Below are 72,089 nucleotides of genomic sequence, written 5' to 3' on the forward strand. Positions count from 1 at the left end.
GGTGCAAGAGGTGGTGGACGGTAACCTCGCACCCCGCCAACTCCGCATACTTTGTCAACAACAAAAGTATTTTAAGCGTGTATGGTGAAATTTGCGTTGGGCAAATTTGGTAAAATCTACAGAACTCTTCCACTAACGGAAGGAGGGGAAAAGAATGGCCGATCAAGAAGGGGTACTCGTAAAAAGCGCAGTACCCAGGCCTATGGACTTCCATGAAGTCCCTTCCCGCTGGAACCATATCAACATGAGCGAGGATGCTATACTTTGTACGGAGAGAATCAATATGAACTTGCTCCATCTCAGAAAACACGGGGCTAGGAGTAGGAGGAGGATCCTTGAGGAAGTCACTTCGAGACATGGGGTGTCTTGGCGGCAACTCCTCCACAGTGGGAAAACTATCCCCTCTTCCACTATCATATCCTCATCGCCAGAGGCGAGCGCCACGGACAACAGGGCGGCCTCAGAATTTCCCTCACGAGAACGGTGTGTTATAGGCATTTCTTCAATGGAAAATGTGTTAAAATAGCAGAGAAGGTTGTGAACGAAGAATGGGAGAAGAAGAAGCAGAAAGTTGTTAAAACAAACTCGGGAGAGATAAGAAAGGATAACCGGAAATGAAATGGCCAAGAGTTTTTGAAAAAACAAAACCTCCACCTATTTATTGATTGGGTGGCGCCAGAATCGAAGCGGATGGTTGCAGAGTGGCACCAAAATCGAAACGACAAGCCCTCAACCCCTGTATCAAAAATGCGCATAATGATGACGCACGTGGGGATGATGTCATTTCCCGATAAAATACATTATCGGTGTCTTATTGAGCACGCTGACTTCCCATTATTGGCCAAGTCGTAACGCTTCGTAAGACCAAATTTCTCCATAAGAGCGAGTGGTGTCCGCTTATCGAGGACGCACCATGTTGCAACCTCGACAAGCGGAGGGACTAACTGTATGGGTCCAAATTTAGACGATCACGACCATTGATGAATACGACAAGCGACGAGATCATCGTAGCTCGACGTCCTGCAGGGGACGACGGACAAGTGAACAAGAGATTGTACGACTTTTACAGTAGTGTAGGTCCATTAGGGGGCATTAGGAATATTCTTTCGAATATTCTCTATGATTTGTTTTTTAGTGCCTAGAAGGGGTTTGTCCCTTCTATATATAGCATAAAAAACAACCTTACAGAGGGCTTTCCTTCTTCTGCTTTTCCAACTAAGAACACTCGATGTAACACTTGCTTACATAAACGATTAATATCATTATTGTTCGATCATTCATCTTGATAAGGTCAAGAAATATTACCCTCTGCATTCACCTTGTATACCTTTTGTTCTAGAGATTATTATACTTAGCTACGATTTACCTCTTCATTCTTTTTGATTGATTTATTTAAAAAGGTTACAATATCTTTTGAGTCAAACACTCCCATCTAATTAGTTTGTCTATGGTAGGTAACCTGCCCTACAAATATAACCACATAATGAACGTTTCTTAGGATTTTGCTTCATTTTTAAACATGAGATATTTTCAAGGTACTCTAGGCTCATCTCTAATCCCACTTGTTGAAGATAGATTTGCTTGGACCAAGCTCTTACCCTCTTTCAGTGTAACATGAACCTGTTTTCATGTTTTTCTAGCTTTTATAATGCTCTCACCAACTAAGACGTTTGTTGCGGTACAGATTCATTGTCCATGTCATTCCCTCTTATATAGTATGTATGAATTCACCTGATCCAAAGTTTGTCCTTTTTATGAGCCAAGTCCCAATAGGTTTTTGTGCTAGTTGCTCTATTCCACAACAATAAATTAGTGAGATTTAAGCCCCCAATGAATTTAGGTGCACACATCTTATCCCAAGCTACCCTTGCTCTCTTATTAATTGTGTTAAGTTTAGTCCATATGCAACTCCTACAGCAAGAATCAATAGTCTTCACCATGCTTCTTTTGTTTTCCCCTATACTTTAGTGATCCTTATATAAAGTTGAGCATCACAAATAATCTATACCTATATCTATCTATACTATATTAAAAGTACGAAACTCTTTAGCGCAATATCGTTTGCCTTTTTTATTCTTTAAAAAATTGCCTTTTCCCTACACATAATAGTCATTGAATATTTTTCCTAATATTTAGGAGTTTAATCCAACTAAAATTTGTGTAAAATCCTTTCTTATTTGAAATATTTATTTACCAAATATTAGAACTCTTTAATCAACTGAAATTATAGTTATTATTTTTTTCCTGTTTAAACTAGGTACTAGATGGGAAGTTCTAATATTTAAGACCTACTAATCTCTATGTACGTGTTATGCATGTATATCTTAAGTCAATTGTTATATAAGTTATACAAAAGATAGTAAAATATTAATCGTCAAACAAAGCTCATTAACTTGAACAGACACAACTTTTATCAAATTGATTTATCTTTTCTTGTGAATATATGATTTCCAGCAAAATTGAACAATGAGATCAGAAGAAAAAAAAATTAGAGAAAGTATGTAGTAATGAATTTTTGTCGACATAGTAAATTATCTTATCCTATAATTAAACTTACAATTTCTATCAAAATCAGACTTTGAAATTAAAAAATAAAGTTTAAGGAAATTATGCAATAAAAACATCCTAATAATAGCAAGAGATCACCTGACATGGACGTCACATGAAACAGAGTCTAACTTCGCCAACGGCTCTTTCGTTATATGAATCTTTTCGAGTTTTCTTCAATGTACCATTAAGCTATATTCATATGGCGAGTTGTTTTTATATGTGCTAAAAATAAACTCTAACATATCACTTTCTCTAAGAATACAAAACAAAAACTCATGTGCTTGCGTATCTTGAAGTTGGAGAATTGTCTATAAAAGGAATATTGGCAGACGGGGTTAAATACTTACATATCATCACTGCATATAATAAATACTAAAAGAAGAAAAGTTTATAAAATAAATTAATGTATAATATGTAATCGATTCCTAATTAAATTGAGACTTAGGGTGTGTTTGGTATGAAGGAAAATATTTTCCGGAAAATATCTTTTAATTTTCCCATGTTTTGTTGGCTTAAATGTTTTGGAAAATATTTTCCTTATCAATTCATTTTCCTCCAATTGGAGGAAAATGTTTTCCGCGGTTTTGAAAGTTTAGCGGTTGGAAAGTTTATGAAATTTGTGGGTCCGGAAGGTTGTTGGTTTGAAAATTTATGGATTCATGTTTATTATATCTAAATTATTTACGAATACTCTTGAGAAGTCATTTTCCTTAATTTGCGTACCAAATACCGAAAAATGAATAAGATTAACGGAAAATATTTTCCAAAATCCGCGGAAAATATTTTCCATTATACCAAACACACCCTTAGAGGAAAGTTTCCTTTGCAAGCACGAATTCTTCAATCTCGTTCCTTCACAAAGTTTTTCCTTTTGCAAGCTCAAATTGTTTGATTATGTGCCACTACAAAATTCTAATAAAATTTGAATTGATTTCAAAATCCTAAGTATTATGAGGAAAGTTTCTTAATTGTACAATTTTATCCAACATGAAGTTATTTATATGAAAAAATAATTTAGTTTTGAAAGGTATAAAAGTCGATCAATATTGTAAGGATATTTTGGTCCTTTAATATTTAGCATGAAACATTTGTGATTTTATAATAATATGGATATAGATATAGATATAGATAATCAACGACATAAATTCAAGATACGACATTAACAAAATACATCATATTAGTTTCGAGATTCTTCCGTATAATTGGGTAAAATAAAAGCGACAAAACTAATACTATCAAAATGATCAAATTTGTAGTAAAAATTGCACCGGGCGCCCAAATAGCTATTTAACCTATACCCGTTTTTTTTAAAAGTTTTAACTTGTACCCACTTTTAAACAACTTCAACCCCTTTTCTCCTCCTCCTTCTCCTCCTTCGTTTTCTTCTTCTTCTTTCTTCTGTTGCTGTTGGTGCTGCTATGAAACTTCAGTTCATGGGATGATTGTCATAAATATATTTATCAAATTATTTAAAAATAAATTATAAATAATTATGTAAGTTAGTGGACAATAATTTGTGAATATTTCCACGTACGTAAGTTAGTAGACAATGATAATTATGTTCTTTTCAAGTTTATTGTTTCCAAAATTTATGATTTAGATATTGTTGGCAATATGATTATTTATCTAGTATGTTAGAAAGCTTTTTCAAAATCTTCAACTTATATAGTGCTAAAGTTTTTACAAATGAACTAAATAACTTCAGCATCTTCTGCTGAAGTTTTTGAAAAAACTTTATGACAAAACTAATGAATCCAGGACAAAAAAACTTCAGCTTATTTAGTGCTAAAGTTTTTGAAAAAGCTTATCCATGACAAAAAAAAACTTCAACTTATTTAGTGCTGAAGTTTTTATAAATGAACTAAATAACTTCAACATCTTTTGCTGAAGTTTTTGAAAAAGCTTAATGACAAAACTAATGAATCCAGGACAAAAAAAACTTCAGCTTATTTAGTGCAATTACAAATAAAACTTCAGCAAATAGAGAATAAAATTTCAGCTACTATACTTAAGTTCAGCAATTACAAACAAAAACTTCAACAAATAGAGAACAAAACTTCAGCTACTATACTTAAGTTCAGCAATTACAAATAAAAACCTCAGCACACTTGCTACTTCAGGCCCGTATACTACAATGCTGAAGTTTTGCATGATTATTTTTGCTACTTCAGCCCTGTATGCTGAAGTTACACGAAAAAGTGGGTACGTTTGCAATTTTTTTTTAAAGCAGACACAAGTTAAAACGTGACCCAAAAAGCGGGTATAAATACAAAAGGCCCAAATTTGTGCTATCATTAGTTTAGGGCTTAAAAGACCTTTTCATATTTTCTAGAAGTGCTTAAAGTAATAATATAGTATAACAATAATTCATTTCACATTATTTTTAATGTGAATTATATATATATGAAACATAATATATATTATTATATTATATTTGAATTACTTTTCTATTCAGATAATATTTTTCTATTTATCCTTTTTTGTATAATATTTTAAAAGAAAATTGGCGAAAGTTAATAACAATAATGATTCTACAAACACAATCATCCAAAAGCAAAATGTCAGATCAAAATATTTAGTGGATAAAATTTTAATTATAGTTAAAAATATTTAAAGATTGAGATGCGATAATATTAAGAATATGAATCAACAAGAATTTTCTTTTAATATTAAAAAATGAGTAAACTTTGCATTAATTGACTAACAAGAGAATTCAATTCATTTTTTTCCTTCTCAATTAATCTTTAAGTAAAATTATTTTTCAATTTAACAAAACTCTTAGCATAATTGCTTTAATATTAGAGTAAGTCTCGTGGGAACTACTAAAATCAAATAAACACCAGCTTTGTCAAACACACACACACAGCTGATAATTTTTTTTTAAAATACTCACCGAGTTGCGTGTACCCAAGACTAGTATTATAATGACTTTGTTAGTGAAGTAAAAATTAAATGACCTTACATAAAATTTATCTTTCTCTCATTTTATTTTTTTTGTGCTCTCTTCTTCTCATCTGAAATCCCAATTTACAAAATTCCTCAAATTTTCACATTTCTCTATGCAGTTTCTTGTCAATTTTTAGCCATTGCTTAGTACAATAAAGTGTATTTCATAATGTACAGAATCATATAGCGGTCTATATATGTAATCTTCTTTTTTTATATCGAGGCTAATATTAAAACGAGCAGTCTATGTAATCTCTTATTTATTCGGGGCTATTAAATGACTAAATTAAATGGAATGACAACAAAAAATAGCATGGATTTTTTATTCAAGATTAGGGGGATCGGTTTTATGGTCCATAATGTAGGATTGCGTATAGGTGTTCGTAACACGCAGCGGAAGACAATAATAATCCTGGAAGATCTTTTCGTGTTTAAAATTTATTTACATGCCAAAGATCGGATCTAAGACATACCTGGTAAGAGTGTCTCGTTTCAAAATTTCTTCGATAGTGCGAAGACTCTATGCGTATCCACACCGAGACCGATCCTTGCTATCAATTCTTTGATCAATGAAACCTGCGAACAAATTAAACGAAATATTTTGTTGAAATTTTTCTCAAAAACTTCAACTAAAATAGAAAGAACAAGAAACTAAGTTTTCTTGTCAAGAATATTTCTTGATTTTTTGGTGGCTTCTTAAAAATTATATCATTTGTTCACCTTTTTCTTTTGGGTGAAGTACGATATCTATATATATATACTCAAGCACCAAATTATTAATTTATGTTAAGAAACACGTGAAGGCAATTGAGGATCAAAAATTAAAATTGGATTCTTATAATTTTATATTGTAAAATACAAATTTTATTCATAATAGGACAAAGTAGCCAATAAATCCTTTTGACCTTATACATAAACTACTAATCTCATTCTTTGAATTTGATAGTCGACGTGAAGATGTTGTCCAATTCTAAATTGAACTTTTCTTTCCAAAAAAAAAAAGAGCGAATCCCATTCAAATGGGATTGTGGCTGCCGAAAATTAGACTTTGCATATTCAATTCCAATTTGGATTCTAAAATCCTTGTTGGTATTTTACTATAGAAAATGACATCTCATTCTTAAAAGGATATTGTTGCCGGTGAGTTCTTTTATGGACGTTTACTTTGCTAATCCAATTCGAAATTGGATTCAATCAAAGACTTCCATTAATATTTTATATAAATAAATATTTGTTATATATATCACATATATATTTCAACCAAGAGATATAATTTAATTTTTATTCCAAATAGAAACTTCAATTTGTTCACAATATTAATTATATCCTCTGTGCTAGCAAAGAATATAATAATATTTAATTTGAACTAATAACTAAATCTATTTGACTAATTAAATTCCTTAATTTAATTATCAAATAATAAGTTAATTAATCCTTTAGCAAAGATCAGAACATTCATAAGTGTGCGACCTCATAGGTTCAATACTAAACCGGTAGTAAATTGATCACATCAATATACTAATCAAGGGTGGCGTCTAGCAACACTCCTTAACGACCGGATAGTATGAAGTATACAATTTACTCTCAAGAACCAGTAGAAGAATAATGTAGTAATTCCTTCTGTCCTTATAGCTCTGGATCACCCTACGATATGGTTCAACTGTCAAATCCTAATAGGCGACCAACTATGTGTTCATGTCAAATATAATCGACCATTGAATGACCTAAGAAACTCATTTCTTCTTTCATTCAATTGCCCTGGCCAAGGTGTTAATTTGGTCGTTTATAATTCATGACAACATGGAGCTTAAACTCATTAACAAGAGTTGATAGATTCCATCTTGATCCATCACTAATTCTACAAGTATTTAATCGTACCCAATATCCTTTCAACTATCGCCCTAGGGCCATAGGTGTCTGGTATCAAAGCACAATAAATAACTTGTCAATTACTATGACGATCTCAGGTCAAAGGAAACTCTTACATCATATTCTTCAAGAGAATATCCTATTGACAGTTTATGGTAATTCTAACCATTAGGATTTATCCAATGAGTCGGTTCAATGATCATATCTCTATATGCATCATCTATCTATGTGATTTAGTTAATGAGATCAACTAATCTTTATCCCATAAAGACGATCACATAAATATTGATCTAACCGGATTACTAATGTCCAAGTTAATAATCCTACAATCAAGAACAAATTTAGATTAAATTATAAGAGACTTTGCTCTCATTATCATGATCTCTATCACGATGACAAATCTCAAAATTTAATCAAGGACCTTATCAAATTAATCAAACAATTAATTAATAACTATGATAAAAGAATATCAGGTGCCATATATATTTCATATCAAATAATGTTCACAAAAATATGTTCAAATCATCAAATATGATATTGGATCTAGGGTATATCTACTATATCCCTAACAATCTCCCACTTGGATTAGAGCCAATCGCTCTTGTACTTCATTCCCACTTTTCACTTGTGCTTGTCAAACTCTTTTGCGCCTAGAGCTTTAGTGAATGGGTATGCAACATTTTCTTTTCCATCAACTTTTTGAATCTCGACGTCTCCACGTTCAATGATCTCTTTTATCAAGTGATACCTTCGCAGAACGTGTTTGGATTTTTGGTGTGATCTTGGTTCTTTTGCTTGAGCAATGGCTCCAGTATTGTCACACAACAGTGGAACCGCACCTTCTATTGAAGGAACCACACCAAGTTTAGTTAAGAACTTTTTCATCCATACTGCTTCCTTAGCAGCTTCACTAGCTGCTATGTATTCTGCTTCAGTTACTGAATCAGCTACTGTAGCTTGTTTGGAACTTTTCCAACTCACCGCACCACCATTTAAGGTGAATACCTAACCAGAAGTAGATTTGCTATCATCTTTATCTGAAGAGAAACTTGCATTAGTGTAACCTTCAAGTTTCAACTCAGAATCTCCATAGATGAGGAATTGGTCTTTAATCCTTCTTAAGTACTTAAGAATGGTCTTCACCACCTTCCAATGTTCCTCACCAGGATTTGCCTGATATCGGCTAGTCACTCCAAGTGCATAACCCACATCAGGACGTGTACATGTCATGGTATACATGATAGCTCCCACTGCACTAACGTATGGGATCCTACTCATGCGTTATCTCTCTTCAGGTGTTTTAGGACAATCCTCCCTACTGAGAGTAATTCCAGTGCCTATCGGTAGATAGCCTCTTTTGGAATTATCCATGTTATATCTCTTTATGATGGTATCAATGTACAAAGAGTGGGAAAGTCCAAGCAGCTTCCTAGATCTATCTCTATAGATCTTTATTCCTAATATATAAGCTGCTTCTCCCAAGTCTTTCATGGAGAACTGTTCAAATAGCCAAATATTGGTACTTTGCAATGCCGGTATGTCATTCCCTATGAGTAATATATCATCAACATATAACACTAAGAATATAATTGTGCTCCCACTAACCTTTTTGTACACACAATGTTCTTCTTCGCAACTAACAAAATTGAACTTTTCAATTGTCTTGTTAAAGCGAATATTCGAACTTCGAGAACCTTGCTTTAATCCATAAATAGATATTTGTAGCTTACAAATTTTATTATGATCAGATGAAGATGTGAAACCTTCAGGTTGTGTCATGTACACATCCTCTTCTAGCTCACCATTAAGGAAAGCTGTTTTCATATCCATTTGCCATATATCATAATCATAATATGCTGCTATAGCAAGCAAAATCCGAATAGATTTGAGCATTGCTACGGGAGAGAAAGTCTCGTCATAGTCGACTCCTTCTTTCTGACGATATCCCTTGGCAACAAGACGGGCTTTGTAGGTCTCCACCTTTCCGTCTGCTCCAGTCTTTTTCTTTAAAACCCATTTACATCCTATAGGTTTTATATCCTTTAAAGGTTCAACTAAAGTCCATATTTTATTTTCCTTCATAGATTCTATTTCGGATTCAATGACCTTTTGCCACTTCTCATAATCAGAACTTTGTATAGCCTCTTCATAGGTCTTAGGGTCATCATCATTATGATCGACCTCATTTGATACATTATCTTGTACCATTAAATTTAATCTAGTTGGTACATGACGTTCTCGTGTAGACCTTCTAAGAGGTACTTGTACAACCTGTTCACCTTGTGCTGGATTTGGTTGTTGTTCAATTTGGTTTGGAACTGGTTCATTAACCTGTTCTTGAACTTCATTTAGTTCTTGAACTTCAACCGTTGAAGATGGCAACTTCCTTGGCAATTTCAAAACATTCAATAAAGGTTCTTCAACTTGGGTCTCATTATCTTTACATTGTGTTGATTCATTAGTTTCTTGAACTTCATCAAGTTCTATTTCTCCATTATAATTTCCTTCTAAAAGAAATTCCTTTTCCAAAAAGGTTGCTCCTCTGGCCACAAACACTTTATGGTCATAAGGGTGATAAAAATAATATCCCATTATTTCCTTGGGGTACCCAATGAACCTACATTTATCAGATCTTGAGTCAAGTTTATCAGACAGGAGTCTCTTAACATAAGCTGGACAACCCAAACTTTAATATGTTTAAGGTTAGGCTTACATCCTTTCCATATCTCATATGGTGTTATAGAGACTAACTTAGTGGGAACTTTATTAAGTAAGTATATTGCTGCTTCCAAAGCATATCCCCATAAATTTATTGGAAGATCAGTGAACCCCATCATAGATCTCACCATATCTAATAAGGTTCGATTTCTCCTTTCAGATACACCATTGTGTTTTGGTATTCCTGGAGGTGTCCACTGTGAGAGAATCCCATTCTCTTTGAGATATCTGGTAAAATCTTCACTAAGATATTCTCCTCTTCTATCAGACCTTAGTATTTTGATAGTTTTACCAGTTTGCTTCTCAACTTCACTACGAAACCTTTTGAACATTTCAAAAGATTCAGACTTGTGTTTCATAAGATACACAAATCCATATCTTGACATATCATTAGTGAAAGTGATGAAGTAAGAATATCCACCTCTAGCTTGAATTTTCATGGGCCCACAAACATCTGTATGAATTAGTCCCAATAATTCAGTAGCTCTTTCTCCACTTCCAGTAAATGGAGATTTGGTCATTTTTCTTTGAGACAAGATTGATTCAAAATCATATTTGTCAAGGTACCCTTCCTTGTACAACTTGTTAATTATTTTCTCTCCAATATGACCAAGCCTACAATGCCAAAGGTATGTATGATTTACTTGATCATCTCTTTTTCTCTTAAGACTTGAAACATGCATAATTGAATTAGCATTCACATTAGGTAAGACATAAACATCATGTTGGAGATAGTCATTCACATATAAATTATCACCATAATAAATAGAGCAAATACCATTACCTATATTTATGTGAAAACCACATTTATCTAACATAGAAGCTGAATTATGTTCGAAACAAATTTAGGAATGTAATAACAATCATCCAACATAAGTACTTTGCCCGTAGGCATTATTAAAGAAATTGATCCTACAGCTATGGCCGCAACTTTTGCACCATTTCCAACTTGTAGATTAATTTCTCCTTTCTTCAACCTTCTACTTATTTGGAACCCCTGCAACATATTACAGATGTTATAATCACTGCTAGTATCTAATACCCACAATGAAACATCAGTAGTAGTTAAAGAAACTTTGAAATCATTTTTCAGTTGAGTCTTACCTTGTTTCTTATCATTTAGAGTTGCAAGATACTCCGGGCAGTTTCTCTTCCAATGTCCTATCTTCTTACAGTGAAAACACTCAGCGTCAGATTGGTCGGCTTTACCTCTTTTGCCTTTGGGTTTGGTCACACCACCCTTAGGCGCAATAGGTTTATTCTTGGGTTTAATTTTACTCTTACCCTTCTTCTTAGAAGAGTTTCCAACCAACATGATGGTTTCTTTCTTCTTCTCAGATGCAAGTTGATTCTCATAATCAATCAGCATGTTGAGCATCTCATGAAGATCACAATCCATTTTATTCATATTAAAATTAATAACAAATTGTGAAAAGGATTTTGATAGTGACTGCAAGATCAAATCTTGATAAAGCTCTTTACCCAGTTTGCACCCCAACTTCTCAAGTTCTTCAATAAGATCAATCATACGATTGACATAGGGTCCAACTGGAGAGTTTTTCCAGTCAATTTGGATCCAAATAAAACCTTAGATAGCTGGTATCTAGCTGTCCTGCTTTGTGTACCAAACATCTTCTTAAGATGTTCAATGATTGCAGTTGGATCCATATCCTGATGTTTCCTTTGTAGTTCAGAATTCATAGAAGCGAGAATGATGCATTTGGTAGTAAGACATTCTTCCAAGTATTTCTGATAAATCTTGGTGGCATCATCATCATTCTCATCTGGGACTTCCTTGGCAGGCTTATCGATCACATGAATAAGTTTTTCATGCATGAGAACAATTCTCAAATTTCTGTACCAATCATCAAAGTTTGGTCCTACCAACTTGTTGGTCTCAAGTATTCCACGTAGTGATATAGCAGACATATTGAGAAATCTAAAATATAGAAAAGAAAAGGCAATAATATAAAAACATATTTGCATATATCATAAAGACATGGACGTTTATCTATATGATATTTCCACTAATTATTTTAAACTATTTACCCTCATTATAGTTTACGAAATTTTTATTTCTATTAGTGGAGTAAAGAAATCCTTTAACAATATGTATGAGCCCCTTGGAAGTCAAGTCGTTTCTCACATATATTTTAAAAGTAGGTACTCTTACCAATTGTATCCCTATACAACTTTCTTAAATAGCTCTATGTCAAATAGTCCCCTGGTAGTCAGGTCGATCCTATTGGCATAGTTGAGTTCAACCATCATGATAGCAAAGAACTTATTAAATTTTATACTCCTCCGGGTAGTCCAGGCGTCTAGTGTAAAATTGAATAATTCTTTCAATCCATACATCTAATGCAATAAATAATTTTAACATATTCTCAAACTATAAGTCTCCTGGTAGTCAGACCGCTCCTTATAAACAAGAAATAAGTAAAATTATTTACCTTGATGGATAGCTCTATAATAAAATATCTTATATTTTATTATTTAGGAACTCAAATTTTAGTAAGAGGGAATTGTTACTAAAACAGTTTTTAATAACACGAAGATCAAATCTTTTATAGCATGTAAATTTAGTTCACATTGTCTACATGCTTAGTCCTAAGTTGATTTACATCACATGTAATAAATAATTCAAAATTATGTAATGAACAAGCACATGACATAAAAAACGAAATTCAACATCCTCTAACATGTTTATCTTCTATATATTAATAAAAGAATTCATGCTAGAATATTGTTATTAATTAACATCTCATGAACTAATAACAATTAAAAATAACCATAGAATCATGTAACCTATTATAGATTCTCATTGTATCTAATACAAAAATTCAAATTCAAGTTATGAACTATCTCAATAGTTATATGAATGCATAATTTATCCACAATAAAATAATAGCAACATTCAAACGATTTGACTATTGCATAAGTGTCATGACCCAAAAATCCCTCCAAAGAAGTCGTGATGACACCTAGTCTCTAAACTAGGTAAGCCTAACATTTACTGTAATAATATGGGTATTTACTAACTTTAAATTAAATTACTCTGAACAAAATACAATTCCCAAAACCGGTAGTACAAGTCATAAGCCTTTCTAGGAGTAGTTATACAAAATAAATACATCACTATCTCTAGAAATACATGAAAGAAATAGGAATAGTATATAGAAGGAGACACCAAGGCCTATGGACGCCTGCAGGACTACCTCGGGTCGCCTGATGAACAAGAAACACCAAATCTCACTGCGATCCGAAGTCTACAGCACTGAGATCTGCACAAAAGAGTGCAGAGTGTAGTATCAGCACAACTGACCCTATGTGCTAGTAAGTGCCTAGCCTAACCTCGGCGAAGTAGTGACAAGGCTAGGACCAGACTACCAAATAAACCTGTGCAATATAGCGTACAAAAATAATGGGAAGCAGATAACAATGATGGCAACAATGATCGCCATAAATATTTCTCAACATATAATAAATACAAGTGCAATCAATTAATCAAGTCCTTAAAATATAAATCTTTCGCCTATAGATCCTTCAAGTAATAATCTCTAAGATAATATATTTTTCAATAAATATATTTCCTTCAAATAAATAGCTTTCAAATAAGCACCTTCCGAATATAATTCTTTCGAGTAAAGGTCACCTTGTGACGCCTCATTTCATAATCATAAATAATATAGGTCTCAACCCACTTTCATATTTTTATGACACCTCGTGCCCATATTTATAGCACAACCGCACGGACAACTTACGTGCCATTACATAAAATCATAATATTTTCCCCGACACCTTGTGCCCACATATTTCTGTCTCACACTGCACAACAATATTCTCATGTTACTCAGTTCATAGGTTACATACCCAATACAATTAAGAATATTTAAGGAGCATCATTCGCTTAACATAAAGTAGAGTACAGCTTTCAACCCAATCAGGAAATCAACAAGAAAAGATGAAGTTATTTTTTTGAAATCATTTGATAAAGAAAATACCCTTTTTAATTAAAGTACAATATCGAATGAATCATTACCTTTAATACGCGAAATCAATAAATCAAAACATAGTAGAAATTCCTTTTAAGTAAAGTACAACCTCAAACGGTTTAAGGAAAAATTTAGTTGAGAAATCAATTGAGGAAAAAATGTAACAATTGTTGAAATTTGAGGTATTGAACATATAAAAAAAATAAGGCGAGGTATTGTAAACACTATGGATTCCAACACAAAGGATCACAACAGTAAATAGATCTAAACAGTTAATACACTTAAATTGTTAATAACAAGTAAACACAGCAAACAGAAAGTGCACGGCATCATCCTTCGTGCTTTAACACTCTCTCACCAAAATAATACACGGCATCACCCTTCGTGCTTTAATACTCTTCCTCAAAAAATCATACACGGCATCACCCTTCGTGCTTTACACTCTTCCTCACCCAAGCAACAATCATAAGGCAACAAAAACAAGGCAAATAGGTTAAGGGAATCTATAACATCGAAATAAAATCAAGTAGCAACAGAAAATCAGTAAATACACGTAAAGGACAACATAACTCAATTAAAATCAGAAGAAAAAAATCAAGGACAAGTGCAGGGCATCACCCTTCGTTCTTTTACTCTCGTCCTCACCATAAGAATCAATATAAACTGCACGGCATCACCCTTCGTGCTTTTACTCTCATCCTCACCATAAAATCAATATAATCGGCACAGAATTGTACATCGTGCGGCACGACATCACCCTTCCTGCTTTACACTCTTCCTCACAAAATCATACACGACATCACCCTTCGTGCTTTACACTCTTCCTCACCCAAGCAATAATCACAAGAAATAAGGGAAAGGAAGTAAATGAAATTACAATAAAATCCCGGCAAGGGAATCAATATCAAAACAATAACATCCCGGCAAGGGAGACAATATCATGATTCCTCTCTCCTTTCTTCTTTCACGTTTGCTTCACAACTTGAGCCAATGCTCTACAATGTTCAACAATTCAATTCTCAACTTGAGCCAATGCTCTATAATGTTCAACAATTCAATTCTCAACTTGAGTCAATGCTCTATAATGTTCAACAACTCAATTCTCAACTTGAGCCAATGCTCTATAATGTTCAATTAACAATAATACTTCCACAAGTCATATTCCTCAATAGAAATTATCATATAGAGCATGAACAATACGAAACAGAGTCACATTAATCAAAGTATAAGACTCACGGGCATGCTTGACACCAACGTATAGATACTCGTCACCATGCCTATACGTCGTACTCAACAAACAACACATAGCAAGTAGGACACAACTCCTAATCCCTCAAGCTAAGGTTAGACCAAACACTTACCTCGCTTTGCAACCAATTCAAAATTCCAACAAGCCTTTGCCTCGCAAATTCGTGTCCGATATTCTCAAATCTAGTCATAAATAATTCGATTCAGTCAATAAAAATTATAAGAATTAATTACATATGAATTTCTACATTTTCCATTAAAATCCAAAATTTAACTCAAAATGGCCGTGGGGCCCACATCTCGGAATCCTACAAAAGTTGTAAAATATGAACATCTATTCAACCACGAGTCCAACCATACCAAAATTACTAAATTCCAACAACAAATCGACCTCCAAATCTTAAATCTAAGGTATAGAGAATTTCTACCATTTTCAACTCAATTCACTAATTTCATGATAAAAACAACAATAGATTCATGTATTTTAACCAAAATTGAGTTAGAATCATTTACCCCAATCTATATGGTGATTCCCAATTCAATTCCTCACTATTCATCTTCTTCTTTCTCCAAAAATAGCATTTTCAAGACCCACCCTTAGGGTTCATACAATATCCCATTACAACTTCAAATAAAACTCATAAACATGTTATCCATACTCCAATATTATATATATATATATATATATATATATATATATATATATATATATATATATATATATGAAGCTCAAGTGAAGGACTTATCTTTTGGTGGAGGAATCTCATTTTTTTCTCTTTTTGGTGTTCTTGAAGATTCAACCCGTTTCCTATGGATTTGATCCATAATAATGTTAGTATTCTCACTTAGTAATGTTATATAATCATCTTTGTGCCAAAATAACTTACCTTGAAGTGTATCCATGGTGGAAGAGGTCCTCCTTCTCTCTAAAATTCATTCCAAGTTGAAGAACTAACTCATTCTCTCTCTAAACCCACGTTTTCAGCGCTTTAAAATCAACTCTAGATCTGCGTAGCCTACGCATGAAACCTACGCATGAGGCTTTCAATTTGGCCAAATTCTGATTTTGGCTACGCAGGTTGCATAGTCTGCTGCGTAGCCTATGCAGGTTGTGTAGCCTGCTCTGCTACCTTTTAGTAAAACGGTCATAACTTCTTGTATAAATATCCAAATGATGAACGGCTTGGAGAATTAGAAACTAGACTCATAGACCTTTAATTTTATAGGTTCTGCATCATATAAAACCTTATATATATGTAGATATGCTCGTCTAAAGTGAGGTCTAGTGCGTACTCATTTGCAACTTTAATCTATTATGAAATTTTCCAACTTGGCTTAGACTTAGGACTTTCCTTAGACCCCATAAATCTTATAGTACGCCTCGTGCACTTGATATCATGTCCAATTGGTATTCATCATGGTAATAGACCTCTTCCACATATAAGATAATATAATTAGAACACGTCAACTTTCTTATTTCGCCGAAATGCGCCGAATTGTCCTATGGACTTCCAAATCCAAATTCGGACACACGTCTAAGCCCGAAATCACTATACGAAGCTATGGACATCACTAAAATTTCATTTTGGGGTCTTTTGCTCAAAAGTCAACTCTTCGGTCAACTCTTTCCATTTGAGCTTCAAAAATAAGATTTTGATTTTTTTCCTTTAAATTTAATTCCGAATCTTACGAAAACCAAACTTGACCATACATGCGGGTCATAATGTGTATTACGAAGCTCCTCAGGGTCTTAAGCCGTTGAAGGAGACGCAAATTCTTAAAACGAAAATTTGAGTCGTTACAATAAGACAAATGTATTATGGTTTGAACTCTTCAAATATAATATTAAAATATTTCGTAAATAAATTTTAGACACAATAAACCACGGCTCTGATACCACTATAGGATTGCATATAGGTGTTCGTAACACGCAGCGGAAGACAATAACAATCCTAGGAAGATCTTTTCGTGTTTAAAATTTATTTACATGCCAAAGATCGGATCTAAGACGTACCTGGTAAAGAGTGTCTCGTTTCAAAATTTCTTCGATAGTGCGAAGACTCATGTGTATCCACATCGAGACCGATCCTTGCTATCAATTCTTTGATCAATGAAACCAGTGAACAAATTAAACAAAATATTTTATTGAAATTTTTCTCAAAAACTTCAACTAAAATAGAAAGAACAAGAAACTAAGTTTTCTTGTCAAGAATATTTCTTGATTTTTTTATGGCTTCTTAAAAATTATATCACTTGTTCACCTTTTTCTTTTGGGTGAAGTACGATATATATATATATATATATATATATATATATATATATATATATATATATATATATATATATATATATACTCAAGCACCAAATTATTAATTTATGTTAAGAAATACGTGAAGACCGTTGAGGATCAAAAATCAAAATTGGATTCTTATAATTTTATATTGTAAAATGCAAATCCTATTCATAATAGGACAAAGTAGCCAACAAATCCTTTTGACATTATACATAAACTACTAATCTCATTCTTTGAATTTGATAGCCGACGTGAAGATGTTGTCCAATTCTAAATTGGACTTTTCTTTCCAAAAAAAAAACGAATCCCATTTGCTGCCGAAAAATTAGACTTTGCATATTCAATTCCAATTTGGATTCTAAAATCCTTGTTGGTATTTTACTATAGAAAATGACATCTCATTCTTAAAAGGATATCACGTTGTCGGCGAGTCCTTTTATGGACGTTTACTTTGCTAATCCAATTCGAAATTGGATTCAATCAAAGACTTCCATTAATATTTTATATAAATAAATATTTGTTATATATATCACATATATATTTCAACCAAGAGATATAATTTAATTTTTATTCCAAATAGAAATTTCAATTTGTTCACAATATTAATTATATTCTCTGTGCTAGCAAAGAATATAATAATATTTCATTTGGACTAATAACTAAATCTATTTGACTAATTAAATTCCTTAATTTAATTATCAAATAATAAGTTAATTAATCCTTTAGCAAAGATCAGAACACTCGTAAGTGTGCGACCCCATAGGTTTAATACTAAATCGGTAGTAAATTGATCACATAAATATACTAATCAAGGGTGGCGTCTAGCAACACTCCTTAACGACTGGATAGTATAAAGTATACAATTTATTCTCAAGAACCAGTAGAAGAATAATGTAGTAATTCCTTCTGTCCTTATAGCTCTGGATCACCCTACGATATGGTTCAACTGTCAAATCCTAATAGGCGACCAACTATGTGTTCATGTCAAATATAATCGACCATTGAATGACCTAAGAAACTCATTTCTTCTTTCATTCAATTGCCATGGCCAAGGTGTTAATTTGGTCGTTTATAATTCATGACAACATGGAGCTTAAACTCATTACCAAGAGTTGATAGATTCCATCTTGATCCATCACTAATTCTACAAGTATTTAATCGTACCCAATATCCTTTCAACTATCGCCATAGGGACATAGGTGTCTGGTATCAAACCTCAATATCCAGAAAATACTTTAGTTTGCCCAGATCCTTAGTTTGAAAGTGTTAAAAGAGATGTTGCTTCAATTTAGTAATACCATCCTGGTCATTGCCGGTAATAACAATGTCGTCAACATAGACCACCAGATAAATACAGAGACTCGAAGCAAAATGCCAATAGAATACAGAGTGATCAGCTTCACTCCGAGTCATGCCAAATTCCTGGATAACTGTGCTGAACTTACCAAACCAGGCTCGAGGAGACTACTTTAGACCATAAAGTGACCGGCGCAAGCGACATACCAGGCCACGAGACTCCCCCTGAGCAACAAACCCAGGTGATTGCTCCATATAAACTTCATCCTCAAGGTCACCATGTAAAAAAGCATTCTTAATGTCCAGCTGATAGAGGGGCCAATGGCGAACAACAGCCATGGATAGAAAAAGGCGGACTGATGCTATCTTAGCCATGGGAAAGAAGGTATCACTGTAATTGATACCAAATATTTGAGTATATCCCTGGCAACAAGACGAGCCTTAAGACTATCAACCTTACCATCCGGACCAACCTTGACTGCATACACCCAACGACAACCAACAATAGATTTACCTGAAGGAAGAGGGACGAGCTCCCAAGTACCACTCATATGTAAAGCAGACATCTCGTCAATCATAGTCTGTCTCCATCCTAGATGAGACAATGCTTCACCTGTAGACTTAGGGATGGAAACAGAGGACAAAGAAGATAGAAAAGCATAATAGGGTGATGACAAACGATGATAACTTAAACCGACATAATGGGGATTAGGATTAAGGGTGGTCCGTATACCTTTCCGAAGTGCAATCGGTGTACTAGGAAGAGACAAGTCCGTAGTAGGAGCAGGATTAGGTGCAGAACGTGAATCAGCTGGGCATGATGCTGGGTGCGGACGATGATGATATGTCAAGAGTGGTGTTCCTGTGGCATGGAGTGTAAGAGGAGCCATACTAGACTCCCCAACTGTTGGAATGGGTAAGACTTCTGTGGTGGAAGGTGAAGGAGGAGCTATAGTAGACTCCTTAAAGGTCGGTATAGGCAAGACCTCGGATATATCAAGGTGTTCAGAATGGTCAGAAGAGGTAAAGAAAGGTTTAGACTCAAAAAATGTGACGTCGGAGGACATAAAGTACCTATGAAGATCATGTGAGTAACAACGATATCCCTTCTGAACACGAGAATAACCAAGGAAGACACATTTGAGAGCACGAGGAGCTAACTTATCTTTCCCAGGGGCTAAGTTATGAACGAAACAAGTGCTCCCCAAAACACGAAGGGGAACAGAGTATAAGGGTGACTAGGGAAACAATAATGCATACGGAATCTGATTCTGGATGGGAGATGAAGGCATCCGATTAACCAAATAACAAGCTGCGAGAACTACATCACCCCAAAACATAACGGAATATGAGATTCAATGAGAAGTGTGCGAGTAGTCTCAATGATGTGCCTATTCTTTCTCTCTGCAACCCCATTTTGCTGAGGGGTATAAGGACAAGAGGTCTGATGAATAATTTTTGAGAAGTCATAAACTGCTGAAATTGAGAGGATAAATATTCTAAGGCATTATCACTGCGAAAAGTGCGAATGGAAACACCAAATTAATTTTTAATTTCAGCACAAAAATTTTGGAATATAGAAAACAACTCGGAACGATCTTTCATTAAGAAAATCCAAGTACATCTTGAATGATCATCAATAAAACTAACAAAATAACGAAATCCCAAGGTTGAATTGACTCTACTAGGACCCCATATATCAGAATGAACTAAAGAAAAAACAGACTTTGCATGACTCTCAATACTACGAGGAAAGGAAGCTCGGGTATGTTTCCCGAGCTGACATGACTCACACTCTAATGTAGATAAACTAGACAAACTAGGCAACATCTTATGAAGCTTGGATAAGCTTGGATGTCCTAAACGTCTATGAATTAGATCCGGAGGATCTGTAACTAGACATGCCTTGGAGGAATTGAGTGAGTTAAGGTAGTAAAGGTCTTCTGATTCAAGTCATGTTCCAATCGCTTGTCTCGTACTGCAGTCCTGCATAATAAAAGAATCATCAATAAAATATATACCACAATGGAAGGCACGAGTCAAACGACTAACAGATGCAAGATTAAAAGGACAACCAGGTACATAAAGAACAGAATCTAGAGTGACAAAGGGTAGGGGATTCATTTGTCCAACACCTTTTGCTTTAGTTTGAGACACATTAGCTAAAGTAACATTGGGAAGAGATTGTGAATACACAATATTTATCAAAAGTAATTTATTACCAGAGATATGATCAGAAGCGGCTGAGTCCACAACCCATTGTCCAAGAGTACTAGACTGGAAAACACAAAAAAAAGAATTACCAGCAACAGAATTATCAGTCTGAGCAACAAAGGCTACTTGTGGAGTTGTCTACTTACTTGCTCGATATTGAAGGAACTCATTATACTCCCCTTCAGATAAATAAAATCCCTGGTTACCTGTGGTCTCGGTCTGAGCAACATAAGCATTTTTGGGTGGGCGACCATGTAAAGAATATCACAAGTCACGCGTGTGTCCAAGTTTATGACAATAAGAGCACTTGGGTCTAGATCTTCCAAAACGATCTCCTCCTTGTCTATTCTCCATAGTTTGAGATGCCCGATTGTCCACTGACTGGGATACGAGGACAGATGAGCCAAGTGTCTGTGATGAGCTCACTGGGTGACTTGGTGCTGCATCAAGACGAAGTAATCAAGAGAATAATTCATCAATTGTGGGGACAGTCGGACTAGCCAAAATCTGGTCATGTACTGAATCAAAGTCATTAGGGAGTCCAGCGAGTGTAAGAACTAGAAACATCTTCTGTTGTTGCTCTTGTTACTTTTCAATACTAGTAGAACTGGCATCAACGTCTCAAATTCTTCCATGACTACCTATACTTGTCCAAGTAAGTAGACATATACAATTCATGTTTCTTCAAGCTTGTCATTCGCGATATTACATCATAGAAACAAGATATGTCATTAGTGTATAAATTACGAGCCTTTTCCCAAATTAAATAACATGTCTGGAATGGACGGAACAAGGGCATCAACTTGGAATCAATAGATTGCCATAGGATACTACATAACTGAGCATCGACCTTCTCTCAAAGTGTTTTGGCCTTTTCATCACCTTCGCTAGCTTTTTTTGTTAAATGATCTTGAACTCCTTGACCTTTACACCACAACTCGATAGACGAAGCCCAAGCTAAGTAGTTTGAACTTCCCATTAAAGGTTCTGAGGTAATCATAATATCGGAACTGCCAGAACCCGAATATTTAGACCCGAAAGCATCGACTCCCAAAGACATCATTGGATTGAAGTGAGGTCTATAAAATTATCACCAAATAACAGAAAGAATCAATTGAAAACTCACTGAAACAGATGAAGGAGACACTATTTTTTGCTGAAAAATTACTGTAGCTGCCGGAAAAAATCAGTGTAGTCACCGAAAAAACTTAAAGTGGTCGGAATCAAACGAAAACAGTATAGGTGGGGTCCGAATTGGTACACGACCCAAATGTTCTGAAGAATGTTTTCCAAAAAATGGTCAGAGGGTTCTGCACACTCCGGCGTGTGACCTCACGCGCGTGAGCTTCTGGTGGCGCGTGGGGCTTCTGTTGCCGGAGATTTTTCTGGGGTTTGGTCGTCGGACAGTGGCGACTCTTATGGTAGTGTTGGATCTTGCACAACACTGACAGAGACAACGCAAACACAAACAGCCTTGAAAAAGTTGCCAGAAAAAGGCTTCCGGTGACTGATTTCTCTTCCCGGAATCGGTGGAATTTGTGCACAGCGATAAATCTCTCACAATTGCTCTGATACCATATGAGAATGCACGGGAGAAAATATGATTGATATTATTCTCATATGTTAAACATGATACAATGAGCCCTATATATATATACATAACATGTCCTACTCCTAATACATATGGGATTAGGGTTACATAACTATTCTAACAAAAGAGTTAAACACAACAAAAAAATTGGAGAGTCTGTCAGATAGCCATTAGACCATCGCAGCATTGACAAATGGGGCTGAGAACGATCATCTATGACGCCATGACTCGAGGGTCATGGGAGCTCTTTATCACACTCCATGTGAGAATGCATGGGAGAAAATATGATTGATATTATTATCATATGTTAAACATGATACAATGAGTCGTATATATATATACATAACATGTCCTACTCCTAATACATATGGGATTAAGGTTATATAACTCTTCTAACAAAAGTTAAACACAAAAAAAAAAATTAAAGAGTCTGTCAGATAGCCATTAGACCATCGCAGCACCCACGGATGAGGCTGAGAACGATCATCTACAGCGTCATGACCCGAGGGCTATGGGAGCTGTTAATCACGCTCTGGTCTAATGGCTTTAATTCATCCACCAGACTTGGTTTTCTGTCTCCTTAGAACTCAAGGATACAGTGGTACGAGCCTATAGAACAGATCCTGTTCAAGTAAGGTCGTGAACTTCATCTTCGCCGTTCATTCTTGTAAAGGACCTCTTCGCGCAGTATATTGTCGATGTGGGAGAAAGAGACTGTCGTTTCACAGATGCGGTCCTTTTTGTGGTTAAGCCAGCCAGGTTTGCTCGTGTGATTAAAGTAATAATATTTGCCAAGTCCAAAATAAAGAGGGCAATAATTATTTAACAAACCACTATCGTCAAAATGGTCAAGGATCTTCGACAAATTAATGGAGGAGTTATTGTTATTTTAAAATCTGCATTAATTCTTTGACACCTTAATTTATAGTTTACAATTTTAATTTTTTATCCCTTAAAATCTGCATTAATTCTTTGACTCCTTAATTTCAAGTTTACAATTTTACTTTTTTATCCCTTTCTTGTTTACATATCTATGTTAAAGCCGGATGAGACATTTTTGCTTCTGTATTGATCTAGTTTTGCTCCAGAACTAATTGAAATGAAGAAATGCTACTCCTTCATTCTAGTTGTAATAACACACGAAAGTTTTCAGTTATAAGCTGTGCGCTCGCTATATTGGTCAGAGTATTTGAAAATGTTTCGACTTACTGTGTAGTAATCTCGTTAATCTCAATTTTTAGGATATTTACTTTCTTGAAAAGAAAAATTACAAAATAATATGATAAACATATTTATCTAGATTATATTTCTAAAAAATAAAAAAGTACTAAGTGGCACAAGTTTTTCCTCTGACGTATAATACTCCGTAATTCAGCAACAAAAATATCTTTGTTTTCATGTAATATCAATAACAGAGATTCTTTTGGCCAAAGAATATGTTGCAGAATCTTGTATTTATACTCCCTCCGGTCCAAAATAAATAATTTTTTGGTTGTTTTCTCACATATTAAGAAATTCACCTTTTAACATTAATTAGCAGTGAAACTGACCATATTAACCTTTATTGTCTTTTCACATAAACACTCCTAACACATACTCTAACATTAATTACTCCAAGGACAATGTAGGAAAAAAATTAATTCATTCTTAGAAAAATCACTTATTTTGGATCACAAGAAAAAAGCCAAAAAATCACTTATTTTGGACCGGAGGGAGCACTATATCGATTACCAATTCCGATCATCATAAATGGTTCGCATCCACGTAAATCACATTACTCCCTCCGGTCCACAATAAGTGACCAATTTGCTTTTTAATTTTGGTTCAAAATAAATGTCCATTTATATAATCAAGAAAAAATTTAATTTGTTTTTTTAAATTACCCATGTACCCCTAAAAAGTCATTTACTCCTCACATTTGAGAAGAGAAGTAATTGCTACTATAACTATGGTGCAACATTTAATGAAGGGCAGTTTAGTCACACTAATTATTTTCGTCTAAAATTTAATATTTTCTTAATGGATGTATCCAAAGCAAATTGATCACTTATTGTGGACCGGAAGGAGTAGTTAAACTACTCCCATACCTTTTCAAAAGGATCTCAAATCTTAAATTTGGACAAGTCTTAAATCTCAATAATCTTAAATTTGGAAGAGAATATCTCCATAATCCCATTTCATGACATCCCAAAAATGAAATTTTATTACATTAGCCAGGTCAACAATTCAAATATACTAGGAGTACTAGAACTTAACTAACAGTATACTGCTAATATATTTCATTTACAATACTAAATTAATAATAACAATTCAAATAAAATAAAACAGATACGCAAGAAAAAGAAAAAAGGGAAAAGAACAAAAATCAGTAAGTTTAATAAGAACTTTAAGTTACAATTACAATACAACACTATTTTGTTTCAATTATGTACAAACAATTTTCTAACCAAAAATTCTTTTGCAGCTTGCAACCTAAATAGGTCCCATCTAACTAAAACATTGACTTAATTTCCCACATTTGTCTCTCTTTTTCAACTAGGCCAGCCCATCCCCTATTTTCCAATCCAATTATGGATCATTTTGAAAGCCACCTTTTTTCTCCTTTTCCACCGCTTTTTGTGGCCTTTTTTGTAAACCATAGTTTTCAAATATAGTGACCTTTTACAACAATGACCCACTCGCTGTTCCAGAAACTCCCAGAACCAACATTGATAATTACTTTCAATGTACACGTGTTCTTTTTCAACATCCTCATCTTCCTCGTTGCTCTAGCAAGTGCTTTTGTGGGGCCCAATTACTGGGGACCACTTCTTAATTTTTGTCTTTTTTGGTTCTCCATCTAATCATCAGCCTAATCGATCTATCCACGGCTGACCATCATGATGTCCGCTTCCTGAATCTAACGGCTCTGATTTCACGTCTGATCCGTGCAGCTGTACTTGATCCTGCACTCTTCCTTCCCTTTCAGATTCTTCTTCGCTGCTTCTCCTCACGCGCTTTACCCCAATTGATACTCCAAACAATCGCGGGCTTATATCTTCCTCAGCCTTAACACCGCTGCATTCCGCCGGTGTAGCGGTGGCTCCGCCGTCCATATCCGCCGCAACCTGACCTGCGGGAAGCAATTCGAGAGCTCTTCCATCTGGAATTCCTGCCAGTGTCTCTGATGGATTCCCTGTGTAATTCGACATCAGATTGTATACGTTATTGCATAAGCTTCTTAACCGATTTAATTCCTGACTCAATTGTGCATTCTCTTTCCTCAACCGTTCATTCTCTTCCAGAAGCTCCGGTGTCGTTGTGCACGTGGTGGTCCGTAACACCGCCACTGCGGCAGCAGTAGCCGCCGGCGACGAATTTGACGACAACACCTGCTCGTCACCGGAGTTTGACGGAGATACCAACCGCACTGCCGGTGCCACCGCTATCGTCACCGCTTGTGTTGCATTCACAGCTACTGTCGGTGAAACCGCAGTAACGGCAGTCCCTGCCGGTGAGATTTTCCGGCGTTGAATGTCACGAAGAAGTCCTTTTTCTCCTCTCCGGAAACAATCATTCGCGAATTCCCATCGATCAGGTACAACTTTTCTGAATCCCTAAACAATAATTTCACAAAACAAGTTAATCAATGTAAACAGAATAACCAAAAAAAGGACTAAAAAATCAGACTTTTTTAATTAAGAATATAAGAATCTTACGTAAGTATTAAGCTGCCGAACGAAACTGGAGAAATTATTATGCTTAAAATATTTAGGAAGCAAATCCCTAGCAAATTCAGCAGGCTTCCAAACAATGAACGTCGTTCCATCTTCATTCCACGAGATCAACTCGTCGATGGCAGGATCATCGACGAGTTGATAAGTTTTCGTCAGAAATGGCGTCGGAAGAGATTTCTGATTCTCACCGGCGGTAGATTCGCCGGTTTGTTCAAACGGCGACGGCACCATGACATCCACTGCTACTTCTATTACAGATCCAAACCCAATGAGGTATTGAGAGAAAGCTGTGTTTTCGTTTTTTTGTTCTAGAACGTTCGTAGGAGGTTAATATAGAAGGAGAATTGAAAGAAAAAAATGGTTGATAAGGAGAAGGGAATGATAATAGTAGGGGTAAAATGGAGTTTAGGGTGTGAGGGGTAAACATGGGACCCACTAACTAATTTCTAGTTAGGAAGTCGCGAGAATGTACCTTAAAAATTTTGGAGGGGTAAAACCGTAAAAGTATTTTATTTTCCAGAAGGTTCTACGTTTCGTTAAGGTTCCAACATCATTAATGTTGTGTGTCTTTAATTCCCACTTATAAAATGTAGAAAAGAAAGAGTACGTGTCGGAGGAGTTATGAATTGCTTATTCTTACGTTAGAGATAAGGATGCTGGTGCTGTTAGATAAGTTTGAGAAGATTTATTATAATAAGTTTAAACCAAATTTTATACGAAATAGAAATAAAATTAAACTTATGTCTCAAAACTTGCTTTTTTAGTTCGAATCTCATAACGTCTTAATTTTAAATTCGCTACTATATTTAAGATAAATTATTGCTTTTAGAAAATCGTTTGATGAAAATGTGAGATGACGGGATAGTAATCAATATTATTTCTTTTCTTTTACCGTCGGTAATAGAAGAATTTGCTATTTCAACTTAGTAAAGATCTATATGATAGAGCTAAAGCAGTCATATTCATTAATTTACTAATCTAAAGTACGGATTGCTAGCTTTTACTAGCTTAAGAATTTAAAATTCCTTTCCATGCAACCTTTTCTAAATATAATTATTGCCATATTTGTCATTGTTATGAAACTTTTGTTATTGGTTGGTGGGGCGGGTGGGGGGGGGGGGGAGGTCGTGTTTGTAGTTAATTGGAAAGAAGAATGTAGACGAGAGAAGTCATTCGATGGGGTATATGTCCTGTACCCGAGTGGCATAATGTAGATACTTTTTTAATGTAAATGTAATGTAGAGTTTCATTTTTGTGGTTGTAGCTCAATGTCCTTTTTATTGTTTATTTATGGAATTTAATTTTATTGATTTTAGCATGACATGGGTTCAGGGAAATCTCCTATAAGCTATTTTTATCTGAATTAAGTTATACTAGTAATATTATGATATTTCGGCCAATAGTCTTGCAAGAAAGTTGAATTTGTTCCTTACTAATTTTCACTTATTTTTCCAAAAACGAAATATGAGATTGAAATAGTTAAGAATTAAATAAGTCTTATAAAGCTATATTTGTCTTTCCTTGGGTTTAATCCGCTTTTGATTTGCTGACCCCTCTTCTCTTGTCTTTTATCTTCTTGGTAGAATAAATGGCTTTTTCCCCAAGTGTACAAGTCCAAGTAATAGAAAATTTTGCATGTTTTTTTACTAAGTGTACAAGTTCAAGTGACACAAAAATTCAGATATTGATGTACAACAGTAATAAGTACGCCTCAATCTCTATAAGATTTGTACTTTTTCCGTCTCATATTATGTGTCATAATTTTCTTATATATGGCCCTTAAGAAAAATTAGTTATGATGAGATTTTGACTACTTTACCCTTATGAATATTTTCTAAATTTATGTGTCATCTCCATTAATGACATTATCCATATTTTTACTAAATGTGAATGCAATTGATTTGCTTTATAGAATGTATGAGAGGCACCTAGGATAAAATTTAAAAATTAGTAAAATTAACTCTTCCAACATAGAATTGATTTGCATGAAATAGAATTCATCTTTCCTTCAAAACATTTTCAAACGAGTGATTTGAAAATTTTCCAACTAAAATTATTCTGGAGCCAAAAAAATCAACTTGAAAGTTACTTTAGTTCCATTTGAAGATTTAAGATTCCCCACCTTAAATTTCCTATAAAAAAGAATGCTTCACTAAATTCTTGAAATGAACATGGATCCAACACAAAGTCATCAATTTCCATTAATCCAAATAGATCTAAATATGCCAGCTGAAGTTCATGTTGCTAATGGTGTTAGACCACAAATTCCTGATCTAAATATTACTACAGATGCCATTCCTGGCCAAAATATTGAATCTGCCTATCGAAGAGTTAGAACATCTTCTATGAATCAATTGTTTTTGGATTTAAATACAGAGCCAAGTTGCGAAAATGATACAGTACCATTTGGAGGTATGCAGTTATCACAAGATGAGCTATCACTGCAAGAGCCAAATATAAATATTGGTATGATCAAATTATCATACCAATATATTCTTTCATTATAATTAATCTAGCAGAATTTTCTTTATATATTCTTTCATTATCATGTACTCTAGCAGAATTTTGATTTGAATAGACTTTATAATTTTTTTTGGTATTTACAGTATTGATTGCATTAGTGTAAACATGATTAAAGTGTTTAAGATAACAAGGTTGAATTTTTGGTATTTGAATAAAATTATCCATAATTAAGGTATTTGTGGTCTTCTAGGATAATTATTATTAAGGGTAAAAAAGAAAAAATATAATCAATTTTGTCTTGAACTTCTAAAATGACAAATAATTTGAGACAACAATTTTTAGTAACTACGACTGTTAATATGAGACGGATGGAGTATATTCATATTCATATGACATAAAAATTTAAATGAGCTTTTTTCCCTGATATATTTATAGAACTTATTTTTCTCAAATAGAATGATGAGATTCTAAGTAGAGCTGTCAATATGGGCTGGCCCGGTCCAGCCTAGCCCAGCCTATGCGGGCTTTGGCATTTGACGGACTAGGCTGGGCTGGCCCACTAATTTGATGGGCTTTAAAATGGTCAGCCCAACCCAGCCCTATATGGGCCACGGGCCGACCCATCATTTTTAAAGTTATTATTTAATTTTTTAAAAATTTAAGTTTTAACCTAATATATATATATATATACACACACACACCCCACACAAAGTTTATAAACTAGGGCTGTCAAATTTGGCCCAAGCCCAAATGACCCGCCCAACCCGCCCAAGGTTGGGTTGGTTATTGACCCGCCCATTTATTGAACTTAGCTCATCTTGACCCAACTCATCTCAACCCAATTAAAGTTGGGCTAATTTTTAGCCCAAATTGATCCATGCGCAAGTTTGTCAAAATATCTTAGAAATAATTTTATTTTTTGTTTAATATTTTAAATATGACCATAACAAAAGCAAAAAAGCCTTATTTAGTAATTATACAATTTATAAGAAAATTGTAACACCCCAAAATTTTTACAATATTTGCATTCTTGATTGAGCATTTTTTTATAACGAGGAAATATTTTACTTTGCACTTCCTAAATATAGAATGGTCAATATATGAAAATTTCTTACTTTAGGTTGTGTTAATATTGGCAATGAAGTTCCATGGTGTTGCTATATGTAACACTTAATATTATTTTGACGAGTTGTTAGTAAATATAGTATATAATTAAGTTTTGGGTTTCCAACCTTTTGTATTTATCTAAGAATATTTAGTAGTTGGTGAACCATTTTATTTCATATTTGTCCATAAACTCCCTATTCCTCTACTCTTCATAAATAAAGAAGAATAACTATCTACCTCTGTCTCTCTTTCTATCTCTATCTTTCTATTTCTATCTCTCTCTCTCTCCTCCGTAAGAACAAGAAGCTGAAGTTTCATCAAAAAAACAAAACCATGGATTTTTACTAAATCAACGCACAAAATTCGTTTTTGGTGAAGATCAAGTTGCTCCTCTTGGTAAGTTTCTAAACTCGTTTTTATACTAGACACCTACTAGTATTTTCTATATATCTTTTTGTACAGAGCTCCGATTTAAGTGATCCAGGACTTTATGGAAAGGTATTTCATAAATCTATAATTTTTATGAAGGAACCAAAATCTAGTTTTGTTGGTATATACCTGAAAAAGGGTCAAAAAGTACAGGACAGGTGTTGCCCAGATTTTCAGTTCTTGAAATACTCCATATACTGCTGTTAGTAATTTTAGCATAACTTTTTGTTCAAAATTGATATGGTGGTGATTCAAGATGTTCTGAAACGGTAAGACATAGATCTACAACTTTTGTGAAGACTATAAGGTCTAGTTTGTCCGTATAGATCTTCAAAACTGAGTCACAACTCGGAACAGTGATACTGTCCAGAATTTCTGTTTCAAACGTTTTTGGGTAATTTTCACCAATATCATGTTTAGTTGACTTGTTAAATCACTGAATTTATTTAGATATTTGATTATGTATTTAAGGTATATAAACCCTTGAAAAAAAAAATCAAAGGGGAAGTGTTTGAGGAAGTGGACAGATTTGGTTTGCTTACGGCGTAGACGATTCGAACGTCCCCAAGTTGTGATTGAACTGTTTTGTGGTAAAACACCAAGGTTTGCGTATAAACTTGTACTCTTTTTGCTTGCTGGAAATATGTTGAAATAACTTGATATTTTATTTTTCTTGTCTTCGAATTATATTGTTATATTCGGATTATATCAATCTTGTAAGAAATTTGCTAAATCTCCCATTCGTACGGATTGTTTGTTCATTTTGCATTCTTGTTGGGACTTTGTCCTTCTTGTGGAAGTGACTTGGTCACTCACTTGGCATGCCTCTTGATTCGGATCTTTTGTCATCTTGACTTTGGATTTGTAGTTCGTCTAGAATTATGGAACTTGTCCGTGTTAAGTACGAACTAGGAAGCCATTTTTAATATGGTTCTTGATTCTCTTGTCTATTGGGTTTTGACCCTACTTGATTTGGGGCTTCGGTCCATCTTGATATCTGATTATGCTTAGTGTGATGGCATGACGTACATATTGGGCGAAAAATGGATATTTGGTATACTTCCTTAAATTGATAGTATACACTTTCTAGACTCTTGAACATTGTTATTGATATTTGGAAACACTTCAAAGTTTGATATTGGTATGTTTGATATATTTGTTCACTTATTTTAAATTATATTAAATTGAGCTAACTATGATTGAAAAGGGGAATTGGAGAATTTAATGACTTCAAGCCTAAAGTTTATACACCACTAAGCTTTATGCTTAGCGATAGTTGTTTTCTATCGTAGGAAATGTTCGGGATGAAATCTGAAGATGGCCAGGGTGAAGTAGTCTCTTTGGGAGAATTTATGGAGATCACATTTGCATATGCACCTTGGTTTGCATAGTTTTGGGATGTGTACATGATATATATATATATATATATATATATATATATATATATATATATATATATATATATATATATATATATATATATATATATATATATATGTCACACTTATGGAGGCTTGTTGGATTTTAAAGGCCAAAATCTTGTAGCTTGAATTTGTAACCTATTTTATTGTATTAGGGTATTTTAATAACTCAAGACTTGTAATATGCTGAATTTACGCTTTCTCTTGTAAATATGTAGAAAAGGAGAAAACTAGTTTCCTTTGTTTTTTATATATACCCGATAGTTTGAAATTTATGTACAATATAAACTTGCGGTGATTTTGAATGATTGTATAAATCAGTTAGGAAATTGTTTTAATCTGTTAATGTTTTGACATTGTATTTCATTTAAAATACAATTATGGTGTATTTATATAAAAAAAATATATTGCACTTTCAACCTTTTCCCATGGGCCTGCTTCCGCTACTAAAATTATTCTAAATATTTTTATTAATATCTCTTTTAATATTTTGTAAGTAGGAAATTAGATTTGTTTTCCTAAGTAGTACCCTCCTAAAGGGGTTGCTACAAGTTTTGGTATCAGAGTCACGGTTTGTGATTCTAGGATTTGTTTTGTTGTGATGGTACCTAGTATTTGTTGTTATTTCCTTTCTTTAAAATGACTTGGAGTTTATAAATTTTTGCATACTTGTTTAATTTAATTTATTGTATTTTGTGTGCATACGCATCATGTACATGTCCCTAATGCAGTGTGATCTTATCTTTTATAGGATTTTTAATATGGTCTCTTCTTCGAATAGAGCTGTTGAATCCGTTGATGAAAGTCAGGCCCAGTATAATGTCATGCCTCACCTTCAGGGAGGAAATGAGGAACCCTTGCCTGACCTAAATCATCCTCGTGTTAGTGGAAATGAAATGGGCAGTAACCCAAGAGCAATGAGTCATAATACTCCATTTATGACTCCCTCATTCCAGTAGATGGCTGAATTCTTTTGTCACTTAGCTGGGACAATGTCAGAACCTAGTGAAATGAATTTTGAGAAGATGAGAAAAATGAGCGGAGTTGAATTTGAAGGCACTACAGATCCCACGGTAGCTGAACAATGGCTCGAGCGCATGGAGAGGGTCTTTGAACAACTGGAGTGTACTAATGCTGCTAAATTTAAGTATGATATCTCTCTTTTACAAAAAGATGCCTATGATTGGTGGGTAAGTGTGCCAAATGCAAAAGCAAAACCTCCGGTGCTGACTTGGGATGACTTTGTGAAATCATTTCGTGCAAAATATGTTCCCCCTGTCTATTGTGATGCTAAAAAGAAAGAGTTTATGAATTTAAGACAAGGGAGTATGTCTATTGCAGAATATCAACAAAACTTCTCAGGCTTTCTCGCTATGCTAAAGGTATTATTGATGGTGAAAGAGACAAGTGCAGAAGATTTGATGAAGGTTTGAATGGTTACATTCGAAAATCAGTGGCAATCTTACAACTTGATGATTTTTCCAAGCTGATTTCAGCTGCACTTACTTGGGAAAGAATTAACAAGGAAGAAGCTAGTAGGAGAGAAAACAAGTTTAGGAAGGGTAATTCAGAATATGGCGGTCCATCCAAAAAGGGAAAGTTTGACTATTCCAAGACCGAGAGTGCACATAAATCATTACATCATAAGCAGAATAAGTCAAATTTTTCTACTGCCAGTACTCCAAGTTATGGCCAAGGCAAAACTCATACACCTACTCGTGCACAGTACGGGAAGAATCATTATGGTGCATGTAGACGAGCTTCTAGTGCTTGTTTTAATTGTGAAAGTATGGATCATAAAGTGAAAGATTGTCCTAATCCTAATCCTCTTTCTTATACACATACAGAAGGATCAGTTCAAAAGCCTGTCACTACTCATTCTCAAGCTAATAGTAGTGCTAGACCTCGAAATATGCAAGCAACGGGTTCGAGTGTAGCTAATCAGGCTGGTGGGTCGAGAGCTGCTGCACGAGTTTATGCTATGAGATAGAAGAATGACCAGGATGGTCCGGATGTAGTTGCTGGTAAATTTCACTTATTTGGCATATCTGTTGTTACATTATTTGATCATGGATCTTCGCACTCTTATGTTTGCTCATCACTTGCATTTTCCGATACTGTTAAATATGTGAGACTTGACTTTGATGTGCTGGTCACGAGTCCATTAGGTCTAACAGGATTTACCGAGATTGTCCATTCATGATTCAAAATCTGGTATTCCCTGTCGACTTGCTTGAAATGCCCTTCCGAGACTATGATGTTATTGTTGGCATGGATTGGCTCCATAGGCACCATGCATTGGTTGATTGTAGGTTGAAGTAAGTGACATTTAAAACTCCTGCATATTCACACATGGTAGTTCTAGGAGAAAGATCATTGACATCTAATATTATTTTTGCGGTCTTGGCAAGGAAGATGATTTGTCAAGGTTGTGATGCCTATCTTGCTCATATAGTCGATACACGATTGGGGAGTCCAAGTCTTAAGGACATACCAACTGTGTGCGACTTTCCTGATGTATTTCCTGATGATCTTCCTGGGTTGCCTCCAGAAAGGGAGATTGAATTTCCTATAGATCTTGTCCCTGGAACTACTCCTATTTCTATCGCTCCTTATAGAATGGCTCCAGCTGAATTAAAAGAGTTGAAGGATCAATTGCAAGAACTTTTTGAGAAAGGTTTTATCCGTCCCAGTATTTCACCTTGGGGAGCTCCTGTTTTATTTGTGAAAAAGAAAGATGGCACCCTTAGGCTTTGTATTGATTATCGACAGCTGAACAAGGTAACAATCAGGAACAAATACCCACTGCCTAGAATCGATGACTTGTTTGACCAACTGAAGGGTGCCAGCTTATTCTCAAAAATTGACTTGAGGTCTGGATATTATCATTTGCGTGTGAGGGAGCAAGATGTTCCTAAAACTGTTTTCAGGACCAGGTATGGCCATTATGAATTTTTGGTAATGCCATTTCGTTTGACAAATGCTCCTGCTACATTTATGGATCTAATGAACCGTGTATTCAAGCCTTATCTCGATCAATTTATGGTGGTGTTTATTGATGACATTTTAGTCTATTCCAAGAATAGAGAAGATGATGATAAGCATATCTGAATTGTCATGCAAGTTCTGAAAGAGAGACAACTCTACGCGAAGCTTTCCAAATGTGAATTCTGGCTGAATGAAGTGGCTTTTTTAGGGCACATTGTATCATCTGAAGGTGTGAAGGTTGATCCTAGTAAGATTCAAACTATTGTTGATTGGAAACTCCCTAAAACTCCAACTGAGATAAGAAGTTTCTTGGGTTTAGCAGGATACTACAGAAGGTTTGTGAAGGGCTTCTCTATTATAGCTTCTCCCTTGACCAAACTTTTGGGGAAAGACGCCAAATTTGTATGGGATGACAAGTGTCAAGAGAGCTTTGAAAAGCTCAAATCCTTATTGACACAAGCTCCAATACTTTCTTTGCCAGGCTGAAGGAAAAGATTATGTGGTATACAGTGATGCATCTCATCGTGGCTTGGGTTGTGTTTTGATGCAAGAAGGGAAAGTAATTGCTTATGCCTCTCGAAAGTTGAAATCACATGAGTTGAATTATCCCACTCACGATCTTGAACTTGCTGCCATTGTTTTTGCCTTAAAATTTTGGAGGCATTACTTATACGGAGAGAAGTGTCACATATTTACTGATCACAAGAGTTTGAAGTACTTGGGTACACAAAAAGAGTTGAACTTGAGACAGCGTAGATGGCTTGAACTCATCAAAGATTATGATTGCACGATTGATTATCATTCTGGTAAAGCCAATGTGGTTGCAGATGTGTTGAGTCGCAATTCTCTTGCAACTTTAACTCTAAGTCCATTGCCTTTGCTTCTTGAATTAAGAGCCATGAATGTTTGCCTTTCATTTAATTCAAATGGTTCTATCATTGCTAATTTGCAAGTCAAGCCAGTCTTACTTGAGCAAGTCCAAGAAGCACAGAAGTTAGATGAGAAACTGGTGAAACGGGTTGAAGAAGTCCAAAATGGGAGAGAATCAAATTTTTCATTAAGGAAAGATGGTACCTTATTTTATAAAAATAGGTTGTATGTTCCTAATGATGATGAATTGAGAAAGCAGATCTTAATTGAAGCACATAGTTCACCTTATGCAATGCATCCTGGAGGTACTAAAATGTATCGGACCATTAAGGAGCACTATTGGTGGAGTGGTATGAAGAAAGACATTGCAAAGTTCATTTCTAAATGCTTGGTATGTCAACAAATAAAGGCTGAACATCAAGTCCCAGCTGGTCTCCTACAACCTTTGTCAATACCTGAATGGAAATGGAAAGGATAACGATGGACTATGTTTCTGGACTTCCACGCACTCAAAGAAATCATGATGCAATTTGGGTCATTGTAGATAGACTGACTAAGAGTGCTCAATTCTTGGCAGTCAGAATGGACTACTCACTGGAACGTTTAGCAGAATTGTACATTAATGAGATTGTGAAGTTACATGGAATCCCTGTTTCTATTGTGTCTGATAGAGATCTAAGGTTTACATCCAGATTTTGGTCTAGCTTGCAAGAAGCTTTGGGTTCCAAGGTGAATTTTAGTACCGCTTTCCATCCACAAACAGACGGCCAGTCTGAAAGGGTAATACAAATCTTGGAGGATATGCTTCGAGTCTGCATTATTGAGTTTAAGGATAGTTGGGACAAACATTTGGCCCTAATAGAATTTGCTTATAATAATAGCTACCAATCAAGTATAGGTATGCCTCCTTATGAAGCTTTATATGGGAGAAAATGTAGAACGCCTCTTTGTTGGAATGAGGTTGGTGAAAGAAAATTTGTGGGTCCTGAGATTGTGCAACAAACTGAAGATAAGGTAAAAATCATCAAGGATCGTTTGAAAATTTCTTCAGACAGACAAAAGTCCTATGCTGATCTTAAAAGGCGTGAAATTGAGCATTAGGTGGGCGATAAGGTATTTTTAAAGGTTTCTCCATGGAAGAAGATTATGAGATTTGGCCAAAAAGGTAAACTTAGTCCTCGATTCATTGGACCTTATGAAATACTTGAAAGAATTGGTCCGGTTGCATATAAGCTAGCTTTGCCACCTGAATTAGATAAGATCCACAACGTCTTTCATGTTTCTATGCTTCGAAAATAATGCTCAGATCCATATCATGTTCTTCATATTGAGTCTATTGAGGTTAATCCTGATTTGACATATGAAGAAGAACCAATCCAAATCTTAGCGCGTGAGATAAAAGAGATTAGAAATAAGAAAATCCCATTAGTGAAGGTTCTTTGGAGAAATCATTCAGGCGAAGAAGCTACCTGGGAGCGAGAAGAGGATATGCGAGTTCAATATCCACATTTGTTTCGGGACTAGTACAAGGTAAATTTCGAGACAAATTTTTTTTTTTAGGGAAAGAGAGTTGAAACACCCCAAATTTTTTACAATATTTGCATTTTTTGATCGAGCATTTTTTAATAACGAGGAAATATTTTACTTTGCACTTCCTAAATATAGAATGGTCAATATATGAAAATTTCTTACTTTAGGTTGTGTTAATATTGGCAATGAAGTTCCATGGTGTTGCTATATGTAACACTTAATATTATTTTGACGAGTTGTTAGTAAATATAGTATATAATTAAGTTTTGGGTTTCCAACCTTTTGTATTTATCTAAGAATATTTAGTAGTTGGGGAACCATTTTATTTCATATTTGTCCATAAACTCCCTATTCCTCTACTCTTCATAAACAAAGAAGAATAACTATCTACCTTTGTCTCTCTTTCTATCTCTATCTCTCTCTCTCCTCCGTAAGAACAAGAAGCTGAAGTTTCATCAAAAAAACAAAACCATGGATTTCTACTAAATCAACGCACAAAATTCGTTTTTGGTGAAGATCAAATTGCTCCTCTTGGTAAGTTTCTAAACTCGTTTTTATACTAGACACCTACTAGTATTTTCTACATATCTTTTTGTACAGAACTCCGATTTAAGTGATCCAGGACTTTCTGGAAAGGTATTTCATAAATCTATAATTTTTATGAAGGAACCAAAATCTAGTTTTGTTGGTATATACCTGAAAAGGGTAAAAAATTATAGGACAGGTGCTGCCCAAATTTTCAGTTCTTGAAATACTCCATGTACTGCTGTTAGTAATTTTAGCATAACTTTTTGTTCAAAATTGATATTGTGGTGATTCAAGATGTTCTAAAACGGTAAGATATAGATCTACAACTTTTGTGAAGACTATAAGGTCTAGTTTGTCCGTATAGATCTTCAAAACTGAGTCACAACTCGGAACAGTGATACTGTCCAAAATTTCTGTTTCAAACGTTTTTGGGTAATTTTCACCAATATCATGTTTAGTTGACTTGTTAAATCACTGAATTTATTTAGATATTTGATTATGTATTTAAGGTATATAAACCCTTGAAAAAAATCAAATGGGAAGTGTTTGAGGAAGTGGACAGATTTGGTTTGCTTACGGCGTAGACGATTCGAACGTCCCCAAGTTGTGATTGAACTGTTTTGTGCTAAAACACCAAGGTTTGCGTATAAACTTGTACTATTTTTGCTTGCTGGAAATATGTTGAAATAACTTGATATTTTATTTTTCTTGTCTTCAAATTATATTGTTATATTCGGATTATATCAAGTCTTGTAAGAAATTTGCTAAATCGCCCATTCGTACGGATTGTTTGATCATTTTGCATTCTTGTTGGGACTTTGTCCTTCTTGTGGCAGTGACTTGGTCACTCACTTGTCATGCCTCTTGATTCGGATCTTTTGCCATCTTGACTTTGGATTTGTAGTTCGTCTTGAATTATGGAACTTGTCCGTGTTAAGTACGAACTACGAAGCCATTTTTAATATGGTTCTTGATTCTCTTGTCTATTGGGTTTTGACCCTACTTGATTTGGGGCTTCGGTCCTTCTTGATATCTGATTATGCTTAGTGTGATGGCATGACGTACATATTGGGCGAAAAATGGATATTTGGTATACTTCCTTAAATTGATAGTATACACTTTCTAGACTCTTGAACATTGTTATTGATATTTGGAAACACTTCAAAGTTTGATATTGGTATGTTTGATATATTTGTTCACTTGTTTTAAATTATATTAAATTGAGCTAACTATGACTGAAAAGGGGAATTGGAGAATTTAATGACTCCAAGCCTAAAGTTTATACACCACTAAGCTTTATGCTTAGCGATAGTTGTTTTCTATCGTAGGAAATGTTCGGGATGAAATCTGAAGATGGCCAGGGTGAAGTAGTCTCTTTGGGAGAATTTATGGAGATCACATTTGCATATGCACCTTGGTTTGCATAGTTTTGGGACGTGTACATGATATACATGATATATATATATATATATATATATATATATATATATGTCACACTTATGTTATTTGGAGGCTTGTTGGATTTTAAAGACCAAAATATTGTAGCTTGAATTTATAACCTATTTTATTGTATTAGGGTATATTAATAACTCAAGACTTGTAATATGCTGAATTTACACTTTCTCTTGTAAATATGTAGAAAAGGAGAAAACTCGTTTCCTTTGTTTTTTATATATACCCGATAGTTTGAAATTTATGTACAATATAAACTTGCGGTGATTTTGAATGATTGTATAAATCAGTTAGAAAATTGCTTTAATGTGTTAATATTTTGACATTGTATTTCATTTAAAATAAAATTATGGTGTATTTATATATAAAAAAAATATATTGCACTTTCAACCTTTTCGCATGGGCCTTCTTCTGCTACTAAAATTATTCTAAATATTCTTATTAATATCTCTTTTAATATTTTGTAAGTAGGAAATTAGATTTGTTTTCCTAAGTAGTACCCTCCCAAAGGGGTTGCTACAAAAATAACACATATTAATTAAAGTTTAATAAGAGTTGGGCGGGTTGGGTTATGACCCGAATTTTAACCCATCTTGATCCAACCCATCTTAGCCCAAGTAACTTTTGGGCGAGTCATTTGACCCGCCCAATTATTAACTCAACCCATTTTGACCCGCCCAAAATTGACCCAACCCGCCCATTTGACACCCCTACTATAAACATACTTGTTGCTTGTTGGATAGAAAGTTTTTGCAAAACTTAATCACCTTTGACATTGTTCTAATAGATTACTATAAAACACAAAAAATGAGGACAATATTCATTCATTAAAAGTCAATACTCAAAACAAACTACTCAAAAATATCTTCAAGGTGCTCATGACATATCCAACACCAACAGATCATCTTTATTAAGCACATTTGAATCCTCTTATAAAACAAAGATGTCTTAACATATTTATTTTCATCTAAATCTATAATTATATGCAAAGTTAATTAGTTAAACATTAAGAAATAACTAAAATTTTAAGAACAAAAAATATTTAAATTCACATAAAATAATATTACAAGTTTGAGAGTGGACTACTCTTTTTGTTATTTTTAGTTACCTATATTTTTTATATTTTTATTAAATACGTTTATTTAGCTCACGGGCCAGCCCAACCCAGCCTCGGTCAAGCCTCATGAGCCACGGGGCTTACTTGGGCCGGGCTTAAAAGCCTCGTTTTTAAATGGGCTCCAAAAATCTTATCTCAACCCTATTAAATCACCGGCTGAGCTGGGTCGGCCCAACGGGCCAAGCCTATATTGGCGACTCTAATTCTTAAGCACTAGGATCAAACATCAATTCCTATAATATCTTGAAAATAATCATTTCTCTAAAACGAAATTCCACAAAAGAGGAACATTGAACAAAGGAATACATCTTGAAGTGCGAAAAGGAAAATTCCGAAACTGGGCCGGGTATTGTAAAGAACAAATTGGGCTGTAGCCCAAAAGGGACACTAAGGACCCTTTATATAAGCCCAAGTGAGAACGAGTGCTGCATAAGTCGACCTGGTTGTTATCAGAATGATAAGAATAAGGATATCGTTCTCTTTCGCTACGAGCAGATTGATAGCAGCTAAGGTGGAGAACACAAGCATAAGAAGGTAAAAGACCTAACTCTCTACAAAGTAAAAAAATTCTATTAGTGCTGTACTTAGAATGTTATAGTGGAAATGCGTAGGTGTTAGAGATGAGAGTTGAGTTCAGTTTTCGTTGGATTGGTCGCCATGTGTTTGACAAAATGTCTGCTTTAGTAGTTTCTGGTTTCTCGGTGTTCAACAAATGGAAAAATTAGTCCTGTATGATTAGTGAGACTTATAAAAGTTTCTGCTTTGGCAGGCTTCACTTTACTTCCAATCTTATCTGGTCTTGCTCTTAAAGAGTGCAGAAATTATTTTTTGAAGATCAGTTCTTCCGCTCGCGGACTTAAAAGACAAAATTTAATATTGGAATGAGATAAGCACGAAGAACTCTGTTTAATTAGGGAGGGGAAGGCACCACTCAGCACCTACGGTGCGTTTCATATAACAGACACCAACTAGTTGTTATTGAGACATAGTTGGTTGATTGATTGATTGAGTTATGTTTCATATGCCTTTCGCTCTGATGCTTTTTGCTTTCTATATTAGTTTGAACTTTTTTTTTTTCTCAAAGAGGGATATTACAGCAAAAAAGAGACATACCTATGTCACTACATCTCAATTTCTAGTAAAAAGAATGCTGATTTGCTAAATCTTAATTTTACTTGTTATAGGTCCTAACGTTGTTATTTATATCTGATATTTTAACGTTCTTGTTGCAGTCTGATCGGTGAGGATAGTACACTGCTTAAGAGGATTTTGGCATTGTAAATAGTCATATCAAATTTGAGTTCTTCCTTGAGATAGCAACTGAGAAAACAAGTGCTAGAAAAATCATGCCTGTTTTAGTGCTAACAAGGGCCCTCTTGTTAGTTGGTGATTCTTTATCTTTGAGGAATGTTTCACAGTTTACAAGGATAGCTCCATTTCGAGACAAGGTCCGCTTTTTAAGTGACAGTGGATCCCTCACTCTAGCTAGCCTTGGATTGAAGAATGAAGTTAAGACAGTAAGTGCAAATGAGAAAAATAAGCTCCAGAAGGGTGTTTCAACAATTGAGGTCCCCAAGAGCAGAGTGAAGAAAAAAGTTAGTGGCAATAAAACAGGATTGATTAAGGAGAGAAACCCCATAGATATAAAGACTGCACCATTTGCTGCAGAATCATTTTCAGAGCTTGGCCTTCCACCTTTGTTGGTCGAAAGGCTAGAGAAGGAAGGCTTTATGGTTCCAACTGATGTTCAGGCTGCTGCAGTTCCAACTGTTCTTAAAAATCACGATGTTGTGATTCAGTCATACACAGGTTCAGGAAAAACACTAGCTTATGTCCTTCCCATACTGTCTCAAGTTGGTCCATTGAGTGGGGAGATTTCAAATGGCTCTGAAACTGGGAACAAAGTGGGCATCGAAGCAGTAATAGTAGCTCCTTCAAGGGAACTTGGCATGCAGATTGTCAGGGAAGTAGAAAAGCTATTAGGACCAGCGGACAAGAAACTAGTCCAGCAGCTTGTAGGGGGTGCAAACCGATCGAGACAGGAGGAAGCTCTGAGGAAAAATAAGCCTGCCATCGTAGTGGGGACACCTGGACGGATAGCCGAGATTAGTGCAGCTGGAAAGCTTCCTACCCATGGTTGTCGTTACTTGGTATTGGATGAAGTTGATCAGCTCCTTGCTGTCAATTTCCGGGAGGACATGCAGCGGATATTAGACCATGTGGGGAGAAGACCTGGTGCACGCAGGGGAGAGTCAAATAGTCCACTTGTCAAGCGATCTGCGCGTCAGACTATCATGGTGTCTGCAACAGTGCCTTTCTCAGTTATAAGAGCAGCAAGAAGTTGGGGTTGCGATCCACTTCTCGTCCAAGCCAATAAAGTCGTCCCGCTCGAGTCTGTCCCTCCTTCTGGACCTGTTAATATCCCAGGAACACCACCTACTGCTAGTTCAAGCTCAAATGTACAAGTTATGCCTAGTGTTCAGAGCTTACCCCCTAATTTGCAGCATTATTACACTATTACCAGGATACAGCACAAAGTTGATATGTTGAGAAGGTGTGTGCATGCTCTGGATGCCAAGTGTGTGATAGCTTTTATGAACCACACAAAACAACTAAAAGATGCTGTCTTCAAACTAGAAGCTCGTGGTATGAAAGCTGCAGAGTTACATGGTGATCTCAGCAAACTTGTAAGATCAACTATCTTAAAGAAGTTCAGAAATGGGGAGGTCAGGGTGCTGCTAACAAATGAGCTTTCAGCTAGAGGCTTGGATTTACCTGAATGTGATCTTGTAGTTAATCTGGGCTTACCTACTGACTCAGTTCATTATGCACATCGAGCTGGCCGTACAGGTAGGCTTGGCCGCGAGGGCACGGTAGTGACCATATGTGAGGAGCCAGAAGTCTTTGTAGTAAAAAAACTGCAGAAGCAGCTTTCCCTCTCCATTCAGGCTTGTGAGTTTTCTGATGGAAATCTTGTCATTACAGAAGATTAATCTACATAGCACATGCTTCTTTCAAATTCTTACTAGTCAAATCACTTAAGACAACTGGATTTTGTATACTAATGGTGGGAGCTGGAAATGTTGTTGCCTGCCACTACATGTCAATTCAGATGAGATTTTGCCTTCTACAGAATGTGCCGAGGCAGTCTACATTGGATCTGATGGTATTGTGAAGAAGTTGCTTCAACCTCTACTTATTTAGAATCATATATGTAAGTCATCTGAGACAATTGTTATTCTAGATGTGCCGGATATTAGTAAATAGATGCTGAAAAATACTATGTGATTTATTGTTCCTAATGTTGAAATGGCGACAACAGTAGGTTTTTAGCTGACCTACTTCTTTGTTCATCAAGGTTGACTGTTTTGGGTATATGGAATGGCTAGTGTTTTATAGTATTGATAATAATTTCGTTCTCGATGAAGAAAAGGAAATATAGTCCTGTTTAATTATTGTCTTCAGGGCATAATTGGAAATACAGGAAAACATTTTCTGTAGATATAGAATTGTAAGTTGCTGTTACATTGAAGCACAAAGCTAGCTTATACTGTACTAGCTATACTGTTTATTCACCATGACAACGACACAACAATTAAAATATGGATATTTTCTACCAAAATCATCTCTTCTTTGCTATATACTTCTGAACCCTCTTTGTATCAACTTCTACCAGACCATTAGCGTAGTTGGAGATAGTTGGTATATCCCACCAATTGCTACTTGTGATGCTTCAAGTGGATCAAAACGTTCTCGACTGAAACAAAAAAGTGGTGAAGAAATTATGTCCCCATTTTACACTCTAGCTTTGTCAATCCTGGAGTTGAAGGCTACACGTTCAATTCCCAGTGCATCACCATATGATCCTTTTGCACAGCTTGTAGCCTGATAAGAGAGCGGACACTGCAATGACCATGAGAGCACTAAATGACATGCAAACAGCAACAACAGCCGCCTTCCAGAGTGAGCTTTGGCTATTCATCTGTTGAATGACTGGTATGGTTACTGAAGAAGAAGACACAAGGAGGTAACCTGCCAACTGTGCAACACTCAGCTTATGAGAATTTGTGTTTTTGAAAGATTTATATGCAGTGAATGTAGAGGAGAACTCGAAAAAAGCATTCAGAAAAGTTGAAATTTAGGTTGCTTGATAGTCAAATAAGATACTGTCTACTCCTCTTCTTTATTCAGCATAAAGATTTAGCTTTGGTGGTTAATTGAGCATATATTCACTTTTTCGGGTGACATCCAGGGGAAAAAAGAAGAAGAGAATTCTTGATACTTGTTTTAACTACAGGAATGGGTGCAACCATTTTTATGGTCATAGTTGTATGTGAATCAGATACTATGGTTTTGTACTCGGAAGAAATCACTAGCTAATTGAAGTTAATAAGTACCTGATCGAATATGAAACTGAGGTAGTCAGAGGTCATATCAGAGATCAAGACTCCTCTATAAGCAATGTCACAAACTCTTTTGAAGAGTTGAAAGGCCGAGTAGATAAAAACTAATATGCTTACTGTGAAGCAGTACCTGCAGTGGTGTAAAGTTGCTCTCAAAACCATTGCACTGATTGTTCTTAGTTTAAATTCTAGTATCCTCTACAACCAGAAAAAGACATTTGAATGGATCTCAGTGTTGATTCTTACGTTAATTCTGGGTGATCATAGAAGCTGGAGATCCGTTTTCTTTTGGTCCCTTCTTGTGCAGCTAGCGAGAGAGCGGAGATGAAGGAGAAGAGAAGTGCCAGTGACCTGAGGATAAGATCATATGTATGAATAGAAGGCCTTGAGCTCAACCTTGTCGATGCCACAGAAAACGAATATGGTGATGGTGTTGGCAAAGGTGGTTGTATAGCTGGAGATCTTGGAGTTAATGAAGGAGATGCATCAGATACCATTCTTTGAGCAATCATCAGCACATTCCCTTCTTTCATTATTATCTCTTTTTTTCAACTATTCAGCAAATGATGTTACTCAAAAGAACAGTGTGTTCTAAGAGCAATTTGATGGTCAAGAACCTAGTCAAAATCAATAGCAGGAAAAACTAAGTCTTGGATTGTTATGCAGCCAATTGAAGAAAAGTGCATAAGTTACACACTGATTACTGGCTGGTGATATATCGTCTCAAGTAAAGGATAGTTGGTTAACCACTACTAAATTTAAATGGAAGCAGGTGATAGAAAAGGATGTCTTAAGTCAACTATAAACGTAGCTTCACCAGAATGAAGGCATTTCTCAATTGTTTACACTGAGCCAGATGTTATGTTTAAGTCAACTTACAGCAACAACATACCCGTAATCCCACAAGTGAGAGGTCTGAAAAGGGTAGTGTGTACGCAGAACTTACCCCTACCTTATTTGTTTAAGTCAAGTTATAAACCATGATTTCACCCGAATGAAGTAAATAACTGACGAAATGGATACAGAAATTTCTAGCTTAAAAGTTCAATTATACTTGTGTTAAAATAAACTTTGAGGTAGCTCAAAATCGTATATACTACATGTAACTTACATGATGTAAGTGTGCTTGACAAGCAGAGGCGGATGCAACATATTTGTGCCGAATTTATCTGAACCAGTATTTTTAACGGGGCACAAATTTAAGTGTAAAAATTCATTATAATTGCAAGAAATATCATATATGAACCCCTAACTTTAGAAATACGGGTTCAATCCGAAAACCTTAAATGTTAAAACCCATTGAACTTAAATGCTGAAACTGCCTCTGTTGATGAGAAGCATGTATATATTGCCTGCCTGTTAATTCAGTACAACCTAATCCCAAGCTATATAAATCTCCAATCTTGACCTTGGTTCAGTCTCCACACAGCTACTGTCACCTTCAATAAAATAAATAACCACATTCTTTACTCTTTTTGGAAGAATTACAATCAGTAAAGCAATTGGTTGAAGGGGGTCATAGATAGGAGGCACAATTAAGCCCCCATAAAACCATTTAGGGGGAAAACAAGAACAGAATTCACCAATACATAACCATCAATAGCAATTATTGCATATTGAACAGTTTTAGCCCCCAGATACGTTTATGTTTTGCAGAAAATGTAAAATATTAGGATGTTGACTACAGATCCAACTCTTAAGAAACTTAGTATTATAAAGTTTAAAAGAGCATTTGCAATGTTGGTGTGATCTGAGTCCTCCAACTATTACTTGTATAACATTTCAAGGTTTTGATTGGTAACCCCACGGATTTTGGCTTGCCCATTTCCACTGGTCCCTGCACATCTCATCTATACCATATTTCGCCCTGCGAAAGATTAAAACAAAGATGTTAATTCCCATATCAGTATCTCCCTTCCAACTGCTAAAATTTGAAGATTTGTGCAAGAAGATTAGCCTTAATACAGTAATAGGAAATTGGGGGGGGGGGGGAAGGGGAGTTACTACTTACTTCCAACCAAGCTCCTTCTCAGCTTTTTCGGTTGATGCATAAACAGCAGTGGCATCTCCTGGCCTTCTTGGACACATTTTAAGTGGAATTTTCTGAAAGTTCAAAACATATAACAGATGAAGAGCTTGTTCAATTAAATTCAACTTCTCTATTTATTTTAAGAGAGCGGGAGAGATAGAGAGACCTTTCCAGATGCTCTTTCAAATGCAGCAACCATCTCTAGCACAGATTTGCCTTTACCAGTTCCCAAATTATATGCAACACAACCTAATGCAAAACATCAAAGAGAAGAAAAAAAATGTTACCTTCAATAGGTAAATATGAAAGAGCATAGTCTTCAATTGAAAATATAAAGAAACGTATCATTTTCTCGCAGACAAGTCAAAAAAATTCAGAGCTGAACTTCACTTTGAAAAGGATTTACTTACCTAAGTCATTCTGCTTGAGAAGTCTCTGAAGTGCAATAACATGACCGTCTGCCAAGTCCATAACATGGATGTAATCTCGTATCTGGCGAGCAAGAGATTATAAATGGTTTATCAGTCTTAAGTATGGAATGAAACATGTTGACGCTAGCAAGTTCATGCCATAAATCTACTTAGCTATATTTCCATTATATTTCTGTCTTATTCTTCAACATAAATAACTAGTCCATAAATTGAATCAACTCTTAAGTACGGCTCACTCGTCATTTCCTGCTTCTTGAATGCTAGTACGATGGTTAATAGTTCTGTTTCTTTGTTTTCTTCATACAGAAAAGCTAAAGTTACAAAAATCAGCCAAAAGTACCTACCGCAGTACCATCAGGTGTAGGATAGTCGGTGCCATATACATTTAACTCCGGCAATCTAGCAACAGCTACTTGCTGAATGTAAGGCATAAGATTGTTGGGGATGCCCCTTGGATCTTCCCCAAGCTTGCCGCTTTCATGAGCTCCTACCGGGTTGAAATATCTCAGCAAAATGATATTCCATTCAGCATCTGCCTTCTGAATATCCCGAGCAATCTCTTCAAGAAATAGCTAAGTAAATGGAAGTAAGCACACGTTAGTGAGAAGAAGTAACTAAATAGTTCTTACTCTACAAAATGAGATAGGATCAATTGAACGATCTTTAATCACTTCAGAATAACAAGAGAATTATTGACAATACTAACCTTTGTCCGACCATAAGGATTCATAGCCTTCAATTCAAAATCCTCCACACACGGAATCTTTTCAGGCTGACCATAAACTGTTGCAGATGATGAGAAAACCAACTGCAATTTCACATAATCAAATTTAAAAAGTTATCAACCTGACCAACCAACTCTACATTAACCGTGTAATTCAAAAGTTCTCTACTTTTCGCGGCTAAATGAGTTCTTGAAAGAAGCTCATATTTACTATTTTCCTTCAAATACTACCAAAATTATAAGTAGAAGGGTAGCAACATGATGAATATAGCAGGTTCCAAGTTGCCCTGAATGCGTAACCTATTTTAATATACATATTTAAGAGAAACCAATAATATATCAAAAGACATACCTTCTTACAATTATATTTGGCCATGATTGAATACAAAGTTATTGATCCAATCAGATTGTTATCGAAATAAAGAAAGGGATGATCAACACTCTCCCCAACAGCCTTAAGTCCCGCAAAATGGACCACTGCAGCAAACCTATTTCGATATATATTGCAAAACAATCAATCAAAGACTACATAGAAATGCATATAAAGGAAATTATAACAGCTGGAGATATTTTAAAGCAGGAGATTTGCATACTTTCTTTTAGAAAATAACTTCTCCAAATCATCTTTGTTTCTGATATCACCCTGCCACCAAGAAACAAATAAGATGAAATCCCAAAGCAAGTGAAAGAACCAATTTACTATTGTTTATTTGAGGAAGATAAAGTGGTAAAAACTCACCCACAGCCAGTATATACACCAAGCCAATAGATGCATAACATGTTTTTGCACTAAACTTGTATCACTTAACCATGATTAACTTATTATATACTTTCACCTCATTTAATCACATAACCCTGATAAGTTGATAAATGTCACCTCATCTAATCACTTAACCATGATAAGCTGATATAAAAGGGCAACCCGGTGCAATAAGCTCTCGCTATGCTCGGGGTCCGAGGAAGGGTCGGACCATAAGAGTCTATTGTACACAGTCTTACTCTGCATTTCTGCAAGAGGCTGTTTCCACGACTCAAACCCGTGATCTCTTGATCACATGACACCAACTTTACTAGTTATGCCAAGGCTCCCATTCCGTGATAAGCTGATATATGGGATAAACACTGGGGTATTTACTGTGAGATTACTTACTTTTTTCCTACCGAGGATTAAAAAGACCTAGTTGCAAAATCACAGAACAAATAAAGGAAAAAAAAGGGACAAAAAGGCATATATACAGCAACAGCCACTTGGTCACGCTTACCTTTTTCAGAAGATGAGAACAACATGAAACAGGGCAACTTTAAACCAAAAAATAAAAAAGGAAAAGAAAACAAAGCACTAAACAAGTTTCAATAAATACAAAATTCTCGTGTAAACATATGACCATCTATAAAAAGTTTGTGCCAAGAACTCATAACTCAACTAAAAAACGAATAATTCTTGTGTACTTATCAACCCCTTTTATATAAAAACCCCAGAAATGTATAGAATTCTTTCATTTCTAACTTTTTCTTTTTCCATTTTTGGTTTCAGAACAAGGGTGGTGTTGGTTTTGATCAAACAAAATTCAAGAAAGTAGAAAAAAACATACCAAATGGAATTCAAGATTCTGAGAAAGTTGAGGGCCAACTAATTCTCTGACTCTATCAACAGCTTCTTCAACAGAATTATGGAAATTATCAATTATGGTAACCTTAAACCCTTCATTCAAAAGCTGAACAACAGTATGTGTTCCAATAAAACCAGCCCCTCCTGTCACCAAAATGTTTTCTTGACGCTGCATAACCATTTTCACAACACAGAATAAAGTTTCTATTAAAAAAAAATTCAAACTTTATTGTAGAATGAGAAAAAGGGGTGAGCGTATAATAATGAGAAAAGGCTTAAGTAGAAGATACGTGAAGAGAAAGGGAAGAGATAAAAGGAAAAGAGTTTGAGCAAATCAAGGACTGTTTTTGAAAAGTGGATAAGCAAACATCTTAAATAGGGAAAATTTGAGAATTTGAAGGGGGTGGTGGGACCTTAATAAAAGGCCTCGGATTTTTATCTTTGAAGATGAAAAAATAATTTTTATTATGGGGATTTAAAAAATAAAAAAAATAAACACGCTAAGAAGCAAAATTTCAGTATAAGGGGTTCAAACCTTCAAACAAGGAAAAAGTTAAAAACTTAAAAGAGATTGTGGCGAGTAGGAATTTAACTATTGACCTTTGAATTCAAACCCCAATCACTGAATTATGCTTCTGGGCAGTAATTAGTATCAAAGAAATTCAAAATATTATATATAGAGCTAAAATAAATTTTGCTTTATATATATAGTGTAATTTTTTGGTGAAGGAGGTTCGGGTAAACACTCTTCCGCCCCTTAGATCCATCCCTAGTTAAAGCGATTCAATATATATATATATATATATAAATTTAACTTTATATATACAGTATAATTTACGGGCTACGGCTAAATCCTCTTTCACCCATCTAGTTCCGCCCCTGTGGACAAGTTATACATTTAACCGCGCAATCATTATATATTAATTATATATATATATATATATATAATATACATTTAAAAAAAGGGTTTTTTTGGGGGGTTTGGGGTTGGGGGGTTAGGGGAGGTTGATGGGATTTTAGAAGGTATAGGGTGAGGTGGGGTGGGTGATTCTTGGAAGAAGATTGGGATGATAAGAGAATTTATGGAAGTTTGGGATATAGTTACGGCTGGGTTGGCAGGCATGAGTTGAGTGTGTGTGTGCATAAAAGGCAAAGAAATAATAATGAATGGAATATGGATTTGAATCCAATATTTTAAATGGAGAGTTACCATTAAATATTTTGACTATTTAGTACTCCCTCCGTTCACTTTCATTATCCGGTATTTTAAAAATAAATTTTCTCTACTTATCACTTTTAACATATTAAGAACAAATAATTTCCAAACTAAGCAATGATCAGCAGCAGTACTTAGTAAAATAATAACACAAGATGTGCATGGTCGAGGAGCTTCTAAGTTGAGACTACAGAAAAGATTGATGGAGCTTAATTACTATCCTAATGTTCAGTTAGATAGTTAAATAATCGTATAGTAGTTAGTAATGAGGAAGGCTAGTTGAATGGCTAAATCTGGGGCTTAAGTCCAGATTAGGCTCGAGCAGAACACTGTAAAGATTACTGGTAAATAAAATTTATAATTACCAAAAAAAAAAGAGAAAACAATTTCTTTTTTCCTATTATATGCACAATATTAATTACTCATTTCAAATTATTTTCTCAAATCTATTGAAAATATACATAAATTAATATGGATATTATGGTAAATTATGCACTTCATTTATTATTTCTTAAGGGGTGTGCAAAATCTATAGTGGACAAGTAAAAGTGACGGAGAGAGTACTTCCTCCGTTTCTTTTTAGTAGTGTCTCCTTAAGAAAAAAATAAATAAAATATGTATTTTACAATTTTATCCAAAATAATAATAGTATTTCCAGAAGTCTTGGGAAATGATTTTGGGAATGAATAATTAATGATAAAGATAAAACAGAAAGAAAAACAGATTGTATTTATCTTAACTTATTATAATAGACAAATAAAATAAAAATATATTTTTAATATAGTGGACAAGTATAAATGAACCGAAAGTACTATAAACTAATGTTTTGAATAACAAAGTTGGAACTCTGTTCCACAATTGTTCATAGTGTAAAATAGCTTTTAAATGTTTTTAAGACAAATTTAAAGAAAGTCTCATGACATTAATGTCACGATTAATAGGACAATTAAATTTCTCAAACGACATTTTTATTTACGCTTTAGGCTTTGAATGATTTGTTATATATCTATCATATTTAATTTAACTATTTTAAGATTGACTTGACTTACCAAGTAAATAAATACTCCACTTACGTTATTATATTACGACTAGTGTATTGTTCACGCTTAGCGCGATTAAGGAAAAAAAATTAATATAAATTTATATGATAATATCATAATTCTTTATAAAGAAAAATCAAGTTTTAATATCCATTCTACAGGAAATTCTTTGATAGAAAGTTCTCAACGTTCCAAACTAAATATGATCAACCATTTGAATTAGTATATGTACACTTGAATAAGAAAAGAAAAATTAAGAAGGTAATGAAAAAGAGAAAAATTTAATAGTAATGTGAAATTAGGGGGGATGTAAACATGAGACGGGGTCTACTTTTTCTTTCCGCTAAGATTTTTTTCTTTGTATTTGGTTTCTTAGTATGAATTGTGGACACTTGCCACAACTATGTTTACATATAGGATGATGCTAGTGCATTAAACAAATAGAAGAAGGTGTGAACAAACAAATGCATATGAAGGATATTATGATAATTTTTACAGTGGTAAATCTCAATTACAGAAAAAAAGCTCCTAAAACTCTAAACATGCAAATGAGGCTGCCTTCTTATGTAAAGCTTTTGAGTCGAAGTTTAATGACAATACCGGTATTGATCGAGATTATCTTGAGAATGTCAATTTGACTCTTGAGTCATCACTAATTTGATACAATAACAATGACCGACGATGAAACTACCATCTACGTATGACAATATCTAGAAGTGAAGAAATTCAAATGATGAAATAATTGAGGTTAGGGGTTGTGATGAATTTATAGGGATGAAAGGATTATTTGTGAGAGAAATTTGATTAATGTTGTTTAATGCACAAAAAAACGGCTTGGAATGTGAAAGTTGAAAAGTTCATGCCTATACTTTATTCCATGGAGTTAGTAATTACAAGATAACTGTTACTTTGGTGATGGAGAGGCACGAATTAGCAATCTCCACTATTATACACAATAATTAATGGAGTAATTACTTCTTATAAAAACAATAAATATCAAACGCCAATTGGGCTTTTAGTAGACAAAGACATCAGCTTTATCAGACTTTATTGGGATTTTTGGGTTTTAATAGGCAAAGTAAGTGGCTATCTGCGTTAACAGGTTTTATATAGAGTGAAGGGGAGAAATAAATGAAAAAAGGCAAAAAACCCAAAAAAAAGATAAATAGGAATACTTGTCATATAGATACCACATCATCTTTTTTATTCCCATCTTTATATCTATATATATATATATATATATATATATATAGATTAAGGATTTGTTGATCTAAATGTTATTGTGAACACATAACATTAAGCCGGGCCATTTGCATCTATACCCGCTTTTTGTGTCACGTTTTAACTTGTGTCCGCCTTGCGAAAAAAATTGCAAGCGTACCCGCTTTTTCGCATAACTTCAGCATACGGGGCTGAAGTAGCAAAGACAATCACGCAAAACTTCAGCATTCTAGTAGACGGGCCTGAAGTAGCAAGTGTGTTGAACTAAGTGTGCTGAAGTTTTTGTTTTGTAACTGGCGAACTTTAGCTCTAGAGCTGAAGTTTTTATTTTTGTTACTTTGTAACTGGCGAACTTCAGCTCTAGAGCTGAAGTTTTTATTTTTTTAACTGGTTTTTGTTTTGTAACTAGCGAACTTCAGCTCTAGAGCTGAAGTTTTTGTTTTGTAACTGGCGAACTTTAGCTCTAGAGCTGAAGTTTTTGTTTTATAATTGTCGAACTTCAGCTCTAGAGCTGAAATTATTTAGTTCATTTGTAAAAATTTCAGCACTATTTATGTTTGTTTGGGATCTTGGTCATCTGTATTTTGTTTGTAAGTATGCAACAAGAAAAGAAAACGAGAGTACGCACAAATCTAATAACTCATCATCATTCATTGATCAGTAAAGTCACCAATTTCAACAAAAATCTTGCAACTGAAACTAACGTGCCTCTGAACTAATTGGTTACATCAACAAGTAACGTAGTCTAAATTTATTATTACATAGCTTTGAAAGAAGAAAAAAGAGAATGATAATATAAGGGTCAAAATACAGATGACCAAGATCCCAAACAAACATATACACCAAGAATCTACTCATCTAATATAGTTACAACTAGTTATTTAGTTCATTTGTAATTATTTATAATTTATTTTTAAATAATCTGATAAACATATTTATGGCAATCATCCCATGAACTGAAGTTCCATAGCAACACCAACAACAACAGAAGAAAGAAGAACAAGAAGAAGAAAACGAAGGAGGGGGAGAAAGGGGGCTGAAGTTATTTAAAAAGTGAGTACAAGTTAAAAGTTTTTAAAAAAATGGGTATAGCTTAACTGGGGGCGACCAAACAGGACGCCCCGTGCAATTTTTACCATTAAGCCTAGATAGCTAACTAAATTTGTGTACAATATTTTCGTAAAAATTGCACGGGGCGCTATGCTTGTTTGATGCGTTTGAGACAAAGACCAAATTGAATGTGGGGACTTCAGCTCTAGAGCTGAAGTTCGACAGTTACAAAACAAAAACTTCAGCTCTAGAGCTGAAGTTCGACAGTTACAAAATAAAAACTTCAGCTCTAGAACTGAAGTTCGCCAGTTACAAAAACAAAAACTTCGCGAGTTACAAAACAAAAACTTCAGCTCTAGAGCTGAAGTTCGCTAGTTACAAAAATAAAAACTTCAGCTCTAGAGCTGAAGTTCGCCAGTGTAACGACCCGACTGGTCGTTTTGGGCTTTTGCACTTTGCTCTCCAGTTCTCGGGTATGACTTGCCCTGTGTGGTGTATTCTTATGTAAATCGTTGGTGTTGGGTTTCAGGTTAATCAGAATGAATTTGGAAGAACAGTCTCAGTTGAAAGCTTAAAATTTGAAAGGTTTGACCAAGATTTGACTTGTTTGTATTTGATATCGGATTGGAATTTTTTATGATTTGGTTAGCTCCGTTAGGTGATTTGGGACTTAAGAGCGTGATCGTAATGCATGTTGGAAGTCCGTGGAAGGTTTAGGCTTGAATTGACGAAATTGAGATTTCGGCATTTTTCGGTTAATAGGTGAGATTTTGATATAAAGGTCGGAATGAAATTCCGAGAGTTGTAGTAGTTTCGTTGTGTCATTTGAGATGTGTGTTCAAAATTTCAGGTTATTCGGACGAGGTTTGATAGACTTTTTGATCGAAAGCATAATTTAAGAGTTCTTGGAATTCTTAGGCTTGAATCCTATGTTAATTAGTGATTTGATGTTGTTGTGAGCATTTCAAAGTTTTGAACAAGTTTGAACGATGTCATGGGATGTGTTAGAACAATTGGTTTGAAGTTCCAGGAGTTCCGGGTAGGTTCCGGGATGTTTTAGGTCGAAAATCATAGCTATAGCAGGTTCAGAAGGGTTGCAGACCTCGGAACTCACCTGCGTGGTCCGTATAAAAAGAAGTGTGTCCGTAGTATATGCTGTGCGGACCGCACAAAATGAAGTGCGGCCGCGGTAGGTGTTGTGCGGACCGTACAAAATGCGGTGCGGCCGCGGTGGGGAATATGTCACTGGTCCTACTTTGGAAGCTCATATCTTATGATCCACAAAGAATTTTGAGATGATTCAAAAACGAAAGTTGTAGATCTTTGAATCTATTTTTCAGAAACATATTATAATAGGCATGTGGACATCTGTAGCAAAGGTTATGACCAAAATACTAAAGTCTGTCACTGTAGAGGAAAACCTGTGAGGCCGCGGTCGTTTTTGTGCGGACCGCGGTCGATTTTGTGCGGTCCGCGGAGCTGGAAATCCGTGGGGTACTCTATAAATACGAGGTTTTAGTTTTTATTTTATATTTTGACCTAGAGAGCTATTTTATATTTTGACCTAGAGAGCTCGGATTTTGGCGATTTTTCGAAGGTTTTTCAAGAAATTCATCGGGGTAAGTGATTCTAACTCAGATTTGGCTAGAGTACATGAATCTATCATTGAATTCATCATTTAATTCGTGATTTGGAATGGAATTTGGGAAGAAATTGTAAAATCATTCAAAAATGTAAAATGATAATTTGAAGGACCAAATGGTATCGGAATTGGATAATTTTCATATGGTTAGACTCGTGAGAGTATAAGGATTCTAATTTTGTGAATTTTGTCAAATTCCGAGATGTGGGCTCGGAGGTCGGGTTTGACCAATTTCGGGATTTTTGTGGTAATTTGATTATTTTTAAGTGGGCTTTGTTCCCTTAGCATATTTTGATGGTTTGGTATTGATTTCGGCTAGATTGGAGCATCCGGAGGCCGATTCGAGAGGCAAAGGCGCTGCGGGCTAGAGTTCGGACCGGATAGAGGTGAGTAATGATTGTAAATGATGTTCTGAGGGTTTGAAACCCCGGATTGCACATTGTAGTGCTATATTGAGGTGAGGCACACGCTCGATGACGAGCGTGGAGTCATGCACTATTGGGGATTGTGACTTGGTCTGTCCCGATTGATGATTTTACCGCGTATTTGATTGAAAATTATTTGCTATCATCATTATTTGGGCTGATTGCCATATTTGGGCTTCGTGCCAACTATTTAAACCCTTCAGGGATTTTTATTACTATTTCCTCACTGCTTTGACTTATTAATTGAACTCAGTCATGCTATTTTCCACTGTTTTACCACTCAGCCATTTTTACTCCGTTTTGAGACTTAAATAATATTTTAAATGATATTTTGGGCTTAGAAATACTGTTTTACTAATGCCCAAGGGTCTTGTGAGTATTTTTGACTGACTAAGGCCGAGGGCCTAATTGTGAGAAAACACTGATACTAATTAAGGCCGAGGGCCTGAGATATATACGCCACGAGGTGGCTTGTTGATATTGTTTATGAGGCCGAGGGCCTGAGATACATATATACGCCACGAGGTGGCTTGATTGATATGAGGTCGAGGGCCTAGATTTGATGCCACGAGATGGCTTGATATTGCGCTTGGGCGGGGCCCCTTCCGGAGTCTGTACATCCCCAGTAGGCGCGAGTACCCATTGTGATGTGAGATATAGCCCGAGGGGCTGATATTGTATTATATGATAGCCTGAGGGGCTGGTATTGTTCTATGTGATTGTCCGATGGGCTGGTACCGTTCTATGTGATTGCCGAGGGGCTGGTATTGTTCTAAGATATTGCCCGAGGGGCGAAGTTGTTGACATTGTGCCCGAAGGGCGAACCTTTATATGTTTATCTTTCATATCTACTTGTCATTTTACTTGTTAAACTATGGTATTTGTGCCCGAGAGGCGGATTTCTGTGCTTATCTGCACTAACCGTTTTTGGCATTCATTTGCGTAACTGTTGGAAAAGTCATTTTCAAATAAGTTTAAACTGAGCCAAAATATTTTAAAGAGATTTTTACAGCTTCACTGCTTTCTTACTGGTTTTGGACTGCTTCTATACAACATCTTGATATGTTTTACGTGATTTCTTGCCTTCAGTCTTCATTTATTATTATTACTCACTGAGTCGGAGCATTCACATTACTCCCTGCAGCTTGTGTGCAGATTCAAGTATGTTTTGGCTGATCGGAGGCGGAGTCATCAGAGCTTAGCAAGGTAGCTGCCGGCGTTCGCAGCACTGCTTTTCTCTCTCTTCATTTTATTAGACTGTATTTGTACACTCCAGGCTTTCAGTTGTATTAATACCCTAGTAGATGCTCGTGACTTGTGACACCCCGGTTAGGGCTGTGTTGGGTTGTATATCCGCTACTCATTATCATTAATTCATGATTAAACTGCTTTTATATTTGTTTAACTGTTTTAAAAAGTGAATTGAGTTTAATTGGCTGACCTTGTCTTCATGAGAGGCGCCATCACGACCGGGTTCGGGGTTAGGGTCGTGACAGCCAGTTACAAAACAAAAACTTCAGCTCTAGAGCTGAAGTTCGCCAGTTACAAAACAAAAACTTCAGCTCTAGAGCTGAAGTTCGCCAGTTACAAAAACAAAAACTTCAGCAATGCAAATAGAGAACAAAACTTCAGCTACTATGCTTAAGTTCAACAATTACAAACAAAAACTTCAGCACACTTGGTTCAGCACACTTGCTACTTCAGGCTCGTCTACTAGAATGCTGAAGTTTTACATGATTGCCTTTGCTACTTCAGCCCCGTATGCTGAAGTTATGCGAAAAAGCGGGTATGCTTGCAATATTTTTTGCAAAGCGAGGACAAGTTAAAACGTGACACAAAAAACAGGTATAGATGCAAATGCCCCAATATTTTCTGCTTCTAAATTTTATACTAATTTTATATATACTCTTTATTGTGGCTAATGTTTCGCCTCATATATGTAAAGTGCTTCATCTCAACTTTTATTTTATCCAAAATATGGTGTAAACATACATTTAATAAAAATATTTATTCAGTTATAAAAGTGATCCAAGTTGAGAGCAATAGTGCGTTTGTTGCATATGTTGTCCCCATACTATATACTATAAGCAAATTCTGTGAAAGTAATATTATTCAATTTGCTGCAAATTGAGCCTTATTCTTTACGCCATCTTTTGGCTTTATTGTAGCTATTATAATTCAAGTACTATAAAATCAACGAGTTGGTTTGCTTTTGGTTCCTCACACAAAGTTTGTTATATATTCCTGATCTGTAGCGGACCCAGGATTTGAGCGATGCGGGAGCATCACTGCTTTTAAATATGCCAATTATTAGCGATAAAGTTTGACGTACCAAATCTTTGAAAACATAATAATTATGATACATATTAAGAAAATAAAGTTCAGTATTTACTAACGTAACTAATTTGGTACTAATATAAGATTATCCACTCATGCTTAAACTCGTTGTATTTATAATATGTGCAAACCGTGCAAAGTTTGAACTAAATTCTTGTATAGAATATCCCAATGTGATTCTAGCTAATTAAATGTTAATTAGTTAAATGTTTAGGTATGGCTAATTAGAATTGAGAAAGTATATATCGTGCTGATGCATAGAAAATCATAAGCCACTTGCAAATTTTCATATGGAAAACACACATCAAGTTGTCCAAGTTATTTTGCATTTTACTATCTTCAAAGGTAAACTTTATTAGTAATTATGTGAATCCAACTGCACTCTTATTCTTGTAAAATAATATATTTAACTTCCCCACCAGGTTTAGTTCTTTAATTTACCTTTTTTAATTTCCTCTCAAATGAATCGGAGATAAAAATTTTAAAGAAAGAGAAAGTTCTAAACAAGGAAGAATTTGAAAAAGAATAAAATAAATTAATACTAAACTAATTCAAAACAAGATAAAAGGAAAAAATATACTCCAATTAACTACTAGGGAGTAGTAGTAAGGTAACAAAAAGGAGTAGTAAGTATAGTTGAATTAAGAAAAGTAACCCAAAAACAGGAAGAAACAAAAAAGAACTTACAAAAATAAGTCGACTTGCAGATGGGATTCGATCCATGGTTGTACAGAGGGGAGTTGCGATCTGGAACTGTCCGCAATTGCCAGTTCTCCTGCAAAGCTTTTGTGTTTTGAGGGGCCAAGGAAAATATATGAAGGGTCCTCACAATACAATAAATATATATAGTAGATATATACAAGATTTTTCCCGAGGCTAACGGGATCCCGTGACCCCTCAACCCCTAGTATAGGTCCGCCTCTGTTCCTGATAAATAAAACATGAATTTCTTTTTCTTTTTTCTCAATCTTATAAGTAAATGCATGCGGCAACCAAAAAAAAAACCCTTATTAATGAGATGATAATTAATCAATTACAATGTAATTTGATATCTAAGCCAGGTATTTATCAAGTGAATTTTTCTTGACTTTTCGCCGGGGGTTTAAAAGATATAATCGGAGGACATATATAGTTAGGTTCCATTTGTATACTTGGCGGAATCTAGCACCTATTTCTTGCATGTACCAATTGAAATATTTTGAGAAATTGAGAATCAGTGATCAGGAGAAAAAAAAAAAAAAGGTATGACTAGCATAATATCTACGATTGGATTCAAAAAAGCATAGGCTTCGGCCAATTTGCAATTAAGTTATATAGGAATACATGACCCCAATCTTTCTTGGTATATCCAAATAATATGTAGGAGCATAAACTGAAATATTCTTGGGCTATATAAAAACGGCCACAAATTTGATCTTACTCTTCGTGCTTTGTCACCAATAAGGTGGGAGTGGCCTCAATAGTGGACAAGATGCGAGAAACGCGATTGAGATGGTTCAGTCATATGAAAAAGAGATTCACAAATGCCCTAGTAAGGAATTGTGAGAAGCTAGCTATGGCGGGGCCAAGGAGAGGTAGAGGTAGGCCATAGAAGTATAGGGGAGAGGCGATTAGGCAGAGTATAACATATCTTCAGCTTGTCGAGGACATGACCCTTGATAGGAGGGTGTGGAGATCAAGAATTAGGGTAGTAGGTTAGAAAAATGTTAAACGTAATTCTTTTTCTTACCTGTATTGCTTTTCTATACATGTAATACTAATATATTCTCGTATTCCCTATGTTTGGATATCAGACCTGCATTGCTTTTGCTTCGATTAGTTTTTTCTCACTGTATTGCTGTTTATTTTTACATGGACTTTCCTTTGTCATATTTTGTTACCTTAACTACGGTGTTTACGCGTTTCTTTAGTTGAGGGTATATTGGAAAACAACATCTCCACCTTCACAAGGCAGGGGTAAGGTCTGTATACACACTATCCTCCCGAGACTCCACTTGCGAGATTTTACTAGATATGTTGTTGTTGTTGTTGTTGTTGCTTTTGTTGGTTTTATCTTCTTACTTGATGTATTTGTAAATAATAATTCTAGAGAAAAGAAAGTTAGCGTATAAACGTAAATATAAATGAAACAATAATTAATTCGAGCCCACTGAATTTACAGTGTTTCCTTAAGGAATTTAATCCCCTCATAGTACCCAAGGTTATGGATTATTTCCTCCCAGGATAGAACGAATTACACACTGGTGTAGCGGTACTTCAAACCCCAGTGTTTCAGCGAACACAAAGTTTGGTAGCAAATCACACTTACAGTTGCTTTGTTTTTGAAGTTTAAAAACAATGCAGAACAAAGGAGGAGAAATCAGAAGTCGAATGAAAATTCTGAGAGGAAGGACTGCAATTTATAGCCAAACGTTGAGTGTAAACTAAAGAGAAGGCAGATTGCTCGTTTATGTTTTCTGTGTGTTTTTCCAACAAGCTGCTGCATATATTTATAGTGCAACCAGCTGATGAAATGCCATTCATTTGCTCATGGTGGAGCATGCACTAGGAATATTATGTTAATATTCACTATTAACAAATAAATTTGGTCCAAAAAATTAATCAATCAGTCGATCATTTGACCAAATCCGAATCTGAATCCCGATCCGAAGCGGAGCCGAGCGAGCGACGACGACGACGGTGCAGGGCTTGCCTTCTTCTTAACTCTTTAAGAGCTACAAGCAGAGCAATTGTATATATACCCACCAAAAGCCTTTTCTTCTTCCAATATGGGACAATGTCTCATTGTCGAGAGAGAGAAACTTAAAATTTTACTCAAAAATTTTATTTTCCCTCCATTTCCCATTCACCCTTTTTTTAAGACTTTTTTTTTATCTTAAAAAGAAACTCAACAATCCCCCTCATGAATGTGGAATGACTATATTACAGAAGTATGCATAAAAAACTTGTGTGATTTGCAAGCAAGGATTTATTGCATCTGGATAAGTAGGTTTCCCTTTGAACTTTCCGTAGTGAACTTATGTCGGATATACTCGGTCAATCGGTAGATTTGATATCTTTGAACCGTCGAACTTTAGTGTATACCTAGACAACCATAAGTCACACAATCAATCCCTTAACCGTCTTTGGTTCTCATTGTTGTGTTCGTTTCAGCCATGAACACTGCCTGGTTTCATAAGTGCGTAGAGAATTGGCCTTGCAAAATTCTCCTTGAAGCGGCTAACACTTCACACATACATAGGTGATTCCTAAACGTGTCATCTCATAGATACACTATTTGATATACCCTGTATCAAATTTAGAAATCATTAAAAAGCCTTAATGCTTTATCCTTGGTACTGAACATTGTCTCATCACGAGAATGGACTAAAACAAATTTTGTTGACAATGTTGAACCGTCATTAATGACTTTGTTTGATCTCCTTGAACCTAGATCTTGGGATCTCCAGTCTTCTAGGTAGAGTTACCGCCACAATGACTTGTTCTCGGCCATAGTCCCATTCCCCTCGATGATTTCTCAACTACCTCTCTAGTTAGGCCTTTTGTAAGTGGATCTGACACATTATCACTTGACTTTACATAGTCAATCGTGATAATTCCTCTAGAGAGAAGTTGCCTAACGGTTTTATGTCTTCGTCGTATATGACGAGATTTACCGTTATACATAACGCTCCCAGCCCTTCCAATTGCCGCTTGGCTATCACAGTGTATGCATATTGGTGCCAACGGTTTGGGCCAAAATGGAATATCTTCCAAGAAATTCCGGAGCCATTCAGCTTCTTCACCGGCTTTATCTAAGGCTATGAACTCAGCCTCCATTGTAGAGCGGGCAATACATGTTTGTTTGGACGACTTCCAAGATACCGCTCCTCCACCAATAGTGAATACATATCCACTTGTGGACTTCGAATCAGTTGAACCGGTGATCCAATTTGCATCACAATATCCTTCAATCACCGCAGGATATTTACTGTAGTGCAAATCAAAGTTTTGGGTATGTTCTAAGTATCCCAAAACTCGTTTCATTGCCATCCAGTGAGATTGACCTGGATTGCTCGTGTATCGACTTAGTTTACTTATAGCACAAGCTATATCTGGTCGTGTACAATTCATGATGTACATTAAGCATCCCAACACACGAGCATAATCCAATTGTGATATGCTTTGGCCTTTGTTCTTTGCTAGTGCAAGATTCACGTCAATTGGAGTCTTTGCAACTTTAAAGCCCAAGTGCTTGAATTTTTCAAGTACTGTCTTAATATAATGAGATTGTGACAATGCCAGGCCTTGAGGAGTCTTTTGGATCTTAATCCCCAGAATTAAATCTGCAATTCCCAAGTCCTTCATATCAAACTTGCTAGTTAGCATACGCTTAGTAGCATTTATGTTGGCAATGTTATTACTCATTATCAGCATATCATCCACATATAGGCAAACAATGACTATGTGATTTGGAACATTTTTAATGTACACACATTTATCACATTCATTTATCTTAAAACCATTTGACAACATTGTTTGGTCAAATTTCGCATGCCATTGTTTGGGTGCTTGTTTTAGTCCGTAAAGGGACTTAACAAGTCTACATACCTTATTTTCTTTACCTGGAACCACAAACCCTTCAGGTTGTTCCATGTAGATTTTTTCCTCCAAATCTCCATTTAAGAAGGCTGTCTTTACGTCCATTTGATGAATTTCAAGACCATAAACTGTAGCTAAAGCTACTAGCATTCGTATGGATGTAATTCTTGTCACTGGAGAATATGTATCAAAGTAGTCAAGACCTTCTCGTTGTCTATATCCTTTGACAACAAGTCTTGCCTTAAATTTATCAATAGTGCCATTATCTTTCATTTTTCTTTTAAAAATCCATTTAGAACCCAAAGGTTTATTTCCTGGAGGAAGATCAACCAATTTCCATATATGGTTGTTCAATATGGATTCTATTTCACTATTAACTTCCTCTTTCTAGAACAATGATTCCGAAGAAGCCATAACTTCTTTGAATGTTCGAGGCTCATTTTTCAATAAGAAAGTTACAAAATCTGGTCCAAACGAAGTAAATGTTCTTTGACGTTTACTACGTCTTGGATCCTCCTGATTAAATGTATTTTCTTTTGTTTCTTCCCGAGGTCGTTTAGATCCTTCACCAATCGACTTGCATTCCTTTTTATACATATATATATTTTCAAAGAACTCAGCATTATCTGATTGTATTACCGTATTATTATGAATATCAGGATTTTTTGATTTGTGAACCAGAAATCGATATGCTTTACTATTGGTCGCATATCCTATAAAAACACAATCAACTGTTTTCGGTCCTATTTTTACCCTTTTGAGTTTAGGAACTTGCACTTTTGCCAAACACTCCCACACTTTCAAATAATTCAGGTTGAGCTTCCTTCCTTTCCATTTTTCATATGGAATGGATTGTGTTTTGCTATGGGGTACTCGATTTGGTATTCGGTTAGCCGTAAGAACGGTTTCCCCCCACAAGTTCGGTGGCAAACCAGAACTTATCAATAATGCGATCATCATCTCCTATAATGAATGATTCTTTCTTTCCGCAATTCCATTGGATTGGGGCGTGTAAAGGGCTGGTGTTTGATGAATAATTCCAACCTCTATCACTTCTTATCATTTTGACTTTCTTGTTAAGTTGTGTTTCAACTTCATTTTTATATTGCCTGAATGCGTCTATTGCTTCATCTTTACTATTAAGTAAGTAAACATAGCAATATCGAGTACTGTCGTCAATAAAAGTTATGAAATACTTCTTTCCACCGCGAGATGGTATTGACTTCATATCACAAATATCTGTGTGAATTAAGTCTAAATGATTTGAATTCCTTTCAACCGACTTATAAAGATGTTTAACATACTTAGTTTCCACACATATTTGACATTTGATTTTTCGCATTCAAACTTAGGCAATACTTCCAAGTTAATCATTTTCCGCAAGGTTTATAATTGACATGACCCAAACGTACATGCCATAAATCATTTGACTCAAGTAAGTAAGAAAAAACTGAAGTTTTATTATTATTTTCGACAACTATTACATTCAGCTTGAAAAGGCCCTCATTAAGGTAACCTTTTCCTACAAACATTTCGTTCTTACTTATCACCACCTTGTCGGATACAAAAACGCACTTGAAACCATACTTTACAAGAAGTCCAGTAGAGACTAAGTTCTTCCTAATTTCGGGAACATGAAGGACGTTGTTCAAAGTCATGACCTTGCCAGAAGTCATCTTGAGAAATATCTTCCCATATCCTTCAATTTTTGCTGTAGCAACATTTCTCATAGAAAGCGTCTCTTCGGGTCCAGCAGAAGCATATGTAGAAAATGCTTCCCTCACAGCACAAACATGACGAGTGGATCCAGAATCAATCCACCACTCCTTAGGATTTCCTACCAGGTTGCATTCAGAAAGCATAACACACAAGTCATCAATATCTTCGTGCTTTTCAACCATGTTTGCTTAACCCTTCTTCTTGTCTTTCTTTGGAGCACGATACTTTACAGATATGTGTTCAGCTTTTCCACAGTTGTAGCAATTTCCATTGAACCGCTTCTTGTTTGGGTTATTTCTCGGCCCAGAAGCCTGCTTCCTCTTTCTCTTAATTTGAGAATTATCCTCAACAATATTTGCTCCCATTATTATTGAGTTTCCACGGGCTTTCTTTTCAGCTGCTTTATTGTCCTCTTCGATTCTCAACCGAACAATGAGATTTTTAAAGGACATCTCCTTTCGTTTGTGTTTCAAGTAGTTCTTGAAATCCTTCCACAAAGGAGGCAGCTTCTCAATAATTACTGTAACTTGGAATGCTTCATTGATGAAAGACCTTCAATGAAAATTCTGTTAGTAAAAATACTAAAAATTTTACTTTCAACATCAATATTCATTTTATATATACCTTCAGCAAGTAGATCATGAATAATCACTTGCAATTCCTGGACTTGGGTAATAACAGACTTGCTATCTACCATTTTGTAGTTCAAAAATTTTGCGGCAACGAATTTCTTCATCTTGGTATCTTCAGTTTTGTATTTTCTTTCAAGCGCAATCCACAGTCCTTTTGACGTCTCCACATTATTGTAGACATTATACAGATTATCCTCCAGTCCGCTAAGAATATAATTCTTGCACAAAAAGTCAGAATGCTTCCACGCCTCAATCACAAGAAAGCGTTCATTCTCTAGAGTTTCATCGGGCATATCAGGAACATCTTCCTTGATGAACTTCTGTAGACATAATGTAGTCGAGTAGAAGAACATCTTCTGCTGCCAGCGCTTGAAATCAATCACGAAAAATTTTCCGGGTTTTTCTGCCGGTGCCAACGCCGGTGTTCGGCTTGTCATTGCATTGGCAGTCACCATCAGAACAACTCAGTTTTCGTTGTCATTTACCATTTTTTTCTGTAAAAGAATGACACAAACAAACGTTTAATAAACGTTTAAACTTGGCAAAAAAAAATCACGTAGATTTTAATCTCCAACAAACCGCCACTAAGGCTTTAAAACTGGAGTAAAAAATCACGTAGATTTTAATTTGCAACAAAACGCCACGAAGGCTTAAATCTCCAAAACGGGAGTAGACAAAACCACAAAGGTTTTAGTCTCCAGAGCAGTAAGTATAACACAAATACAGAAATAAAAATTAAATTCCTTAAGCTTATTGGTTTTATCTTCTTACTTGCTTTATTTGTAAATAATAATTCTGGAGAAAAGAAAGTTAGCGTATAAATGTAAATATAAATGAAACAGTAATTAATTCGAGCCCACTGAATTCACAATATTTCCTTAAAGAATTTAATCCCCTCCTAGTACCCAAGGTTATGGATTATTTCCTCCCAGGATAGAACGAATTATACACTGGTGTAGCGGTACTTCAAACCCCAGTGTTTCAGCGAACACAAAGTTCGGTAGCAAATTACACTTACGGATTGCCTAATATCATCCGTTCCAGCAGCCAAAGTCGAGCGAGCGACGACGACGATGGCGCGATGCTTGCCTTCTTCTTAACTCTTTAAGAGCTACAAGAAGAGCAATTGTATATATACCCACCAAAAACCTTTTCCTCTTCCAATATGGGACAATATCTCATTGTCAAAAGAGGGAAACTTAAAATTTTTACTCAAAAATTTCATTTCCCCGCCATTTCCCATTCACCTTCTTTTTAAGATCTTTTTTTATCTTAAAAAGAAACTCAACAGCTTTGTCACCAATAAGCTTATCTTGCGTTGGTACGGAAATCAGATCCCAATAGCCGGAGATAAATGGACATATGAATATAATTGATAATATGTACGTAATAGTTTAAGCGTTTGAATGATCGACTGTTTAGCTTACTTTTTTTAATTTGTTTTAACCTTAAACCAATACATTATAATGAAGTTATATTCATAATTATATAGTCAGTTGAATCATGTATGACAATAACATACTACCTATCTCTTTCATCGTGCTAAATATCTCTTTCACCATGAGGCAAGAACTTTTGGAAGTTGTAAAATCTATATAATTTTATTTTGCATTAGATTAACTTTTGAGTTATACTATCATTATCTGCTGAAACTTTTTTTCGTTTTTGTTTTGACGGACATATATATGTCCAAGATCGTTATTCGATTTTTATCGTCGAATTTCTAATTGTGCATCTTCAAGTGTTTCGGCCGCGCCGATCCCCACAATCAGTACCTCACCATAGGCCAATGTGTAGACGTGATTTTGTAGTACACGAAAATATTCCAATTTGAAAAACTAAACTTTGTTGTTGAGTCATTTCAGACGTCAAGGCTGACGTGGAATTCTCATCTTCTCAAAAGTTCAATTTCCAAGATTTCTTTCCTAAGTTCCTAACTGAAATATTTTTCTTCTTTGCCATTTTGCATTTTATTAATCAAATCTTATCTCAAAAAAGCTAATGATAATGATAATGACAATAACAATAACAATAACAATAATAATAATAATAATATAATAATAATTCTCAGCTAAGCATAAAGGGAAAAAAGGAGTACTATATAATGAGGACATATTATTAGTTAATAATTGATAGACAAAGCAATAATTGGTTCTTATCATTTTATCCGAAAACTCTTGGAGATAGCTAAGGATGCAATCCTGTTATTGGCGAAAATGATGGTCTACCAGAAAATGCTGATGATACACGTCCATATCTAAAACTACTATGCAAAATCGATAAAGTTGAGGAGTATATTTACTTCTCAGTGGCAAGTTGACTTCCTAGGGTCAGAATTACGAAATTTTATCATTAACTGATACTGTAGTTTGGTTTTGGCGACAAAATTTTAATTACTGATGAAATTATTATCTCAATTTGATACCCAAAAATATACTTTGCTCAACTCAATTTGCTTTGTACTGTGACAATTCGGAGAGACAAATTGTTTTTCTCTTACTATACGACAACATACCCAGTATAATTTAACATGTGGGGTCGGAAAATAGTAGTGAATAGTGTATACGCAGACCTTACCACTACTTAGTGAAGGTAGAGAGATAGTTTTCAATAAACCGTCGACTCCAAAAGGTAGGGAGGAGAAGAAGAGGAGGAGGAAGGAGAAAAAGAATGAAGAAAAAGAAAGAAAGAGAGGGAGAAAAGAGTAAGTAGTACCAAATAGTAACATGAAAATAGAATAACTTCATCAATTGTCTATTAACCTACTACCTTAATCCTCGATCTCCATACCCTTCTATTTAAGGTCATGCCCTCAATAAGCTAAAGCCGCGTCATGTCATGCCTAATCAGCTCCCCAATATTTCGTAGGTCTGACTCCTCTCAATGTTTGATACTATGAGCTTATCAAACACTTTCTAACTATGCTTCAATAAGGGGTCGTTTGGTAGGGTGCATAAGAATAATGCTGAATATGGTGTATTAGTAATGCTGGTATTACTTATGCTTGCATTAGTTATGCTGATATATTTCTTATCCATTGTTTGGTTTGATGTATTAAAACATTACACAATTTCTTAAAAATTGCTTGTTTACAAAAATACCCTCAAAACCAGTCCATCACTCTAAAACTTTTTAAAAGAAACATATGTTGAGAAATATTTTTATACGAAAAAGTTTAAAAAAATTATTTGATTTGTCTACCTATATTGTAATATAGAACTAAATATTTATTTATAAAAAAGGAAATATGCTAAGTATTTATTTATTTACTAGAGATATAATTTTATTTCTCACTATTTGAATTATTTTAAACTTGCATTAATATAATAACTAGCATATTTTAATCAAGCATAAATTTTGAAGGACAATTTTATCTTTAACTAAGCTAATGCATGCATTAAAACCCATTGCATTGCTAATACCATGATTTTCTATGCATTAATTATGCATAGGATAATACCAAATAGGATGTATAACTAATGCTTGCATAACTAATGCATAAGTTCAAAATGTCTACCAAACAAGGTATTATCAATACACAAAGCTAATGCAAGGATTATTTTATCTAATGCATCCTGCCAAACGAGCCCTAAATGGGTAAAGAATTAACATTCATTTATCTACCATTCTTTTTGGATTGACAAATCGAGCATTAGAAACTCAACTTTTGCAACCATGTAACAACACGCCACAGAACTAAAGGCAATTGATTTAAATGCATATTTACAAATCCTTCCTTCGCTAAATTTCTGAAGTAGGGCAGGGAAAAATCAAATTATAATATTACACCCATATAGAGTTAGGGGCAACTCCCAAAACAAGAGTTATCCAACAAATTTCCATGCTTATGTAGTTTATAGCTTTTTGCCATATTTTCTCATTAGTCCCATAAGCTCACAAGGTTTTGTGACTGCCAAAATTACAACTTCCATTTCAAACTAATTCTTCAGCTTTAACTTGGCCATCTCAAAGTGGCTTAGCATGTCATTGTTTCATTGACATTTTATTTCCTCAAAGATTTGACCTTGAAGAAGTACCCGATCGATCCATCAGATCATATGATCTGACTGCAAATAAAAAACGGCGGATTAATAGGCAACACCATATAGAAATAGGAACACCAGCAACAACTTTAAAAGCAAATGCGAGAAGAGACTCAATACCAGCTTGTGATGCTACAACAAAAGCCTCTCCAGACTGATCCTCAGAATTAATCCTAAATACCAAAAAATGAAAATTATAATATAAATACCCAAGGCATAAAAGAAGTATTTTCTACGGGATCCCGAAACCACCAGCCACCCTGACCCAATTCACGTAGGCCCACCAACTTCTTGGCAAAATGCCTAATGTTAAAAACCACCGACATGTCAAGATCCAAATTCAAAATGGTTCCCGGTCACAGACCTACTAATACCAGTATAATCTGTAGAGGGAGGATAGATAAACATTTAGGCAAGAATATATTACGCGGAGTCATAGTATACACCTGTATACCCATCCATGCACATAGCCATGTCCCCGCTTCTGAAAACACCAATTTTTCAGCTTTAAAAATGAATAAATGTAAAGCATGGAATATGGAATTAAGGCAATGGTCATGCCCATATGCACCCTATACACATACCACTTCCACCCTTCTACCATACAATCCTTTCAGCTTTGCAAATGAATAAACACAAAAATAAAAAGAAAGAGAATAATGTAATGAATATAGCCATTTTGTTCAAAAGACGCATGCGCAAAAGCTTATCTTCAAATCAGTTTTAAGTCATGAAACCTGCAGGCTCAAGATTCTTTGAGACAAAACGCTATAAGCCCAATAGCTCCCTTATGTTCTACTCATCCAATACAAGGAGCCTAAGAAGCATCAGATAAGAATTTCAAATAACTGAACATCCATCACCTTGCTCTGTGGAAAAGATGGCCATGTTTACATCCTGCTAATTTCAAAAGTGTAACCGCTTAAAATATACTAACATGGGAAAGCAGTGCAATCACATACATCCATCAATAAGAGGTTCGGTTAGGATCTCTTGCAGACTTGTCAGATCAGTTCAAGCTGTCTAACCGAACTAGCATAACAATGATGCTATTCTAGAGTTCAAGCTCCCAAAAATAATAATAGTATTCTCTTTATCAAATAAATAAATATATCAAATAAATAAATAATATTTTCTCAAACTATGCAGCAAAAGCTGAAGATAAAGAAAAACTAACAGTGAACTGCTTCACTACTTATAACTATACCTTTTTTATGGTGTCAGCATCGTATTAGCACCAAGTCTAAGTGCACAAGGTGAAGCTGCAGAAACTGGTGTGCAACATCTAGAGGCATCCCATTCCATATCAAAGGCATATTCCAACCGTCTTCCAAGAGATTTTCCCGAAACTGATGATTTACACCCAGAAAATCTGTCCTTCAGGTTTGAGGTGTCTTCCCTGTCAGAAGCTCTTAGGAAATTATGTGTGGGAGTGGTGGTGCCTGTGCAACTAGAATGCGTCGCAGCTTCGGGAAATCTGGAATTCTTCTTTCTTATGATTGAAGGAGTTCCTGTGTAACTCATTGCGGAATTCCTTAAGACAGATTCTGGACTGCTACCATTAGCAGAGACTGTTAATTTAAGACTAGGAGGAGTAGAGCAAAATGGATGACCATTTTTTTCCGTGATAAGGTTGTCTCTACTAAGGTTTTCATCTGTTAAAGGAATCAGCATGTCCTTTAACTGTGGTGGTTCATAATACAAGGAGCCCTGCTGCTTGAGACCCAAAGAAGATTGTGTGTCATATGCTTTATTCTTCTTGTTACTTTGGGAACGAACCTCAGTAAAGCTAGCCAATGACAAACTCAAAAAATCATGGTCAGGATCGTTAACAGTGTCGTGCCTAGACCTCTTGGGAGATTCATACATGCTCCCAAAAGTAGTAGGATGAACAGCCTCAACTTGAGAAGTACTCCATCTTGTGTGGTGCAACTGATCCAAAGGAAAATCTGAAGAAGAGGCTGAGAGTGGATATGATATTTTAGTGCGACTTAAATTGGATTGACATGGTTTATCTGTCTCACCAATTGGAAGAACATCTGCCTTGCCAAATGGTATTCCACCAAGTGGCTTTATCAGATCCCTCACATTTTCTTCTGCTGATATACAGGCTCCAAATAAAGAAGTATCCTTATGCAAAGCATTTCCAGCAGAATAAGCATATCCAATTCTCAGATCAGTTGACAAAGCAACAGCAGCATTATCCAATCCTGTCTGCTCGCCTAAAAAGATTGTTTGTTCTGCATTTTGAGCTTGTAATGGATGCTTCTGGATCTCTAGTTTTTTCTTGTCACTAGAGAAATTAGGAGATTCCTCACTTTCGGTATCCAGCACTAACCCACTTGGCAAATTCAAGTTCGATCTTTTCTTAACTGAGGAATTCCAATGATTTTTAATTGCATTATCAGTCCTGCGAGAGGTCCAAATGGAAAATGGATCAGAAAGGAAATATGGTACTTCGGTGAATGAACCAAATAGCACGCATCAAGCTTAGAACAAGAAATTCAGTTTAGAGTAATTATCATATATTAAGAACTTGGCTTGTTAGAGAAAAAATGATGCATCTAGTACTCCAGGTAATTGCACAAAAGAATGTCGAACTTCCGGATGAAACAGGGTGCACATAGTGTCCTTAATGTATAGTTA

General features: G+C 35.2%; 6 protein-coding genes and 1 non-coding gene across 10 annotated transcripts in view; 1 reads left to right on the forward strand and 6 right to left on the reverse strand.

The window, feature by feature from the left end:
* Window positions 1–23,147: 23,147 nt before the first annotated feature.
* LOC138876709 (small nucleolar RNA U3) lies at window positions 23,148–23,361 on the reverse strand. The gene has a single exon (XR_011402048.1). It is a non-coding gene; the product is annotated as a small nucleolar RNA U3 (small nucleolar RNA).
* A 1,715-nt stretch (window positions 23,362–25,076) lies between these two features.
* On the reverse strand, window positions 25,077–26,802 carry LOC104213178 (heat stress transcription factor B-2b). 2 transcript variants are annotated; one of them, XM_009762619.2, is made up of 2 exons: window positions 26,419–26,802; window positions 25,077–26,316 (listed from the first exon to the last, which is right to left on the reverse strand). In XM_009762619.2, the coding sequence occupies exons 1-2, from the start codon at window positions 26,665–26,667 to the stop codon at window positions 25,567–25,569; spliced, it is 999 nt and encodes a 332-aa protein (XP_009760921.1). In that variant the 5' UTR covers window positions 26,668–26,802; the 3' UTR covers window positions 25,077–25,566. The 2 variants fall into 2 exon arrangements, with proteins under 2 accessions (XP_009760921.1, XP_070011621.1); XM_070155520.1 differs by having other exon boundaries at window positions 25,077–26,308; window positions 26,419–26,554.
* Window positions 26,803–40,776: 13,974 nt separating this feature from the next.
* On the forward strand, window positions 40,777–43,761 carry LOC104213974 (DEAD-box ATP-dependent RNA helicase 47, mitochondrial). The gene is made up of 2 exons (XM_009763555.2): window positions 40,777–40,875; window positions 41,574–43,761. The coding sequence occupies exon 2, from the start codon at window positions 41,688–41,690 to the stop codon at window positions 43,332–43,334; it is 1,647 nt and encodes a 548-aa protein (XP_009761857.1). The 5' UTR covers window positions 40,777–40,875; window positions 41,574–41,687; the 3' UTR covers window positions 43,335–43,761.
* Window positions 43,762–43,768: 7 nt separating this feature from the next.
* LOC104213976 (CASP-like protein 4A4) lies at window positions 43,769–45,942 on the reverse strand. The gene is made up of 4 exons (XM_070155664.1): window positions 45,856–45,942; window positions 44,991–45,095; window positions 44,739–44,874; window positions 43,769–44,380 (listed from the first exon to the last, which is right to left on the reverse strand). Exons 1-4 carry the CDS (start codon window positions 45,894–45,896, stop codon window positions 44,195–44,197), a joined length of 468 nt encoding a protein of 155 aa, XP_070011765.1. The 5' UTR covers window positions 45,897–45,942; the 3' UTR covers window positions 43,769–44,194.
* A 107-nt stretch (window positions 45,943–46,049) lies between these two features.
* On the reverse strand, window positions 46,050–49,883 carry LOC104213975 (bifunctional UDP-glucose 4-epimerase and UDP-xylose 4-epimerase 1). 2 transcript variants are annotated; one of them, XM_009763558.2, is made up of 10 exons: window positions 49,521–49,883; window positions 48,522–48,571; window positions 48,281–48,416; window positions 47,911–48,012; window positions 47,549–47,776; window positions 47,184–47,265; window positions 46,940–47,022; window positions 46,756–46,847; window positions 46,515–46,611; window positions 46,050–46,183 (listed from the first exon to the last, which is right to left on the reverse strand). In XM_009763558.2, the coding sequence occupies exons 1-9, from the start codon at window positions 49,716–49,718 to the stop codon at window positions 46,527–46,529; spliced, it is 1,056 nt and encodes a 351-aa protein (XP_009761860.1). In that variant the 5' UTR covers window positions 49,719–49,883; the 3' UTR covers window positions 46,050–46,183; window positions 46,515–46,526. The 2 variants fall into 2 exon arrangements, with proteins under 2 accessions (XP_009761860.1, XP_009761859.1); XM_009763557.2 differs by lacking the exon at window positions 46,050–46,183 and having other exon boundaries at window positions 46,190–46,611.
* A 15,073-nt stretch (window positions 49,884–64,956) lies between these two features.
* LOC138876317 (uncharacterized) lies at window positions 64,957–65,837 on the reverse strand. Its single transcript, XM_070155230.1, has 2 exons — window positions 65,452–65,837; window positions 64,957–65,320 (listed from the first exon to the last, which is right to left on the reverse strand). Exons 1-2 carry the CDS (start codon window positions 65,835–65,837, stop codon window positions 64,957–64,959), a joined length of 750 nt encoding a protein of 249 aa, XP_070011331.1.
* Window positions 65,838–69,050: 3,213 nt separating this feature from the next.
* The window catches only part of LOC104213977 (transcription factor MYB3R-2-like), a 7,263-nt gene continuing 4,224 nt past the window's right edge, over window positions 69,051–72,089 (reverse strand). For both annotated transcript variants that reach the window (XM_009763562.2, XM_009763560.2), the window contains exons 8-10: window positions 70,651–71,853; window positions 69,564–69,616; window positions 69,051–69,467 (exon numbers count right to left, since the gene is read on the reverse strand). In XM_009763562.2, the coding sequence (XP_009761864.1) occupies window positions 70,656–71,853 (1,198 nt within the window). In that variant the 3' untranslated portion in view covers window positions 69,051–69,467; window positions 69,564–69,616; window positions 70,651–70,655. The remainder of the gene's footprint in view (window positions 69,468–69,563; window positions 69,617–70,650; window positions 71,854–72,089) is intronic.

The sequence above is a fragment of the Nicotiana sylvestris genome, chromosome 8 (genome assembly GCF_000393655.2).
Source record: "Nicotiana sylvestris chromosome 8, ASM39365v2, whole genome shotgun sequence".
Classification (NCBI taxonomy): domain Eukaryota; kingdom Viridiplantae; phylum Streptophyta; class Magnoliopsida; order Solanales; family Solanaceae; genus Nicotiana; species Nicotiana sylvestris.

What these genes read in the sequence shown, in the direction of transcription:
- LOC138876317 (XM_070155230.1), bottom strand. Translation starts at nt 65,837, where the DNA reads ATGACAAGCCGAACACCGGCGTTGGCACCGGCAGAAAAACCCGGAAAA. An exon ending in TACAAAATGGTAGATAGCAA is followed by an intron (nt 65,321 to 65,451) that starts GTCTGTTATTAC and finishes TTTTCATTGAAG; the next exon opens with GTCTTTCATCAATGAAGCAT.
- LOC104213974 (XM_009763555.2), top strand. Translation starts at nt 41,688, where the DNA reads ATGCCTGTTTTAGTGCTAACAAGGGCCCTCTTGTTAGTTGGTGATTCT.
- LOC104213976 (XM_070155664.1), bottom strand. Translation starts at nt 45,896, where the DNA reads ATGTTGCATCCGCCTCTGCTTGTCAAGCACACTTACATCAT. An exon ending in GTCAAGCACACTTACATCAT is followed by an intron (nt 45,096 to 45,855) that starts GTAAGTTACATG and finishes TCTTATCCTCAG; the next exon opens with GTCACTGGCACTTCTCTTCT. An exon ending in TATGATCACCCAGAATTAAC is followed by an intron (nt 44,875 to 44,990) that starts GTAAGAATCAAC and finishes ACACCACTGCAG; the next exon opens with GTACTGCTTCACAGTAAGCA.
- LOC104213178 (XM_009762619.2), bottom strand. Translation starts at nt 26,667, where the DNA reads ATGGTGCCGTCGCCGTTTGAACAAACCGGCGAATCTACCGCCGGTGAG. An exon ending in TTCGGCAGCTTAATACTTAC is followed by an intron (nt 26,317 to 26,418) that starts GTAAGATTCTTA and finishes ATTATTGTTTAG; the next exon opens with GGATTCAGAAAAGTTGTACC.
- LOC104213975 (XM_009763558.2), bottom strand. Translation starts at nt 49,718, where the DNA reads ATGGTTATGCAGCGTCAAGAAAACATTTTGGTGACAGGAGGGGCTGGT. An exon ending in AGAATCTTGAATTCCATTTG is followed by an intron (nt 48,572 to 49,520) that starts GTATGTTTTTTT and finishes TCTTGGTGGCAG; the next exon opens with GGTGATATCAGAAACAAAGA. An exon ending in AAGTTATTTTCTAAAAGAAA is followed by an intron (nt 48,417 to 48,521) that starts GTATGCAAATCT and finishes ATATCGAAATAG; the next exon opens with GTTTGCTGCAGTGGTCCATT.